We start from the raw sequence: 72,089 nt of genomic DNA, 5'->3' as shown, positions 1-72,089 counted from the left end.
GTCCTGTGTGTACCTTGCGGGTGTCCACAGACAATGCACCCAAACTACCCAGTGCTGGCAGGGACCGGAAGGATCTTTATTCCTTTCATATATCCTTTATTCTATAAGTTTTTTTTCTGATTACCATTTCCTTACTGTAAGATTTTATTGAAAGCAAATAGATATAAAGCAGGAAGTTTTTAATTTTATTTAAGATAAATTTTAGAATAGTTTTTTTATTGTTTTTTGCCAGATTTCAAATGAGACATTCATATGTATGAATTATTATTTGTAAGACGAGGGTAGAGTTCTCTTCATGTATTCCAAAGAAATTCACCCAGTAGTCATAAAAAATTGTTACAATATGGGCCAAAGATTGTCCAAGATAATTATCCAATATTAAACCTGCAATAAACAGTAAACAGGCAAAAAGCCAAGCTTCCTTCTTCCATGTCCTTTCATCAAACTGCACAAAAAGCCAGAAGACATATCTTAGGTTTAAGGTGGGTCTTTCTGCATCAAGTAATCTGAAAGAATTCTCTCACAGGAATGCCCACTCACTTGGGTTTTAGTTGATTCCAGTTGCAGTCGTGCTGACACCCAAGACTGGTTGCAGAGTTCATCTGTTAAATATCTGCTCTTTCTTTGTGCTTCAGTAGCTTAAAGGAAACTCAGGGATGATCTATGATTGACCATCCATGTAGTTTACTGAAGTTGATGAGTTATCAAATTCTCTTCCTTTCAAAACTTCCAAACCCTTGTCCCACTTCAGTACTTAATGTGATGATTTTTTATTGAACAATTACTTCATTCTAGCCAGTTGAACTGTTTTCTTCCTTTTCCTTTGAATTCCATAATCGAGGCTTGAACCCAGTGCAAAAACGCTACCATCGAGCAGCATCCCAACCTCAGCTCTTCTTCCTTCACTTTTTTTTTAAAGAAAGGTGTTTGACTATGTTGTATAGACTGACCTTGAACACTCTGTAGCCCAGAAACTTGTGATTCTGTTCCCTGAGTCTCCCAAAATGGCCTAACTATAGGCACATGCTGTCATTCCCAACATCAAATAATTTTTGAGATCTATGATTTGCTGACAGCAAAATAATTCAAAATGTATAGTACCTATAATTTTAACACCACCAAATTTTACACACACACACACACACACACACACACACACACATATATATATATATATATATAATTTAAAAAAGATGAACTTTAGAAACAGCATCAGGAGATGTGTGTGTGTGTGTGTGTGTGTGTGTGTGTTTGTGTGTATAATTGTGTACAAAACGTAATTTGCTAGGCAAAAGTAGCAAATGTCTCCCAATATTCTCCCACAAACTTCTCCATCTCTACCCCAAGAAACCCATCTTCTATTAGTCTTCAGTATGGGAAACAAAACAAAACAAACATTTCTTGATGCATACCTGTTATGGAATCTCATGAATAGAAAAATTTGTTTCTTTATGCATATGCCCTCAAACTACTTTATCAGTTATAGCTCAGGGCACTATAGAAACATATGTGACATTTGTGTTACATCAGTAGGTAACTCTCAACAGACAGAAAAATATTCTTCTTTGAAATATCCATAATATGAAGGTGAATGTATATCCTGTGCCTATCAGAATTAATTTATTGACTTTTTGTTTCATACATACATCCAGCAGGAGGTAATTAATTGTGGATTCTCTCAGATATAGCATGTTTTTCTTGAAGGATGTAGTTCATGATACAGTGGCACAGTGGCCATAAGCACCTTCTTCACACAGTCATAAAATAACCATATAATCAGTGTGTGTATATACTGAGCAGATAAATCCTTCAGGTACTGTTGATTATTGATTAGGGAGACTGAAGTGACTCTATTCCCTCATAACTGGTATGTTACAGAGACTTTAAGAATCAAGTAAGATTGTATGAGTGAATTTCCAGCTAGGATTGGGTTTGGAAAGGAAGTACAGTGTTGCCATAAATCTCCAACCCAAATATGCCCGAGCAATGAAAACACAACTCAGTTAATATGGATATGTACTATGTGCCTAGATTGGGCAGATCTACCACTACACTACCATCTTTTCCATTTTATGAGACTCCTTAGAACTTGCAGTTTATCCAGGCCGTGTGCTTCTGCTCAGCTTTTTTTCTTCTTCCTCTTTCTTCTCTGAGTCCTCTTCCATTTTCCCCTTCTTCTCTCTACTTCCTTCTACTCCACCTTCCCTTTTATCTGCCCGATCATCAGCTCTCCTTTATTTTACAAAGTAAGGTGGGAACAGGTTTACAGGAAATCACCTGAGTGCTGACTCATTCCTTGTTCTCAGGTACTCAAAGGAGACTGGAATTCACATCAAATATAATTAGCCCCAGAGCTATGCACAATAGCACTGGCCAGTGAAATAGTCAGATTTTCTCAAACTGCATAGGGCAATGTAGCTTTCAGGTGGTCCTGTTGCCTTCACAGCATTATAGGGCAAGATACAGTTAAGAAACTCAGCAAGAAACCTTGTGGATGGGCATATGCCAATAGAGCTATATGTGGTTTCTGCCTTGGGCCTAAACAGGCTATATGTATGGGAATTTTAACATTAGTGCCCTGGATCAGACTAGGAAAGAGATTCTATGGATATGAATTCCATTTGGGTTTGGTGCCAGAAGGGTGGAATAAGGGTTATCCTGTGACTTAGATTAATTCTTAATATCTCCCTGCTTGTAAAGATTTTAGTTCTGACAGGTTTACGTCAAATAATTATAAATGAATTAACCTCTTATTATTTCAGAAAATATAGAAAGAGAAGAGTGGGAGAAAACAGAGAAGAAGGAATAAGATGCAAACAAAGGGAGTAAGAGAGTTGGAAGGAAGATTAGAAAGGAAATATAGATGCATGTTAGATTTATGAGGAGTGCCTAGTAGTGAGTTATTTCTTAACAAATTAAGAAAATAGCTCTGTGAGTAGGGGTGGTGGGTGATGGCTTTAAGTACAAATATACACATACTCTATTACCCTCACTCACCTGATATGGTAGTTTGTCAAGTTATAATCACATTCAACTGTTAAAACAAAGACCTGACAATATGCCTTTCAATGGCTTATTTACTCACAAGCTGGTTGAACAGGTAGAGCTTTGACTGTAGCAGCCAGGAGCCATTGAACTGGAGTTTCTGACAGCACTTTTTTCTTTTTCATAGACTTTTTTCATGGGTCTGCAGCTTTTCCCTTCCATTACAGGAAAGTGGGGAGATAAGAGTAATAGAAAAGAAGTCCTTCCACATGAAGCAGTTCTTCAAAGAACTGTCTAGGAAGAGCCAGTCCAACATTTGGAACTGTGCTTCATTAGCCTTCTAGTAACAGGAAGACTTGGAAATATATATTTTTCACAAATTTCTTTTCTCCTTTTTATATTTATTTTACTTTATGTGCATGGCTGTTTTATCTGCAATGTATGAGTACCACACTAACACAAGCAGCTTTTGGGGTCTCTGTTTCAATATTAAACTATTATAAAAAGTAAATTCTAACCAATTCAGTATCTTGGTTATACCCCTCCATTGATTTTAATTATAGACAATGTAAGTGATTAAAGAATCACCCAGGCAAAGATTAAGCACAGCCACAACCAGACTTGTCTGCTTCTCTTTCACACTCAGCCTGTGTCAGCCATCAGAACTCACTGGTGAGTCCCTGTGCTTGAGGTGCTGGTTCCTGTCTACTCTGATAATTTCTCCTCATCTATTAACACTCTAGTGACACACTGGCCTCTCCTGGACATGGATCTGCTCTTCTTTACTCAACACTTACAATCAAAGTGAGATAGATGCCTTTAAAAATGTGTAAGTGCTAAGTAGCTGGGGATGGTGATGGTGAACCACAGTTGTCAACTTAACAGTATCTGTATCCAATTCAGAGATAAACTGTTAGGGAAGACTGTGAGTTGTTTTCTTGATCAGGTTTTTAAAAGTGGGAATACTCACCCTGAGTATGGGTATTGCAGCCATAATGAAAGTCACAAAGTAAAGCTATGCTTATATTTTTACTTTTGGCTTCTTGACTTTGTGTCTTACTGAAAAGTAGCCACTGTGGCTGATCCAGTCAGTGATATCAGAACCAAATGAGGCTTCAATTCACATAGAAAACAATGTCTTTCCACGAGGAATCTTCCAATCATTGAGTGTCAAATTGTGACCACTATATTGCCCAGTCTTACAGATAGTAGCTACCAGGTTTTTAGTCTCTCCAGTGTGAAAACAGTTCTTTGGGATCTCCCCTTGTAAGCCAGTTAATCAATTGACTTTTAGCATGTATTCATTCTGTCTTTTCTGTTCCTCTAAAGAACCCTACCGGATGTCAGAATAATGCAAATAGTGCTGTGTTGTATAAGATACTTCTGGTTCTTTCCCTTTCTCACAATTATATTTCTCACAATATATGACAGGTACAGGTTAAACCAGATTCTGTATATTAGTGATCAAGAAACCCTCTAGCTGTTCCTTGCAAGGAAGTCGTTTTATACCATAGCAACCAAATCTATGGGAACATAACCAAGATAAGCAAAGACTGTGTTTAAGACACTTACCCTGCCTCTTCCAATGTACAACATGAAATATTCACTCATGATTTTCTGACTATGGATCAGCTTGGTTGAAGTAACAAAGAGCCCAAGGCTCAATGATTTCCTACAAATATATTTTACCATCTATGTTAAATGTAACTGTAGTTCTACATCAAGCAGAGGGCAAGATGAATTATTTTCTCATCAGAGGACCAAGAATCCAGTAACTGTCAGCATCTTCAACTTGAGATACCAGTCTAAGATACCAGCTTTCTGTGTGGGTTTGAATGAGATGCCTTCTATTGTCTAAGGCATTGGAATATTTGGTACCCAGCTGGTGGGACTGTTTGGGTAGATTTAAAAGGTATAGACTTGCTGGAGGAAGACTATACTTTGAGATTTCAAAAATGAGTACCTTTTCCAGTGAGCCCTCTTAGTTTACTATTTTTGGTTGGAGATATAAGCAATCAGCTGTGGTCCTGCCACCATGCCAGTCTGCTGCTACAATTCTTATGATGGTGCATTCTTGACCATCTGACTCTGTAAGATCCAAGTAAACCCTTCGTTTCTAGGTTTCCTGCTTTATGTTATCTTATCACAGCAAGTTGAACCAATCATAGAGTCCAGCTACAATGTGAAAGCAATTTTCAGCAATGATATCAGGTATGGCTCTGTGACTTTCCCTCATCTGTTTGTCCCATTTGTACTTAAGTTTGCCTACAAATAAAGTGGGAATAATTAAGAAAAAAATGTAGCTATGACAGCCATGTCTCAGTGTTCCTTCACATACTCTTAACACACCAGCTCCATATAGACCCCAGACAACACACATATCACTTTCCCAGACACCACGATACACCATACCACACCATCACATTGTATATTACACAAACTGTACACAAACCACACACACTGTACTGTACAGACACAAACACGCACCATTTACCTCAGCAATTCACAAGGTCAAGGCTGTCTACAATGAGAACACTGAAAAAGTTCAAGGAGACAATGGAACTTACAGGCAAGGACAAGGGAGGGAACATTATTTCATTCTTCACCCAGTCAGTCATCTGTTTGTGCAATTTTTCTCTGTAGACAGAATGGCACGATGGAGAGAGAAGTCAGTGGTGTGAATGTCTACCCCTCACTAAGGTTAACTGACTAGGGCCTAGCAAACACATAAGTGGATGCTCACAGTCAGCTATTGGATGGATCACAGAACCCCCAATGGAGGAGCTAGATAAAATACCCAAGGGGCTAAAGGGATTTGCAACCTTATAGGTGGAACAACATTATGAACTAACCAGTACCCCGGAGCTCTTGACTCTAGCTGCATATGTATCAAAAGTTGGCCAAGTCGGCCATTACTGGAAAGAAAGGCCCATTGGACTTGCAAACTTTATATGCCCCAGTACAGGGGAATGCCAGGGCCAAAAAGTGGAAGTGGGTGGGTACGGGGGTTGGGGGGAGGGCATGGGGGACTTTTGGGATAGCATTGGAAATGTAAATGAGGAAAATACCTAATTAAAAAAAAAGAAAAATGTAGACTAGATTATCTGAAAAGTACCTTCCAAGGAAGCAGGTATATTTCTGTAATGCTTTCACATTCCTAGAATTCTCTCATGTCTATGTAGCCCTTACTTCTTCCCAGGAAGCCCAAGTCTCTGTAATTCTTCCTTATTTCTCATTTCACCTGGAATGAAGGAGTAGTTCAGGTTGATTCTGCTACCACATGGAAATCCTTCAGGTTTCATTCTGGGTTGGAATCCTTGCTGTTCTTTTTCTGTCACATATGGGAAAAAGCTGTATCTTTCTTGTTTACTTGACAAACATGTCAGACATAAGTAATCATGACTGTCTAGGCATGAAATCACAGACACAAACACACACACACACACACACACACACACACATCACACCACTCCACACATACATCAGAACTTAAACACACCATACATACCCTACATCACATATATACCATACCCACACATATTTCCCACACTACCCATACCCCACACACACAAACACCCCAGTATTACACATACACCACTCTTAACACACCAGCTCCATATAGACCCCAGACAACACACATATCACTTCTCCAGACACCACAATACACCATACCACACTATTACATTATATATTACACACAATGTACACAAACCACATACACTGTACAGACACACACACACACCATAATACTACACACAAATACTACACCATATATACACACATACATATATACACACACAGACACACAGACCACACAGACACACCATACTGCACACACACACACATACACACACACACACACACACACACAAGAATATATAAAAACCACCCATTAACACACCATACCACATGCATAGACACACAGACACACACAGAAAGTCTAGTATGAAGTTTTTCATGAAATGAAGATCATTCATTAGTTAAAGTAGATAAAACTTAGATGAGAGTAGACTTCAAGTATGGTCTGATCTGCTGACTAAATCACATCAACAAGACTGTACCATCTTCATCTCAGGAGCATCCCTTCTCTTTGACACAAGCAAACTGCCAGCTACAGCTAGGATAATTTGTACTTTTGCATGTCATACCAATAGCCAGCCTTAAGTTCTAACTGTAAAAAAATGTGTCAAATTCCTGTGTCTAAAACTATCATTGTCACAAAAAGAATATAACCTGGCTAATTGGCTCTGCCCACACATCCCCATGGCTCTTTTTAATGTGGTGGGCGAGGGGAGTCAGCACTAGAGAAATAACCAACTAAGTCCACAATGAGAGTCAGATCTAAGATGTCAGTTTTGCCTTTTCTTAAACTTCATTACTGTTAAGGAAACACTGTCCAAAAGAGGCAGAAGAGTATAGCAATGAAATCTCTCTCTCTCTCTCTCTCTCTCTCTCTCTCTGTGTGTGTGTGTGTGTGTGTGTGTGTGTGTGTGTGTTTGTGTGTGTGTGTGTGTCTGTTTGTATTTGTGTGAAACAATTGCTGTACTTAGATGTGTTGGATGATTTCCAAAAGGAGGTGAGTTATAGGTTTTATAGCAATGCATAAAGGGGAAAATTGCCACACACTGGATCTGTACAGAGCACATTGAACTCAAGAAAATCATAGAATGGAATTACATTAAATGTCAGAAAATGAAGAGAATGTGAATTTTAATCATTAGAGGAAGATGGACATTATATCCAAAAAATGAAGAGCTAATAATGTTTCACTGCTATAAGTCTTTAGCTGTAGTGAAAACTTTCCAGTGGGTAAAGGTCAAATAATTCCTGTTGTCTTTAATTTTTACTAATTTACACACTAACGAGAATAATTACTTTTAGGTAATATCTCACTGAAGTTTCAAAAATGTTCTTTTCAATTATTCATAGAAGAAGGTGTGTGAAAAAAAGTTAGTACATTTTGTTCTCCTACTGAAGTTTGTGAGATTTCCCCTTAATCTTTGCGTATTTAAATTATAAAATCTCTATTCCATATCTATAAAATTATACAACTTAGGAAAAAATTCAAAGGATAATGGATTATGTGTTTGTTATAAACATTTAGCAATGGACACCCTGATGTAAGCATACTGAAGTTATGAACTCTGGTTTAGAGGAAAAACTTTTGGTTCACTTATGCAGGACACAGTAAGCAAGATTTGACCTTATCACTTACTTGCTACCATCGTCCTGCAAGTATTTTTTTAGAAATAAAGAATATAGAATGAAAAACATAACCCACTGACTGCTTCAACCCTCCTTCCTCACACAAGATATTTAACCAGGTAAGATTAATTTTTTCTGTTTTTGATTTGTTTTTCACTTTTTGTTTCTCAGAGACAGTGCTGTTCTCACATGGGTATTTGTTCCAATAACAATATGTCTGTGGCACAAGTATGAACTGGGTTTTATTGACAAGTTACCTTCCTTGAGTGTAACTTTTGCAATGCCCCTCATGTCCCTAGGAACCTACTTTTTATCTATGACTTGTTCTGTAAGCTCCACGGTTTGTTCTAGATTTGTCTATACCACCTAGTTTAGCCACAATCCTTGAAAGTCTTTATAGGAAGAACCGTCCATGTTCAATGTGGGATTTAACTCCTTATTCTCTGTCCATGGAATCTGCATATTAGGTAGTGTGCCCTTAGTCCCTTGTATCTCACCCTTCTATCCACTGACCTAGTCCTAGGCTTATAAAGCCAGGTTGTATATTGTTTATGCTTTGTTCATTCTACTAAATTCTCCTTCTCCATCTTGCTATACTTCTTGAATAATGTATTTTCTTACTGTATAATCAGTTTTAATAGTATCAGTTGCTTGTTTTAACAGTATCAGTTGAATATCTGGTATCTCCAATAACCCACTTGTATGGCTCTGTTTCACATCACTATCCTTCAGCTCTATGAATACCAAAGCTAAATTAAATCCAAGGACTTTAATAACTCACTTAAAGAAATACAGGAGAACACTGCTAATGAGTTACAAGTCCTTAAGGAAAAACAGGAAAACACAACCAAACAGGTAGAAGTCCTTATAGAAAAACAGGAAAACACATCCAAACAGGTGATGGAAATGAACAAAACCATACTAGACCTAAAAAGAGAAGTAGACACAATAAAGAAAACCCAAAGTGAGGCAATGCTGGAGATAGAAACCCTAGGAAAGAAATCTGGAACCATAGACATGAGCATCAACAACAGGATACAAGAGATGGAAGAGAGAATCTCAGGTGCAGAAGATTCCATAGAGAACATGGGCATAACAATAAAAAAAATGGAAAATGCAAAAAGATCCTAACTCAAAACATCCAGGAAATCCAGGACACAATGAGAAGACCAAACCTAGGAATAATAGGAGTGGATGAGAATGAAGATTTTCAACTCAAAGGACCAGCAAATATCTTCAACAAAATTATAGAAGAAAACTTCCCAAATCTAAAGAAAGAAATGCCCAGCAACATACAAGAAGCCTACAGAACCCCAAATAGACTGGACCAGAAAAGAAATTCCTCCCGACACATAATAATCAGAACAACAAATGCACTAAAGATAGAATACTAAAAGCAGTAAGGGAAAAAGGTCAAGTAACATATAAAGGCAAGCCTATCAGAATTACACCAGATTTTTCACCAGAGACTATGAAAGCCAGAGGAGACTGGACAGATGTTATACAGACACTACGAGAACACAAATTCCAGCCCAAGCAACTATACCCAGCCAAACTCTCAATTACCATAGATGGAGAAAACAAAGTATTCCAGGACAAAACCAAATTCACCCATTATCTTTCCACGAATCCAGCCCTTCAAAGGATAACAACAGAAAAAAAACAGTAAAGGATGGAAACCACGCACTAGAAAAAGCAAGAAGATAATCCTTCAACAAACCTAAAAGAAGACAGCCACAAGAACAGAATGCCAACTTTAACAACAAAAATAACGGGAAGCAACAATTACTTTTCCTTAATATTTATGAATATCAATGGACTCAACTCCCCAATAAGAAGATATTGACTAACAAACTGGCTACACAAACAAGACCCAACATTTTGCTGCCTACAGGAAACTCATCTCAGGGAAAAAGACAGACACTACCTCAGAATAAAAGGCTGGAAAACAATTTTCCAAGAAAATGGTGTGAAGAAACAAGCTGGAGTAGCCATTCTAATATCTAACAAAAATCGACGTCCAACCAAAAGTAATCAAAAAAGACAAGGAAGGGCACTTCATACTCATCAAAGGTAAAATCTCCCAAGAGGAACTCTCAACTCTGAATATCTATGCTCCAAATATAAGGGCAGCCACATTCATTAAAGAAACTTTATTAAAGCTCAAAGCACACATTGCACCTCACACAATAATAGTGGGAGACTTCAACACACCACTTTCACCAATGGACAGATCATGGAAAAGGAAACTAAACAGGGACACAGTTAAACTAACAGAAGTGATGAAACAAATAGACTTAACAGACATCTGCAGAACTTATCCTAAAACAAAAGGATATACCTTCTTCTCAGCACCTCATGGTACCTTCTCCAAAATTGACCACATAATTGGTCACAAAACAAGCCTCAACATATACAAAAATATTGAAATAGTCCCATGCATCCTATCAGATCACCATGGACTAAGGCTGATCTTCAATAACAAAATAAATAATAGAAAGCCAACATTCACGTGGAAACTGAACAACACTCTTCTCAGTGATACCTCGGTCAAGGAAGGAATAAAGAAAGAAATTAAGGACTTTGTAGAGTTTAATGAAAATGAAGCCACAACATACCCAATCTTATGGGACACGATGAAAGCATTTCTAAGAGGAAAACACATAAATCTGAGTGCCCCCAAAAAGAAACTAGAGAGAGCACACATTAGCAGCCTGACAACACACCTAAAAGCTCTAGAACAAAAGGAAGCAAATTCACCCAAGAGGAGTAGAAGGCAGGAAATACTCAAACTCAGGGGTGAAATCAACCAAGTGGAAACAAGAAGAACTATTCGAAGAATCAACCAAACGAGGAGCTGGTTCTTTGAGAAAATCAACAAGATAGATAAACCCTTAGCCAGACTCACTAGAGGACAAAGGGAAAGCATCCTAATTAACAAAATCAGAAATGAAAAGGGAAACATAACAACAGATCCTGAAGAAATCCATAACACCATCAGATCCTTCTACAAAAGGCTATACTCAACAAAACTGGAAAACCTGGATGAAATGGACAAGTTTCTAGACAGATACCAGGTACCAAAGTTAAATCAAGATCAGGTTAATAATCTAAACAGTCCTATATCCCCTTAAGAGATAGAAGCAGTCATTAATATTCTCCCAGCCAAAAAAAGCCCAGGACCAGATGGGTTTAGTGCAGAGTTCTATCAGACCTTCTAAGAAGATCCAATCCCAGTTCTTCACAAACTATTCCACAAAATAGAAACAGAAGGTACTCTACCCAACTCATTCTATGAAGCCACAATTACTCTGATACCTGAACCAAAAAAGACCCAACAAAGGTAGAGAACGTCAGACCAATTTCCCTCATGAATATCGATGCAAAAATCCTCAATAAAGTTCTTGTTAACCGAATCCAAGAACACATCAAAACAATCATCCATCCTGACCAAGTAGGTTTCATCCCAGGGATGCAGGGATGGTTCAATATATGGAAATCCATCAACGTAATCCAGTATATAAACAAACTTAAAGACAAAAACCACATGATCATCTCGTTAGATGTAGAAAAAGCATTTGACAAAATCCAACACCAATTCATGATAAAAAGTCTTGGAAAGATCAGGAATTCAAAGCCCATACCTTAACATCATAAAAGCAATCTACAGCAAACCAGTAGCCAACATCAATGTAAATGGTGAGAAGCTGGAAGCAATCCCACTAAAATCAGGGACTAGACAAGCCTGCCCACTTTCTCCCTACCTATTCAACATTGTACTTGAAGTCCTAGCCAGAGCAATTCGACAACAAAAGGAGATCAAGGGGATACAAATTGGAAAGGAAGAAGTCAAAATATCACTTTTTGCAGATGATATGATAGTATATATAAGAGACCCTAAAATTTCCACCAGAGAACTCCTAACCCTGATAAACAGTTTCAATCAAGTAGCTGGATATAAAATAAACTCAAACAAGTCAGTGGCCTTTCTGTACACAAAGGATAAACAGGCTGAGAAAGAAATTAGGGAAACAACACCCTTCTCAATAGTCACAAATAATATAAAATACCTTGGCGTGACTCTAACCAAGTGAAAGATCTGTATGATAAGAACTTCAAGTCTCTGAATAAAGAAATTAAAGAAGATCTCAGAAGATGGAAAGATCTCCCATGCTCATGGATCGGCAGGATCAATATAGTAAAAATGGCTAGCTTATCAAAAGCAATCTACAGATTCAATGCAATACCCATCAAAATTCCAACTCAATTCTTCACTGAATTAGAAAGGGCAATCGGCAGATTCATCTGGAATAACAAAAAACCTAGGATAGCAAAAACTCTTCTCAAGGATAAAAGAACCTCTGGTGGAATCACCATTCCTGACCTAAAGCTGTACTACAGAGCAATTGTGATAAAAAAAAAAAAAAACTGCATGGTACTGGTATAGTGACAGACAAGTAGACCAATGGAACAGAATTGAAGACCCAGAGATGAACCCACACACCTATGGTCACTTGATCTTTGACAAGGGATCTAAAACCATCCAGTGGAAAAAAGACAGCATTTTCAACAAATGGTCCTGGCACAACTGGCGGTTATCATGTAAAAGATTGTGAATTGATCTATTCCTATCTCCTTGTATTAAGGTCAAATCTAAGTGGATTAAGGAACTCCACATAAAATCAGAGACACTGAAACTTATAGAGGAGAAAGTAGGGGAAAGCCTCGAAGATATGGTTACAGGGGAAAAATTCCAGAATAGAACAGCAATGGCTTGTGTTGTAAGATCGAGAATCAATAAATGGGACCTCATAAAATTGCAAAGCTTCTGCAAGGCAAAAGACACCGTCAATAAGACAAAAAGACCACCAACATATTGGGAAAGGATCTTTACCTATCCCAAATAGGATAGGGGACTAATATCCAATATATATAAAGAACTCAAGAAGGTGGGCTCCAGAAAATCTAATAACCCCATTAAAAATGGGGCTCAGAGCTGAAGAAAGAATTTTTACCTGAGGAATACCGAAGGGCAGAGAAGCACCTGAAAAAAATGTTCAACATCCTTACTCATCAGGGAAATGCAAATCAAAACAACCCTGAGATTCTACCTCACACCAGTCAAAATGGCTAAGATCAAAAATTCAGGTGACAGCAGATACTGGCGAGGATGTGGAGAAAGAGAAACACTCCTCCATTGTTGGTGGGATTGCAAGCTTGTACAACCACTCTGGAAATCAGTCTGGCAGTTCCTCAGAAAATTGGACATAGTACTACCGAAGGATCCAGCAATACTTCTCCTGGGCATATATCCAGAAGTTGTCCCAACCGGTAAGAAGGACACATGCGCCACTATGTTCATAGCAGCCTTATTTATAATAGCCAGAAGCTGGAAAGAACCCAGATGCCCCTCAACAGAGGAATGGATACAGAAAATGTGGTACATTTACACAATGGAGTACTACTCAGCTATTTAAAAACTAAATTTATGAAATTCCTAGGCAAATGGATGGACCTGGAGGGCATCATCCTGAGTGAGGTAACCCAATCACAAAGGAACTCACACAATATGTACTCACTAATAAGTGGATATTAGCCCAGAAACTTAGGATACCCAAGATATAAGATACAATTTGCTAAACGCATGAAATTCAAGAAGAACGAAGACCAAAGTATGGACACTTTGCCCCTTCCTAGAAATGGGAACAAAACACCCATGGAAGGAGTTACAGAGACAAAATTTGGAGCTGTGACGAAAGGATGCACCATCTAGTGATTGCCATATCCAGGGATCCATCCCATAATCAGCTTCCAAACACTGACACCATTGCATACACTAGCAAGATTTTGCTGTAAGGACCCAGATATAGCTATCTCTTGTGAGACTATGCTGGGGCCTAGCAAACACAGAAGTGGATGCTCACAGTCAGGTATTGGATGGGTCACACGGCCCCCAATGGAGGAGCTAGAGAAAGTACCCAAGGAGCTAAAGGGAACTGCAACCCTATAGGTGGAACAACAATATGAACTAACCAGTACCCCGGAGCTCTTGTCTCTAGCTGCATATGTATCAAAAGATGGCCTAGTCAGCCATCACTGGAAAGAGAGGCCCATTGGACTTGCAAACTTTATATGCCCCAGTTCAGGGGAACGCCAGGGCCAAAAAGAGGGAGTGGGTGGGTAGGGGATTGTGGGGGTGGGTATGGGGGACTTTTGGGATAGCATTGGAATTGTAATTGAGGAAAATACCTAATTTTTTTTAAAAAAAGGAGAAATCTAAAAAAAAAAAAGTTAACTAGGCAAAAAAAAAAATAAAAACTTAAAAAAAATTAATTAGAGTTGGTGCCGAGGTATGCTCTGGTAATTCTAGAACTCAGGAATGCCAAGGCAGGATTGTAATTTGAGACCCTTGCTCAAAAATAACAACAAATTAGGGAAATAGCATAAATATTATGCAAAATACCACAGAGAGTCAGTAGTGGGTGGGATAGCTTTTTACCACTCCGCTTGAAAAATAAAAAAAATGAAGGAAGGAAGGAAAGGAAAGGAGAAAACGGTGTATACACACAATTTTGAGAAAGCCATACATGGCATGAAGCAGAAGAACAGCTGTGGGCTAACAGCTGGGTAATGAGCTAATTAGGAAGTTCCCAAAGCTTCCTCTGGACAATTTCCAGGTAGAGTGAGTGGCCCTGCGTCTGGCAAAGGTACGGCACTCACAGCAACTGGGAAGCCTTGGGCCCAGAAAAGCCGTTCAGGCCCAGACTGGACTCTTCATGCTCAAATGAGGCTCCTGAAAATCCCCTGGGGGTTGAAGGCGTTGCTTCCACCTGACTCTCCTGGGACTGGTTTTACAGTCACCTGTGCGCACAACAATCCGTAATTCCAGTTGCAGAGGGTCCAACATCCTCTTCGCACTTCCCAGGGAACTGCATGCACGAAGTGCTTATACATACATGCAGGGAGGACACTCATATGTATAAAATAAATCTTACAATATACTTCTAAGGGGCTGGAGAGAGGGCTCAGCGGTTAAGAGCACCGACTGCTCTTCCAGAGGTCCTGAGTTCAATTCCCAGCAACCACATGGTAGCTCACAACCCTCTGTAATAAGATCTGATACCTTCTCCTGGTGTGTCTGAAGACAGCTACAGTGTACTCATCTATATAAAATAAATAAAATATTTAGTATATATATATTATACTTTGAAAAAAGATATGAAAATAATTTAGTAGGACTCAGTATGCATTCTAAATTCAAACTGTTATTAAATATCTATGTTAATATTTGTAGCAGGAAATGACCGTCATCCCATAAGCTTTATCCAGAAAAGAATAATATCTTAAACTTCCTTATAACCAAAAAAAAAACAAACATTGTGTCCCACTGCTGTGACAAATCTTCTATTAGTACAGCAAATGGCAAAGGTCAGAGCAGGCTGACTCAGAATAAAGAGCATTGTCCTCAGAGAGAGGACTGGAAAAGTACACAGGAAAACCTGTTCTTTGCTTCTCATCTGCTTAAAACACAGATCAATTTAAATGCTCCTACTGTTCTTTACTGCACTAGAATGTGTGCCTTCTATTAACACATGGTAAAACATATGCCTTACATATATTTCATATTTCAAATATATTTATGAACTTTGAACAGCAAATACAATATTGTATAAACACAGTTATGATGTGGGACAGTGAAATCATTGTAGAGTGGAGAAGGCTCTGAGTGGCAAAGTCCCAGAGTAAATGTTTATTGTGGACTTGGACACACAATCAAGGACTTTTAGGCCTTGATCCTACTAGGATGTCAAAAAGCTATCTCCCCAAGAGCTTCAAGATTAAGAGATTAGTAAGGATTTCATTTTCCTCTAGGGACTCAACATGAGTGTTTATGAAAAAAGGACCAATATGTACAAAGAAAGGCAACAATGCTTTCTCCTCCCAAATGTTTGTAGCCTGGGGCTGGCCTCCTACTGAGATTAGATAAAGTTTATCTAAATTATACCAGTGTTCTGTACCTAATAATGAGGCTGAGGTTCCAGTTTAGTATTAGAAAACTCCCATCTGCTTTATTTTATGTGTGTTTGACTTTCTTTGGTTGCTGACCTTAGTCTGGGTGCCAGGACCCAAGCCTCAAGAGTGGAGGCAAAGCCGTACTGCTTAAGCACACCTGTGATTGGCAAGGCAAGTGCCGTGCTACTTAAGCAAATATGAGAATCTTTATTTCTGCTCCAAATGTTCCAGTGGAAATCGTTTATCTCCAGTGTCACAATAGTCATAAGACTATTACCATTTGTCATCAATACCCCCCCCCCCACACACACACACATGCCCTTGTTATTAAACCATCTGAGGCAGAAATAAAATCAGTGAGACACTTGGCAGCTCATTTTATAAAACACAACTTTTCACTAGTGAGGCACCAATAGGAGATAGTCACAGTCAGATAAAATTACACAGTTTATGTGAAAATTTTGAAACTTCTCGTACAGGTGTCCTTAGAATCAGATGATTCTAGGAAATATATATGATCTCAAGAATATCACAATAGAAATACCTACCCATCTACAACCACAATGTGAAAGCACATACTTTTGAATTAAATTCAGTAGGTGTCACATATATCAGTGGGGTTGTTGGGCATTATTTTAGTTTTTTAGTGAGTTGCATTCAAAATAACTTTATACCCTAAATATTTAAAATTAATAATATTAAATATTTGTGCAACTGAAACAGAAGTTTTGAATGATATGCAATCATAGTGGACCACAAAGAATGCCTGTGGCCCTGATAACAATCATTCCAAGACCATCTTGTAAGGGGGAGACTCAGAGAGGTTCTGAGTTGCTAAGTGAGCCTCAATTTGTGCATAAAGCTTAAATGAATTAGGATAAATATCAATACTGAGTAAAGCACAGAGTTGTGGTTACTCAGGGGTAGGAAGAATAGACATAATAAAAAACATCTTTTATGGTCTTTTCCCTATATAATCACAAGATTAGATTTCAATTACTCCTTTTAGTTAAATAAAAAGAATGGCAGCTGACATAAAATTTCCAAAATAACCCTATTAAAAAAGGGGTACAGAGCTAAAGAAAGAATTCACAACTGAGAAATACTGTATGACTGAAAAAAATTTCAACATTCTTAATCATCAGGTAAATATAAATCAAAACAACCCTGAGATTCCACCTCACACCAGTCAGAATGTCTAGAATCAAAAATTCAGGTGACAGCAGATGCTGGCTGGGATGTGGAGAAAGATGGATATTCCTCCATTGTTGGTGGGATTGCAAGCTGGGCATACAATGGAAGCTCATATGTTATCACTATGAGATGTCAGAGACATGCTCTTCCTTATCTGGAGAATTTCTGGAGATGACCAAAACCATACCCATTAATTCAACTGACCAAGGTTTTCTCAAACTAACATTAGTCTTAATCTCCCTCACTTTGTTATATATCAAAACCCCACACAAGTCATCAGGAGAAGTGCTCTATCTGGAAATATAAATTTCTTTTACAGAAAGTTTTTTGGAGACTTAAGTTAATGTCATCTTCCCCACAAAATCTTCCTTTGGTGCCTGTTTGCTTGTAAAATACACGTCATTAGTCATTTTGGTAGACATTCTATGAAAAGCTGCATGCAAAGAACAGATCAGTAAAAGTTGTTTCAATGACAATTAAAATGGGAGAAAAAGCTTTTATTTTTACTTTATAATTCAGAGGCATTAGTATTAATTAGGTGTTTAATTTGCTTTTTATTTCTGTGATAAACTCAAAGATTTAAAAACAAAGCATTGGAGAGGAAATAGGTTGTTTCCATTTTTTTGTTTGTTTACTTGGTTGGTTGGTTAGTTGGTTGGTTTTTTTTTTTTTTTTTTTTTTTTTGGCTTATAGCTTAAGCACATCATTGAGGGAAGCAAAGACAGGAGCAGAAGCAGAAGCCATTGAGCCATGTTCTTATTGACTCTTTCATGCTTTGCTACACCTATTTTCTTATACAACCCAGAACCACCTACTCATTGGTGGTACCAGCACAGTGGCTGAGCCCTGCTACTAGACCAGTAATCAAGAAAATTCTTCCAGAGACATACTATAGGCCAATCTAGAGGACACATTTTCTCAATTGAGGTTCCTTCTTCAGAGACTACTCTAGCGTCTGTCAAATTGACCAAAAAAAAAAAAAAAAAAAAAAAAAAAAACTAAACTAAAATAATGTCAGAGACCTTACCATGAAAAGTAAGCCTTTCGCAGCTTCCCACCCTAACAAGCCAAATGGCCTTGTGCTAAGGGGCCAGTCATCACCTCCTCCTCCCTATTCCCTTCCTGGCACCTGAGGCTGCAAAAAGCTGAATTATAGTCCCCTCTTCCTTATCTCTTCCTGACTCCCAAATCTTCTCAGGACCTGAGTTATGTGCTGAGCCCAGCATGACACCCAAAGCTGTTAAAGAAGAATCTACATTCTGGAGATAAGACTCAGAGTGCCTCTGCCTGCAGTCTGAATTCGGCCTTCATGTCCCCAGATGCCCACTTCTTTGTTCTTTGTTAATTCCCCATCAACCCCTCACTATTTCCCTCACTGTGTGCTTAAAACCTGGCGTTTCAGCTTAATAAACTGAGACCTTGACAGGAATCCTCCTTGGTCTCTGCTTCTTTCCCTTCCGCTCATTTCTCTTCAGGTTTGCAGTCCCCCTCGCACCCACGAATAATTGGGTCCGGCTGGACGGGACAAAATATAACAAAAGACAAACAAAAACAAACAAACAAAAACAAAAACAAATAATTCTAACCAGTACATCACTGTTCCTTAAAGAAATGGAACAACATATCGTGATTTATCATACTGTAGCAAATCACTCAAAAAACAAAGGGTTAGAAATCATATGGTGTAGAGTGCCATAAAAGTTAGTTCTATTGTTTTGGGAGTGATAAAGTTTAGAAAACTAATTATAGCTTCTGGTCTGGGTCTGACAGCAAAAAAAATAGTTGAGCATAAGATAGCAATTCCAACCTCAAGCCTTCATAGAATGAATTCAAATTTTTTAACTGTTTTGTTTTATTTAAATGCTGTGCTATACAGGAAGGATTATCAGATCTCCCAGTCCATCAGTTCAGATCTCAATCTTCAGAAATATTTTAACATATGCACCTGGAAATGATGTTTGTCCAGTGTGGACTGAAATTCTCTGAAAAAGCAACTCCATGTTGAAGATTCTGAATATACAGTGATTCAAATGCCATGATTGTGAAGGACTCTGGAGATGCAAGTACAGAGTTAAAATTACCTTAGGCTCTCTTTAAGTTCCCTTACCTAACCCAATCTATAGCCTTTAATGACGAACAAATTAAGCATCTGGAATGTGTTCTTAGCAGCACACTAATTTCCACTGAGGCAAAGCTAAGAATGATCTGAAGCCTGTTGCCTGTTTGTCCCACTATCCTCCTGTTGACCTAACTAGTGTATTAGGAAGCCCAGTGATTTGTGACTTCCTTTAGTTTTGGGACTATTTATGTGTAATTTCCAGAATAGAACTTTTCTTTCATCATGGACACTTGAATCTATGTTCCTATGATTTAATAACACATATTTGGAACTTTATACACTATTTTTTATTCCCTTTAGAATAACCCATTTTGAACATATTTTCTTCTTGTTTTTTAATGTGTATAGATGTGCTGTTAAGTTAGTAATAAGAGATCTCTTCAAGTTCTCTGATGTCTTCACTTAATGTTATGAACTTGCCTTTTTTAACTGCCTTCATTATGTCTCATAGAAAGGACATGTGATTCTATTTTAATTTAATTCTAAACATTTTTTTGTTTTTTTCTTAAATTTTTTTTATTTTATTTTTTGTGAATTATGCATTATGTACCACAATTCAGCAAACATCCCAGCCCTCCATATCTGCTTTCTGCCATTACAACTCCCCATCCCCCCAAAATTTTAAAAATCTTGACATGGAATCTGGCAAATAATTTCAGTGAGTCATTGCTCTGGTTTAAGGGCCTCAAATATTCCTACATTATCTACAATGGATCCTCACTGAGAGGTACTCCTCTCAGATATACTCTTTTTCCCTGTGCCAGGGAGATGCTGGTTGACCAGGACTGGCCTCTTCACATACTGCAGCAGTTCAATGATGGGGTTAGATGTTGGGATGAGCCAACTCAAAGCCCTGGATTTGGGCCTGGATAGTAACCAAGTTGGTTAGCCCACCATGTCTCCTGCATTCAGCTCACCAGGGACAGCTCTCCAGCACAGCTCTGCCCCAGCAAGGGGCAGAGCCAGCCTATACAAGTGTTGAAGTTTACAAGACACTTGGCCCCAACTCTCTGGGTCATCTTCTTGATTCCTGTTTTGACTCACTTTTCATTCTGTAGTGAGTTGGTCAGTTTCCATGAAATTGTATGCTTCCTGCCATTTCTAATATCCAAGTTTAATCAAAGAAGACCAGATTGGAGGCAGAGTGTTATTTTAATATGTCTATATCTAGTGTGTGATTGTGAGTGTGTGTGTGTGTGTGTGTGTGTGTGCTCGTGTGTGCACATGTGTTTGGGTGGGATAGTCTGTAAGTGTCTGCTAGGTCCATTTAATTTATGGTTTTATTTAACTTTATAATTTGTGTTTATTTTGGTTTTTCTGTCTGGTCTTTTGATGAGAATGGGGCATTAGAATTACTAACACTCTGTGATGCTCAGTATGTGATTTTAGTTGTAGTAATGTTCTTTTTATGAACTTGGACGCATAGATATTTAGAATTACAATGCCCTCTTGGTTGAATATTTTTTGATGAATATGTAATATCTGAACATTTCTCCTCTGGTTAGTTTTATTCTGAAGTCTATTTTATAAGATAAGCTACACCTGCTTGCCACTTGGATCAATTTGGGTGAAATAGATTTTTCTGCAGTTTTAATCCTGAAATAACACCTATTCTTGATGTTGGGGTGGTTTTGTTGTATGTAGCCCAAAGATGGATCCTGGATTCTGATCCAATATATTGTTCTGTGTCTTTTGGTTGAATAATGGAGACCAATAATGTTGAGATTTAAAAAGACAAGTATTTATTAATTACTGTCATATGGTTTAGTGGTACGGATTTTTTCCTTGCTTTTAATTTTCTGTTCTGAGGTTATTTATTCTTTATGTGTTCTTTGGTGTTGTTAATCTCTTTAAACTGAAGTTTTCCTTCTAGTGCATTCTGTAAAGCTGGATTGGTAGATAGAAATTGCTTAAAATGATTTTATTATGGAATGTGAATTGGCTTTCTTCCCCCCACCCTGCCCCATTCACTGGTATTGATAGTTTAGCTAGGTATAATAATATGGGCTGGCATCTGTGATCTGCTGTTTTTCTAATGATATTGCCTTTATATGTTTCTTAGTCTTTTTCCATTATAGATTTTACTATCCTTCCAATTTTTTCTGTACATTTTCTGTTTTGATTATTGCAAGTCTTGGGACAATTCTTTTCTGGTCCTATCTGTTTGTTTTTCCTGCATGCTCTTTGTCACTTTGTATATTCTTCAGACTGGAAAATTTGAGTTCTAATTTACTAGAAATGGTTTGTTTGTTTGTTTGTTTTTTCTGCCTTTGACCTAGTTATATTCTTTTTCCTCCATCCAGTCTTTTCATTTTGTCCCAGACTTCCTCAATTTTGTGTGCTTAAAAGTTTTGATATAGCATTTTCGTTGACTGTGCTATCACTCTTATGGAGGTTTGAATAAGAATGGCTCCAATATGCATATAATATATTTGAATGTTTAGCTACAAGGGAATGGCATTTCAAGGGAAAAGTTGTTGGAAAAGTGAGTCACTGGTGTTGAGCTTTGAGGTTTCAAAATCCCATGATAAACCAAGAGTTTCCCTATCAATCTTAAGAGTCAGAATAAAGATCCTAACCCTCTCTCTAGCACCATGTTTACCTACCAGCTGGCTTACTCATGGCATGCCTCCTGGCATTATTATAGTGGGATAAACTTCTGAAACTGTAAGTAAGGCCCTGATTAAATGTTTTCTGTTAAAAGAGTTAGCCAGGAGTCTCCTCACAATAAAACAGTGACTAAGATAACTTTCATCTACATTTTCTTCAAGAGCTTAAATTCTGTATTCCATGTTTGTAATTTATTAGCAAAGATACTTCTGTGGTTTCTTCTAAGTTTTTTAATATTCAGTTGCTTTTTTTTTTGTTTTTGTGTATGTGTGTGTGTGTGTGTGTGTGTGTGTGTGTGTGTGAGAGAGAGAGAGAGAGAGAGAGAGAGAGAGATTCTATTTCTTTCATGTCTTCCACTATTTTATTATGTTATTAAACTATTTGCTTGTCTTTTCATGTTCCTCCTTAAGGCATTTATTCATATGCTTTAAGGTTCTTGAATATATTTATAATTCTATTTTGAAGTCCCATTTTGTACTTCAGCTAAATTCCATTTCTCAAAGCTGATTTCATTAGGATGACTGGCTTCTAGGAAGGCATTTTCTTTTAGATGTTCATGTTTTTGTGCTTGCACTGGAATCTAGGCATCTAGAATTAGGATATTTGTGGTGTTCCTTGAAATAAATTTTGGATATCATCACCGTTGGGTAAGTGTTACATTCTTTGGTTGTTGTTTCCCACTCTGGATCCTAGACAAAACATTGTTACTGTGGGGTCAAGAGTGCTTTTCTGTGTAGGTAGGTATTCAAAGGAATAGCAAATGAGCTGAAAGTAAAGCCTGTGAGAAGCAGTGGGAAAGAGCTGGGGGTGGGGTGTGATGTCTGGGTCTGCACCCAGGGAAGGCATCTCCAGATAATAGAGGTAGGGTGGGAGGAGAGGCTCCTATTGGCAGGTTGCTGAAGAACTAAAATAAGCCTGGAGAGATTTAGATGGGGGTGAGGAAGCATAGTGAAAATCACCTACCCGAATCCCAGCCCAATATGGCCCCTGGGAGTTCCTGGTAGAAAGTGTTTCTGTATATCAGTTACTGACATAAAGGAATAACGATTGGCTAGAAGGGAAGGTTGAGTAGTTAAGAAGGAAAGAACTAATTAGGAACAAGAGGCAGAATTTCAGGGGAATAAAAGGAGAGTAGTAAATAGTACTGCAGAGTAATAAAGAGTAAGTCTGGGAGGTAGGAATGAATGGGCTGTAGGATCCTAAATCTATCCCAGGAATAAGAGCTGTGCACTGCATTTTTACTATCTATCTGCACATCTTGTTATCTAGGGAAGCCAACATCTAAAATTAACCATCATAACTCAGCAGAGATGTTCAGTTCTCCACTAAAGGTGAATATGGCTTCAATATAATCATCTATGGAAAAAAGAAAGAAAAAGATATTTGAACTGTAGTCAACAGTACAGGAAATTCTTAAGCAGTATAAGTAGGAAATAGACTATAGCTGGGCAGTGGTGGAACACACCTTTAATCCAGGCACTTGGAAGGCAGGGGTAGGCAGATTTCTGAGTTCAAGGCCAGCCTGGTCTACAGAGTGAATTGCAGGGCAGCCAGAGCTACACAGAGAAATCCTGTCTCAAAAAACAAAACAAAAATAAAAAAATCAACACGGGAAATAGATTGTCAACTAGAAAGCGAATAGAGCCATGAAAAATGAGAAAAAGAAAATTTGTTCATATTTAAACAGTTAACAAAGCAAAATAAGTTCCTTATTTTTTTTTAAATAGGGGAAAGGTGTAATTTACTCTGTCCAGTTGTTTGAAGGAATACAGGGTTAGATAATAGGTAAAAATTATAATGGAAAGGCCATCTAGAAACTGCCCCACCTGGTGTTCCATCCCATATATAGCCTTTCCTTTGCTCTCTGCTCCACACTTTGTGTCCATATTTCCTCCTGTGAGTGTTTTGTTCATCCTTCTAAAAAGAACTGAAGCATCTACACTTTAGCCTTCCTTCTTCTTAGACTTCATAATGTCTGTGAATTAAATCTTGGGTGTCCTGAAATTTTGGGCTGATATCTATAGTGAGTATATACAGTGTTTGTTCCTTTGTGACTGAGTCACCTAACTCAGGATGATATTCCCAAGTTCCATCCATTTGCCTCCGAATTTCATGAAGTCATTGTTTTTAATAACTGAGTAGTATTCAATTGTGTAAATGTACTACATTTTCTGAATCCATTCCTCTGTTGAGGAACATCTGGGTTGTTTCCAGCTTTTGTCTATTATAAATATGACTGCTAACAACATAGCGGAACATGTGACCTTATTACATATTAGAGCATCTTTTGAGTATATGATCAGGAGTGGTGTAGCTGGATCCTCAGGTAGTTCTATGTCAAATTTTTTGAGGAACTGCTAAAACCCCATGAGAGAACTCCTACAGCTGATAAACAAATTCAGCAAATTGGCCAGATATAAAATTAACTCAAACAAATCAGTAGCCTTAGTATACTCAAAGGATAAACAGGCTGAGAAAGAAATTAGGGAAATGCCACCCTTCACAATATTCACAAACAATATAAAGTATCTTGGTGTGACTCTAACCAATGAAGTGAAATATCTATATGACAAGAACTTCAAATCTCTGAAGAAAGAAATGGAAGAAGGCCTCAGAAGGTGGAAAGATTTTCCATTCTCATGAATTGGCAAGTTTAATATAGATAAAATGGCCATCTTGCCAAAAACAATATAGAGATTCAATGTAATCCCTATCAAAATTCCAACTTAATTCTTCATATATTTAGAAGGAGCAATTCTCAAATTCATTTGGAATAATAAAAAACCCAGGAGAGTGAAAACTATTCTTTTTTTTTTTTTCCATTTTTTATTAGGTATTTAACTCATTTACATTTCCAATGCTATACCAAAAGTCCCCCATATCCACCCACCCCCACTCCCCTGCCCACCCACTCCCCCTTTTTGGCCCTGGTATTCCCCTGTACTGGGGCATATAAAGTTTGCAAGTCCAATGGGCCTCTCTTTCCAGTGATGGCCGACTAGGCCATCTTTTGATATATATGCAGCTAGAGTCAAGAGCTCCGGGGTACTGGTTAGCTCATAATGTTGTTCCACCTATAGGGTTGCAGATCCCTTTAGCTCCTTGGCTACTTTGTCTAGCTCCTCCATTGGGAGCCCTATGATCCATCCATTAGCTGACTGTGAGCATCCACTTCTGTGTTTGCTGGGCCCCGGCATAGTCTCACAAGAGACAGCTACATCTGGGTCCTTTCAGTAAAATCTTGCTAGTGTATGCAATGGTGTCAGCATTTGGAAGCTGATTATGGGGTGGATCCCTGGATATGGCAGTCTCTACATGGTCCATCCTTTCATCTCAGCTCCAAACTCCGTCTCTGTAACTCCTTCCATGGGTGTTTTGTTCCCAAATCTAAGGAGGGGCATAGTGTCCACACTTCAGTCTTCATTCTCCTTGAGTTTCATGTGTTTAGCAAATTATATCTTATATCATGGGTATCCTAGGTTTGGGGCTAATATCCACTTATCAGTGAATACATATTGTGTGAGTTTCTATGTGAATGTGTTACCTCACTCAGGATGATGCCCTCCAGGTCCATCCATTTGGCTAGGAATTTCATAAATTCATTCTTTTTAATAGCTGAGTAGTACTCCATTGTGTAGATGTACCACATTTTCTGTATCCATTCCTCTGTTGAGGGGCATCTAGGTTCTTTCCAGCTTCTGGCTATTATAAATAAGGCTGCTATGAACATAGTGGAGCATGTGTCCTTCTTACCTGTTGGGGCATCTTCTGGATATATGCCCAGGAGAGGTATTGCTGGATCCTCCGGTAGTACTATGTCCAGTTTTCTGAGGAACCGCCAGACTGATTTCCAGAGTGGTTGTACAAGCCTGCACTCCCACCAACAATGGAGGAGTGTTCCTCTTTCTCCACATCCTCGCCAGCATCTGCTGTCACCTGAATTTTTGATCTTAGCCATTCTGACTGGTGTGAGGTGGAATCTCAGGGTTGTTTTGATTTGCATTTCCCTGATGATTAAGGATGTTGAACATTTTTTCAAGTGCTTCTCTGCCATTCGGTATTCCTCAGGTGAGAATTCTTTGTTCAGTTCTGAGCCCCATTTTTTAATGGGGTTATTTGATTTTCTGAAGTCCACCTTCTTGAGTTCTTTATATATGTTGGATATTAGTCCCCTATCTGATTTAGGATAGGTAAAGATCCTTTCCCAATCTGTTGGTGGTCTTTTTGTCTTATTGACGGTGTCTTTTGCCTTGCAGAAACTTTGGAGTTTCATTAGGTCCCATTTGTCGATTCTCGATCTTACAGCACAAGCCATTGCTGTTCTGTTCAGGAATTTTTCCCCTGTGCCCATATCTTCAAGGCTTTTCCCCACTTTCTCCTCTATAAGTTTCAGTGTCTCTGGTTTTATGTGAAGTTCCTTGATCCACTTAGATTTGACCTTAGTACAAGGAGATAAGTATGGATCGATTCGCATTCTTCTACACGATAACAACCAGTTGTGCCAGCACCAATTGTTGAAAATGCTGTCTTTCCTCCACTGGATGGTTTTAGCTCCCTTGTCGAAGATCAAGTGACCATAGGTGTGTGGGTTCATTTCTGGATCTTCAATTCTATTCCATTGGTCTACTTGTCTGTCTCTATACCAGTACCATGCAGTTTTTATCACAATTGCTCTGTAGTAAAGCTTTAGGTCTGGCATGGTGATTCCGCCAGAAGTTCTTTTATCCTTGAGAAGACTTTTTGCTATCCTAGGTTTTTTGTTATTCCAGACAAATTTGCAAATTGCTCCTTCCAATTCGTTGAAGAATTGAGTTGGAATTTTGATGAGGATTGCATTGAATCTGTAGATTGCTTTTGGCAAGATAGCCATTTTTACAATGTTGATCCTGCCAATCCATGAGCATGGGAGATCTTTCCATCTTCTGAGATCTTCTTTAATTTCTTTCTTCAGAGATTTGAAGTTTTATCATACAGATCTTTCACCTCCTTAGTTAGAGTCACGCCAAGATATTTTATATTATTTGTGACTATTGAGAAGGGTGTTGTTTCCCTAATTTCTTTCTCAGCCTGTTTATTCTTTGTATAGAGAAAGGCCATTGACTTGTTTGAGTTTATTTTATATCCAGCTACTTCACCGAAGCTGTTTATCAGGTTTAGGAGTTCTCTGGTAGAATTTTTAGGGTCACTTATATATACTATCATATCATCTGCAAAAAGTGATATTTTGACTTCCTCTTTTCCAATTTGTATCCCCTTGATCTCCTTTTGTTGTCGAATTGCTCTGGCTAATACTTCAAGTACTATGTTGAAAAGGTAGGGAGAAAGTGGGCAGCCTTGTCTAGTCCCTGATTTTAGTGGGATTGCTTCCAGCTTCTCTCCATTTACTTTGATGTTGGCTACTGGTTTGCTGTAGATTGCTTTTATCATGTTTAGGTATGGGCCTTGAATTCCTGATCTTTCCAAAACTTTTATCATGAATGGGTGTTGGATCTTGTCAAATGCTTTTTCTGCATCTAACGAGATGATCATGTGGTTTTTGTCTTTGAGTTTGTTTATATAATGGATTACATTGATGGATTTTCGTATATTAAACCATTTCTGCATCCCTGGAATAAAACCTACTTGGTCAGGATGGATGATTGCTTTAATGTGTTCTTGGATTCGGTTAGCGAGAATTTTATTGAGGATTTTTGCATCGATATTCATAAGAGAAATTGGTCTGAAGTTCTCTATCTTTGTTGGATCTTTCTGTGGTTTAGGTATCAGAGTAATAGTGGCTTCATAAAATGAGTTGGGTAGAGTACCTTCTACTTCTATTTTGTGAAATAGTTTGTGCAGAATTGGAATTAGATCTTCTTTGAAGGTCTGATAGAACTCTGCACTAAACCCATCTGGTCCTGGGCTTTTTTTGGTTGGGAGACAATTAATAACTGCTTCTATTTCTTTAGGTGATATGGGACTGTTTAGATGGTCAACTTGATCCTGATTCAACTTTGGTACCTGGTATCTGTCCAGAAATTTGTCCATTTCGTCCAGGTTTTCCAGTTTTGTTGAGTATAGCCTTTTGTAGAAGGATCTGATGGTGTTTTGGATTTCTTCAGGATCTGTTGTTATGTCTCCCTTTTCATTTCTGATTTTGTTAATTAGGATTTTGTCCCTGTGCCCTTTAGTGAGTCTAGCTAAGGGTTTATCTATCTTGTTGATTTTCTCAAAGAACCAACTCCTCGTTTGGTTAATTCTTCGAATAGTTCTTCTTGTTTCCACTTGGTTGATTTCACCCCTGAGTTTGATTATTTCCTGCCGTCTACTCCTCTTGGGTGAATTTGCTTCCTTTTTTTCTAGGGCTTTTAGATGTGTTGTCAAGCTGCTAGTATGTGCTGTCTCCCGTTTCTTCTTGGAGGCACTCAGCGCTATGAGTTTCCCTCTTAGAAATGCTTTCATTGTGTCCCATAGGTTTGGGTACGTTGTGGCTTCATTTTCATTAAACTCTAAAAAGTCTTTAATTTCTTTCTTTATTCCTTCCTTGACCAAGGTATCATTGAGAAGAGTGTTATTCAGTTTCCACGTGAATGTTGGCTTTCCATTATTTATGTTGTTATTGAAGATCAGTCTTAGGCCATGGTGGTCTGATAGGATACATGGGACAATTTCAATATTTTTGTATCTATTGAGGCCTGTTTTGTGACCAATTATATGGTCAATTTTGGAGAAGGTCCCGTGAGGTGCTGAGAAGAAGGTATATCCTTTTGTTTTAGGATAAAATGTTCGGTAGATATCTGTCAGGTCCATTTGTTTCATAACTTCTGTTAGTTTCACTGTGTCCCTGTTTAGTTTCTGTTTCCACGATCTGTCCTTTGAAGAAAGTGGTGTGTTGAAGTCTCCCACTATTATTGTGTGAGGTGCAATGTATGCTTTGAGCTTTACTAAAGTGTCTCTAATGAATGTGGCTGCCCTTGCATTTGGTGCGTAGATATTCAGAATTGAGAGTTCCTCTTGGAGGATTTTACCTTTGATGAGTATGAAGTGTCCCTCCTTGTCTTTTTTGATAACTTTGGGTTGGAAGTCGATTTTATCCGATATTAAATTGGCTACTCCAGCTTGTTTCTTCAGTCCATTTGCTTGGAAAATTGTTTTCCAGCCTTTCACTCTGAGGTAGTGTCTGTCTTTTTCCCTGAGATGGGTTTCCTGTAAGCAGCAGAATGTTGGGTCCTGTTTGTGTAGCCAGTCTGTTAGTCTATGTCTTTTTATTGGGGAATTGAGTCCATTGATATTAAGAGATATTAAGGAAAAGTAATTGTTGCTCCCTTTTATTTTTGTTGTTAGAGTTGGCATTCTGTTCTTGTGGCTGTCTTCTTTTAGGTTTGTTGAATGATTACTTTCTTGGTTGTTCTAGGGCGTGATTTCCGTCCTTGTATTGCTTCTTTTCTGTTATTATCCTTTGAAGGGCTGGATTCGTGGAAAGATATTGTGTGAACTTGGTTTTGTCGTGGAATACTTTGGTTTCTCCATCTATGGTAATTGAGAGTTTGGCCGGGTATAGTAGCCTGGGCTGGCAGTTGTGTTCTCTTAGTGTCTGTATAACATCTGTCCAGGCTCTTCTGGCTTTCATAGTCTCTGGTGAAAAGTCTGGTGTAATTCTGATAGGCCTTCCTTTATATGTTACTTGACCTTTCTCCCTTACTGCTTTTAATATTCTATCTTTATTTAGTGCATTTGTTGTTCTGATTATTATGTGTCGGGAGGAATTTCTTTTCTGACCCAGTCTATTTGGAGTTCTGTATGCTTCTTGTATGATCATGGGCATCTCTTTTTTTATGTTTGGGAAGTTTTCTTCTATTATTTTGTTGAAGATATTAGCTGGCCCTTTAAGTTGAAAATCTTCATTCTCATCAATTCCTATTATCCGTAGGTTTGGTCTTCTCATTGTGTCCTGGATTACCTGGATGTTTTGAGTTAGGATCCTTTTGCATTTTGTATTTTCTTTGACTGTTGTGTCGATGTTCTCTATGGAATCTTCTGCACCTGAGATTCTCTCTTCCATTTCTTGTATTCTGTTGCTGATGCTCGCATCTATGGTTCCAGATCTCTTTCCTAGGGTTTCTATCTCCAGCGTTGCCTCGCTTTGGGTTTTCTTTATTGTGTCTACTTCCCCTTTTAGTTCTAGTATGGTTTTGTTCATTTCCATCACCTGTTTGGCTGTGTTTTCCTGCTTTTCTTTAAGAGCCTGTAACTCTTTAGCAGTGCTCTCCTGTAAATCTTTAAGTGACTTATGAAAGTCCTTCTTGATGTCCTCTATCATCATCATGAGAAATGTTTTTAAATCTGGGTCTAGATTTTCGGTTGTGTTGGGGTGCCCATGACTAGGTGGGGTGGGAGTGCTGCGTTCTGATGATGGTGAGTGGTCTTGATTTCTGTTAGTAGGATTCTTACGTTTGCCTTTCGCCATCTGGTAATCTCTGAAGCTAGCTGTTTTAGTTGTCACTGTTAAGAGCTTGTTCTTCAGGTGACTCTGTTAGCCTCTATGAGCAGACCTGGAGGGTAGCACTCTCCTTAGTTTCAGTGGGCAGAGTATTCTCTGCAGGCAAGCTCTCTTCTTGCAAGGCAGGTACCCAGATATCTGGTGTTCGAACCAGACTCCTGGCAGAAGTTGTGTTCCACTCACTAGAGGTCTTAGGATCACGTGTGGAATCCTGTGTGGGCCCTTGCGGGTGTCAGGCGACTCAGCTGGCAAGGTAGCCGGGGCTCGAGTGGAGTGGAAGGGGTTTGTGCCCCAGATCAAGCCCGGGTAGCCTGCTTCCCTATGTACCGCAGTCTCAAGTTCCACGCGATTGGATTGGGGTAGGCGCTGTGTTCCACTCACCAGAGGTCTTAGGGTCCCGTGGGGAGTCCCGTGTGGGCCCTTGCGGGTGTTGGGCAAGACTCTGCTGGCAAGGTAGCCCGGGGCTCGAGTCTCGAGTGGAGCGGAAGGGGAAAACTATTCTTAACAATAAAAGAACTTCTGGGAGAATAACCATACCTGACCTCAAGCTGTACTAAAGAGAAATAGTGATAAAAACTGCATGGTATTGGTACAGTGACAGGTAGGTAGACCAATGGAATAGATTTGAAGACCCAGAAATGAACCTACACAACTATGGTCACTTGATCTTTGACAAGGGAGCTAAAACCATCTAGTGGAAAAAAGACAGCATTTTCAACAAATGGTGCTGGTTCAACTGTTGGTCAACATGTAGAAGAATGGAAAGTGACCCATTATTATGTCCCTGTACAATCCTCAAGTACAAGTGGATCAAGGACCTGCACATAAAACTAGATACAACAAATCTAATTGAAAAGAAAGTGGGGAAAAGTCTCGAATACATGTGCACAGGGGAAAAATTCCTGAATATAACACCAATAACTTATGCTCTAAAAATTAACACATGGTACCTCATGAAATTGCAAACCTTCTGTAAGGCAAAGGACACTGTCAACAGGACAAAACATCAATCAACAGATTTGGAAAAGATCTTTATCAATCCTACATCTAATAGCAGGCTTATATTCAATATATACAAAGAACTCATGAAGTTAGGCTCCAGAGAACCAAATAACCCTATTAAAAATAGGGAACAAAGATAAATAGAGGATTCTCAACTGAAGAAACTGGAATGTCTGAGAAACACCTAAAGAAATGTTCAACATCCTTAGTCATCAGGGAAATGCAAATCAAAACAACCCTGAGATTTCACTTCACACCAGTCAGAATGGCTAAGATGAAAAATTCAGGTGACAGCGAATGCTTGCAAGAAAGTGGAGAAAGAGGAACACTCCTGCATTGCTGGTGGGATTGAAAGTTAATACAATGACTCTGTGCACTTCATCCCTATCCAAAAGAGGAGGCTTTTATTCAGCTGTGGGTCATCTGTGTTCTTGATCACTGTGATAGGAAACGTCATAGTCTCTATCCAGCTGTGGATCACTTGAGCTGTTGCTCCCTGTGACATGAGAAATGAGAGTCCCTATGCTGGGACTCTGTGTTTCCAATGCCTTTACCCCACTCATGATTTCACTTATAAAAGCAAAGAAGTAAATCTTTCAGCATCTTTTTAAAGAATATAACTTTTACTATGGTATCCTATGTAACCCATATTAAACTGATCTCAGAATGCTACCATTTCTCCATGTGTCTGTCCACCATGCTTTCCTGTTTATAGGCTCTACCCAACTCCCACATCTAGAATATATGATAGAAGACTTTTTTCTATTTTTCTCTCTGTCTCAAAGAAGTCTCTTGAATCTGTGTGCCTTGACAGAAGATCCTCAGTTTACATTGTGACATTGAGATTGGCTCATCTATACATATAAAATTGAACATCTTAATTCTTTTCAATTGTTTTGTTAATTAAATTAATTAAGCCAAATATCAATCATATGGATTTTTTTTAAATCAGCTTTTAAAATTAAAGGACACGACACTCATTTACTCTCCATGAATGAATGATGACCATAAATCCAGCTAATATAGTCGTAAGGTTTACAAAAAGGGAAATACAGCACTTCTAATCGGTATGGACATAATCCTCACTGACTCCTCACAGAGATGCTCTGTTTCTATCACAGCTTACATGTATTTTGCTTTGTTCTCTGTGGATACCAGTTTGCAAGTAAATTTAAGACATGGCTACCACACACAGGCTGTGTTCTCTTACCTCTTGTTTTAGATATTAGAAGATGTTCTAAAGAAGCCCAAGAATAAACTGAAGTAGGTCAGAATGAGTGAAGACACAAATTCTAGTTCACTCCTGTAAGGGAACAGCCAAACTGGAGATGTTGATGCAAGTGGGGGATTTGGAAGAGATACAGCCATATCTACAAAATGCACTCCCTAAGGTGATTTCTGAATGACATACTGGCAACATCATACTTAAGAGTTTAATGATCATTCTTCTTCTCAAATTCTTACACAAAGTAAGAAATGGCATTATTCTTTTCAACATAAAATGAAGATTAAAACTAGCTGTCTATACAAATTCACAGAACTATTGTCTTCAATCCGTTGGTGACAAAAACAAAATTATGTGAAAATAAATATTAACACTTCAAGCACAACTTGTTGCTCATGTTAAAGGACAGAAGATGTGGCTTAATGTTAGAGCCTTTGAATCCCATATGCAAAGCTCTGGATTTGAATCTATGTTGTGAAACACAAACATGAACACCATTAAGGTTGGAGAGATGACTCAGCAGTAGAGTAAGAGCACGAACTGCTCTTCCAAACTACAGGGATTCAAATCCCAGCACCCACATGCAGTTCACAACTGTATATAATTCCAGTCCCAAGGGATTTGAAACCCTCCCACAAACATACATGGAGGCAGAATACCAATGTAAATAAAAGAGAGAAAGAATAAAAATACTCAGTTAAATTTTTAAAAAAGCATCAAAAGTTGTCTCTTTGATTAAGACCAAGGGCTATCTCCACGAAGTCATATTTCATGTTGTTACCTTGGGAAGGGTGAACTTTAGACACTGTTCTTCATATTTATAGTTAAATACTGTCAAGTTGCAGAAGGAAAAACTATAAAATTCACAGAGCTGTACAGCACTTCAAAATTATATTTTATTTCCAGTTATTTTAATTCCTCCCAATTAAATCAGTAAAGACACTAAATAATTTTATAATTGCAGGAACTGTTTCAAAGTTAATAAAATATATTAAAGATCCTTTCATCATATGCTTTTCCAACAAAGCCAATGATTAATAGCTAAATAGGCAAGTTACCTACTGTTTGGAAGTCAGGAAGAATTGTAGAAACTAATTTACAGAGACCTTACAGGAACTTGGGATCACTTATAATCTTGATAAAAAGGAGAAAATCCATATAACAAAAGAAAAGACAAACAAAATTTTTTAAGCAGAAGTTTATTCTTTCTTAATACTATGTAAACCTAATCAAAGAAAGCAAGCTAATGAAATGGAGGAAAAAATTATACTAAAAAAAATGTAAGCATTCATAAGAAAAATCAGTAAAAAAAAAACTTGAAAACTATAGAACTGGTAATTAATTGGTTATTTATTTAGTAATCAAAATTTAAAAGAATGTTTAAAGTATACAAATAAAAAATATGCTGGTAATGTGACAATAGCTAATAACTTTTGTAAAAAATTTTACCATGTGCTCCAAAATTCATGTCAAATGGTCTTACACCTAACAAAGTACTGACACTTAAGAACATTTTTCTAAGGATTATTTAAAGAAATGATTGTTTCTAAGCATTGTAGAATTATTTATTATAGGAAAATACCATAGCTACCTAGCAAGGAGAACCGATTAAATATAGTCTATAAAGAGATAGTGTATTAGCAGAAAGTAATTAAAGTTATTTATGAGTATTCTATAGCATCATGTGAGAAATATTAAATGAAAACAACTTTCTGTAAACAATAGCATTGCAGCGAATATGAAAAAAGAAAAAAACTTGAATAGGAACACTTTTTCACATGCTATTTTTTTTTAATTCTAGTAGAAATCTGACCAATCTACTCTTTTACTTCCTTCTCTACAACTTTTACCCTCCCAAAAAAATCTGTAGCAAGGAGGATTCAAAATTAAATTTTTATAATGCTGTCTAGATTTTAATTGTTTACATTTCTACTGATATGTACTAATCTCTAGATAGGATACATTCTTGAGCCAAATTTGCACTATAATATGTTTAAAACAATACCCTTTAATTATTAAAAATACCTGGGCAACACTCCAGACACATGAAATCTGACAGGTTTTACTCAAGTAACAGCATTTCATACTCAGGCAGGCAGGCAGGCAGGCAGGCTGGCAGGCAGGCAGGCAGGCAGGCAAGCAGGAAGGAAGGAAGGAAGGAAGGAAGGAAGGAAGGAAGGAAGGAAGGAAGGAAGGAAGGAAGGAAGGAAGGAAGGAAGGAAGGATAGTGTATGAAGAGTCATTTGCCCCTGTTAAATAGAAAAGCATGATTATTTGTATCAAAGTGCAATATCTTTTTATAACAGATTTTGTCTGAGAATATCAGGTTCACAAAAATTAGCTGATTAACCTATAAAGAATGATGTGGGGTTTTTTTTCCAGTACCTGCCTACTGTATTTTGTTTGCTTCTTTTGGGGGTTGATACATTCTTTGTTTTGTTTTCTGTTTTTTGTTTTGTTTTGTCTTGTTTTACATAATGGAATTGCAAGGTGTGAAAGAAAACAATAGGATACTTAAAATGAATAAAAATCTATTGTCTTTTCAAGGACTTCAAGATATATAATTAAAAGATAAGTGAACCCATGAGACACAACCCACACAAAAAGCATACTTTCCAGTTAGAAATATTTTCTCAGCTAGGTTGAAATGATATACAGAGTATAAACACTTTTTTGGACTAAGAGTTACTGTTATCCAGCAACTGCAATTTTTTGGCGACATCTACTGTACAAAGGAAAAAAATGCATGACATTTTCCTCAGGCATGGTAGTTAAGCTTCTAAATGTCAGATTTTACTTCATCTCATTTTACATTTTTAAATTTACAATTATGTAACTTTGATACACTCCATCAATATGAGAAATTACCGTCTTACAAAGGTATGATTAATAATTATAATTTCCATACATGGTGAATATAGGTCTGCAGAAGAGAGAAAGAGAGCAGTAAAATGCAGTCAGTACTGAGTATACACAAAGTATTCATGTTATCACAGAGATAGAATGTAAACATAGAAGTGATAGCCTAAGGTGGGGATGCCAACAGAGTATTCTAGGGAAATCTCAGAGTTTTAGTTTCACACACACAAGTCCCAATTCTTATTTCAGGTGACAGAACCTCTATGCTCAAAGCCATGCTCTCTAAGTCAACCTGTATCCCACAAGAGCTGGAAATACAGTGGTTTTTGCTGCTTTTTCCAAATCATTTTAACTTCCATTAATAAGCAGAACCATTTAAACAGATATACTCAACATGTAACTTGCATAAATTGAATGTTTATGTCACATGTTTCAACTAATATCTACTCCTTGAGAGAGATGGATATAATCACTTTCATATTTTCTTTGAAAACACACACACACACAGCTTCCACCTGCACTTTTTCAGAGACACTGACCTTTTCCTTAATTTCTTCTTTCACATTTCATATCCTATATACTCTACCTTCTTCCTCTCTCTGCCAAACTAGAATCTTATACGTCCACAGTGTCTCTAGAGATTTCTATACTTATTGCATTGTCAAATGAATTGAATTCTATTAAAAGCATGTGTATTTGTCTTTTCTCACACTCCATGAACCTCTTTGAGGTTGATGTAATACTAGTGCTTATCTTTGTTCCTACCATATTACTGATCTTATTATTGTCTTATTTTAGGTAACATACTTTCACTTCACAATTCTTTCATTGTTAGTATTCAGGTCCTGGATCAAGATCAGATTCTAGGGATCATATATGTTGATTACATTATTTTAATCTCCTTTATAATTATCTAGTTTCTATTAGACTACAACCATACAAAACAACATGATGAATCTCCTATTTATGTCATTTATAATAATATTTGATATTTCATTTGGTATATATCTAAGAATAACTTTCAGTTTTGTTAATAAACTGAAAAGTTTTTCATTAGCTTTTCGTGGCAAAAAAATTCTGTTTCCTTTGGGAAAAAAGTGAATTTAGATTTTGTGATTCTGTTTGCATTAGCACTTGGAAAGCTCAGATCTGAAAACTGTGAAGTCATTAATAATTGGACATCACAAGTGAATGTCACCATTGTTGTTTGATCCTGACTTTAACGATGTTGGTTGTGATATGTAATAAAAATGGAAATAAAAATTAAGAGCTTCAGTTTTAAAAGATACAAAAATATATTCAGAAAGCTGTCCTGTGCCTTCATTTTTCAGCCACTCATTCCTGATCTCCCATGTGGGAACTACATCAGTGCTGTTTTCTTCTTTCATCTATAATAGCACTCTTAAGTCTTTGTGGTAAACATTTTCTTTGCTTTCTTTTCCTTCTTTAGAATAAGAGGAAAGTCACATCACACCATTTCCATTAGCTATTCTCATTTTGCAATATGTAGAGACATAATTCTCATGAGTCTGCCAATATCAACATGTGGGGAGCCGCCCTCACATTCGCCGTTACAAGATGGTGCTGACATCCTCTGTTCTAAGTAGTAAACAAATAATCTGCGCATGTGCCAGGGGTAGTTCTTCACTCCATGTGCTCTGCCTTCCCTGTGACGACAACTCGGCCAATGGGCTGCAGCCAATCAGGGAGCGACACGTCCTAAGTGGAGGATAATTCTCCTTAAAAGGGACGGGGTTTTGCCATTCTCTCTCTTGCTCCTGAAGAAGTAAGCAATAAAGCTTTTGCCGCAGAAGATTCCAGTTTGTTGCTTCTTTCTTGCCGGTCGAGTGGGACGCAATATCAACAAATCCTTATCTCTAGCTGTTTGAGTACAGCTGTTCCTCTGGATCCACTGGAATTGGCTCCAAGATCCCTTCCCAAGTCTCCAGACACTAAAACCTGCAGGTGGTAGAATACTTTCATTTCGAAAACCTTCCATTGGATCCAAGCACATCCTCAGATTTACTTTAATTCTAATGCCTAGCATAATGGACACATGGTTCTTTCAGCCTTCCCTAATTCAACAACAGGGGTCAGCTGCTTCTGTCCATTGGTTGGGTGCAAATTCTGAATCTGACTCGTTCGGCTGCTTGTTGGGTCTTTCAGAGGGCAGTCATGATAGATCCCTTTTTATGAGCACTCCATAGCCTCAGTAATAGTGTCAGGCCTTGGGACAACAACCCCTTGAGCTGGATCCCACGTTGGGCCTGTCACTGGACCTCCTTTTCCTCAGGTTCCCCTCCATTTCCATCCATGTAATTCTTTCAGACAGAAACAATTATGGGTCAGAGTTGTGACTGTGGGATGACAACCCCATCTCTCACTTGATGTCCTGTCTTCCTTCTGGAGATGGGCTCTATATATTCCTTCTCCCTACTGTCTGGCATTTCATCAAAGGTCCCTTCCTGTGAATTCTGTGAGTCTCTCACCTCCAAGGACTTTGGTGCATTCTGGGAGGTACTCCCAACTTTCTATTTCCTGAGGTTGCCTGTTTACTTTCTTTCTTTCTGCTGGCCCTCAGGGCTTCAGTCCTTTTCCCTCACCTAATACCAAACTAGGTTCCTCTTTCCCCACCACTGATCCCCACCCTATTTCTCTTTCCCTCCCAAATCCCCCCCCACACACACACACACACTTGTAATTGTTTCTTCTCTCTCCCAAGTGGGACTTGGGAGTCCTCCCTTGGGCACTTCAGGTTGTTGAGCTGTTTGAATTCTGTGAATTGTATCTTGTGTATTCTGTGTGTTTCTTTTGGGTTTTTTTGTTTTGTTTATTTTTTCTAATAGCCACTTATTAGTTAGTACATACAATGCATGTCCTTTTGGGTCTGAGTTAAGTCACTCAGGATGACATTTTCTAGTTCCATCCATTTGCCTCCAAAAGTCAGTATGTCCTTGTTCTTAATAGGTGCAGATTATTCCATTGTGTAAATGAACCACATTATATGTATCCATTCTTCTGTCATGGGACATCTAGATTGTTTCCAGCTTCTGGCTATCACAAATAAGGCCACTATGAACATAATGGAACATGTGCCCCTGTGCAATGGTGGGGCATCTTTTGGGTATATTCCTAAGAGTGCTACAGCTGGGTCTTCAGGTAGATCTATTTCCAGTTTTCTAAGGAACCTCCAGATTGATCTCCAGAGTGGTTGTATCAGTTTGTAATCCAACCAGCAATGGAGAAATGTTACTCTTTCTCCACATCCTCTCCAACATATGTTGTCACCTGAGGTTTCCATCTTAGCCATTCTGACTAGTGTAAGGTGGAATCTCAGGGTTGTTTTGATTTGCGTTTCTCTGATGACTGAGGACTTTGACCATTTCTTTAAGTGCTTCTCAGTCATTCGTGATTCCTCAGTTGTAAAATCTCAGTTTAGTTCTATACCTCATTTTTGTATTGGGTTATTTGGTTGTTTGGTGATTAATTTCTTGAGTTCTTTATATATTTTACATTAAAATATATTATAATGGTTGTCCCTCTATCAGATGTGGGATTAGTGAAGATTCTTTTTCTCCAATCTGTAGGTTGCCGATTTGTCTTATCTACTATGACTTTTGCCATACAGAAGCTTTCCAGTTTTATGAGGTCTCATTTATCAATTATCATGCTTAGAGCATGAGCCATCGGAGTTCTGTTTAGGAAATTGCCCCATGTGCCAATAAATTTAAGACTCTTTCCCACTTTCTTTTCTATTAGATTAAGTGTCACTGGTTTTATATTGATGTCCTTGATCCACTTGAACTTGAGCTTTGTACAAGGTGGCAAATATGGGACTATTTTCATTCTTCTACATACTGACAGCCAGTTAGACCAGCACCATTTATTGAAGATGCTTTCTTTTTTTTCCATTGTATATTTTTAGCCTCTTTGTCAAAAATCAAGTGACAGTGTGTGTTTTTATTTCTGGTTCTTCAATTCAATTCCATTGATCAACATGCATGTCTCTGTACCAATATCATGCATTTTCTCTCACCATTGATCTGTAGTTAAGCTTGAGGTCAGGGATGGTGATTAACCCAGCTGTTCTCTTATTGTTAAGAATTGTTTTCGCTATTCTGGGTTTTTTGCCTTTCCAGATGAATTTGAGAATTGCCCTTTCTATGTCTCTGAAGAATTATGTTGGGATTTTGATGGGAATTGCATTGAATCTATAGATTGTCTTGGATATGGTGGCAATTTTTACTATGTGAATTCTGCCAATCCATGAGCATGGCCGATCTCTCCATTTTCTGAGATCTTCTATGATTTCATTATTGAGGGACTTGAAGCTATTTTCATACAGGTCTTTCACTTGTTTAGTTGGAGTTACTCCAGATATTTTATACTATTTGTGGCTCTTGTGAAGGGAATTCTTTCACTAATTTCTTTCTCAGCCTGCTGATCCTTTGTATAAAAGAAGGCTACTGATTTATTTTAGTTAATTTTATATCCAACCACTTTGCTAAAGTTGTTTATCAGCTGGAGAAGTTCTCTGATAGAATTTTTGTGGTTACTTATGTATACTATCATATCATCTGAAAGTAGTGATACATTTATTTCTTCTTTACCAATTTGTACCCCCTTGATCTCTTTTTATTGTCTTATTGTTCTAGCTAATACTTTGAGTAGTATAAATGAGGAAAGTGGGAATTCTTGTCTTGTCCATGATTTCAGTGGAATTACTTCAAGTATGTCTCCATTTAATGAAAGTCACTGAACCAATTTTAATTCCCACAGACAATAAATGAGGGTTATACTTTATCCACAACATAGTCAGCATTCACTGTCAATTTTTTGCTCATCTTAGCCATTCTAACAACAGTGAGATGTAATCTCAACCTTATTTTAATATACATTGCCTTAATTGTGAAGGACAGTAATGTGTTTTCTGGATATTTCTTAGCTATTTTTATTTCTTCTATTGGCAACTCTTTGCTTAGACTCCCAAGCCCATTTTTCAATTTGGTGTTTGCTTTCTTTATACTTTGGGGTTGTTTTATTTTGTTTAGTTTTGTTTTGTTTTGTTTTGTTTTGTTTCAGTTCTTTGTATATTACTAATATTATTCCTCTTAGATGAATAGCTGACAGAGATTCTCTTCCATTTCATTAATTTCTTCTTCAATCATTTGATCATTTCCTTAGACATTCACAAGCATTTTAGTCTTATGATATCCCAGTTGATGGAGTTCCACACAACAACAAGCACATTGAAAAAGAGATCATGGGGATCCATCCTGTAATCAGCCTTCAAACACTGACACCATTGCACACACTAGCAAGATTTTGCTGAAAGGACCCTGATATAGCTGTCTCTTGTGAGGCTATGCCGAGGCCTAGCAAACACAGAAGTGGATGCTCACAGTCAGCTATTGGATGGATCACAGGATCCCCAGTGGAGGAGCTAGAGAAAGTACCCAAGGAGCTAAAGGGGTCTGCAACCCTATAGGTAGAACAACAATATGAACTAACCAGTACCCCCCTGGAGTTCGTGTATCTAGCTGCATATGTATCAGAAGATGGCTTAGTTGACCATCAGTGGAAAGGGAGGCCCATTGGTCTTGCATACTTTATATGCCTCAGTTCAGGGGAACGCCATGGCCAAGAAGTGGGGGGTGGGGGGGCGAGTAGAGGAGTGGGGGGGGGGGTCTGGGGGACTTTTGTGGTAGCATTGGAAATGTAAATGAAGAAAATACCTAATTAAAAAAATTTAAAAAAGAGATCATGGACACGTATTCATTTACAATAACAGCAAAGACAATACAATATCATGAAATAAAAATAACTAGGGAGGGGAGGACCTCTACAATTAAAACTCCAAATCTCTGAAGAAAGACATTAAGAGAGTGGCTCAGTTTCCTTCCAGTCAGCACCAACACCTGGAGACCTTGGGCCCAAATTCGGTGGGCAGTCATAAAGTCTTTAGAGGACTCTCCACCCTAGAGGTGCCCAAGCATGCCCAGGATCTTATGATCACTGGTGAGTGGAACACATCTGTTCCAATAGAACAGACGGTTCCTGGGGACAGCTGGACCACAGACACAGGAACCCTGCCCCATCAGTGCCTCAGGTTCCTTCTGGTCAGTGCTGGTCTAGAACTCAGTGGACAGCCCCATGGTTCCCAGAGGAGGTGCCACTTCCAGGTGCTCAAACATGCCCAGGATCTTAGGATCCCAGGAACCTAGGGTCCCAGGAGCTTGGTCACACAAGGATCTCAGGGTCTCAGAGGAAGCTTGACTGCCAAGAAATCGTACATAGAAAGAATCTCAGCATCACAGAATCCCAGAAGCACGGGATCACAAAGAAAGCTGGACTCTGAGAAGTTCTGACTGCACTGGAAATACAGGAAGAACAGACTCCAATCAGATATATCAAGGGCAGGGAGCACTTGAAATAATCAGGTGGTGGGATGCAAGCATAAAAACAGAAGCAACAGAAACTAAGGTTACTTTGCATCATCAGAACCAAACTTTACCACCATAGCAAGGGCTAGATATACCATCATACCAGAAAAGCAAGATATGAATCTAAAGTCACTTTTCATGATGATGATGAAAGACTATAAGAAGGAAATAAATATATTAAGGAAATACAGGAGAACACATCCAAACAGGTTAAAAAAATTGAACAAAACCATCCAGGATCTAAAAATGAAAGGAGAAACAATAAAGAAATCACAAAGCAAGACAATTCTGGAAATAAGAAACCTCGGAAAGAAGTCAGGAGCCATAGATGCAAGCATAACAAACAGAGTACAAGAGATAGAAGAGAAAATCTCAGGTGCAGAACATACCATAGAAAACATTGACAAAACAATCAAAGAAAATTCAAACTGCAAAAAGATCTTAACTTAAAACATTCAGGAAATACAGGACACAATGAGACCAAACCTAAGGATAATATGTATAGACAAGAAGGAAAATTTCTACCTTAAAGGGTCAGTAAATATCTTCAACAAAATTATAGAAGAAAACTTCCCCAACCTAAAGAAAGAGATGCCCATGAACATACAAGAAGCCTACAGAACTACAAATAGTTTGGGTGAGAAAAGAAATTCCTACCATTACATAATAATCAAAACATCAAATGCACAAAACAAAGAAATATTAAAAGCAGTAAGGGAAAAGGGTCAAGTAAGATATAAAGGAAGACATATCAGAATTACACTTGACTTCTCCCCAGAGAATATGAAACCCAGGAGATCCTGGGCAGATATCATACAGACACTAAGAGAGCACAAATGCCACCACAGACTACTATACCCAGAAAAACTTTCAGTTACCATAGACAGAGAAACCAAGATATTCCATGACAAAACCAAATTTTCACAATATCTTTCCACAAACCCAGTCGTTCAAACGATAATAAAGGGAAAACTCTAATACAAGAAGGGAACCTACTCTTTAGAAAAAGCAAGAAAATAATCTTTCAACAAACCTAAAAGAAGATAGCCAAATGAAGAAAATTCCAACTCTAATAAAAGAAATAACAGGAAGCAACAACTATTTTTCCTTAATATCTCAATATAAATTGACTCAGTTCCACAATAAAGACATAGACTAACAGACTGGTTATGTAAAGAGGACCAAACATTTTGCTGCATATAGGAAACCCACATCAGTGTCAAAGACAAGCACTACCTCAGAGAAAAAGGATAGAAAATAATTTTCCTAGCAAATGGTCCCAAGAAACAAGCTGGAGTAGCCATTCTAATATCGGAGAAAATAGACTTCCAATCCAGATGCTCACAGTCATCTATAGGATGGAACACAGGGCCTCCAATGGAGGAGCTAGAAGGTACCCCAGGAGTGGAAGGGGTCTGCAACCCTATAGGTGGAACAACAATATGAAAGAAATAATAAGTACTAATAAGTACTCCCAGAGCTCATGTCTCTAGCTGCATATGTAGCAAAAGAATGCCTAGTCGGCCATCATTGGGAAGAGAGGCCCCTTGGTCTTGCAAACTTTATATGCCCCAGTAGAAGAGAACGCCAGTGCCAAGAAGTGGGAGTGAGTGGGTAGTAGAGCAGGGCAGGGAAGGGTAAAGGGGACTTTTGTGATAGCATTTGAAATGTAAATGAAGAAAATATCTAATAAAGAATGTTCAAGGAAAAAAAGAAATAAGTGGGGACACTTCATATTCATCAAAGTTAAAATCTACCAAGATGAACTCTCAATTCTGAATATCTATGCTCCAAATGCAAGGGCATCCACATTCATAAAAGAAACTTTAGTAAAGCTCAAAACATATGTTGCACCACACGAAGTAATAGTGGGAGATTTCAATACCCCACTCTCAGCAATGGACAAATCCTGGAAACAGAAACTAAACAGAGAGAGAGTGAAACTAACAGAAGTTATAAAACAAATGGATTTACTGATATCTATAGAACATTTTATCTATAAAAAAAAAAAAAGATATGCCTTTTTCTCAGTACCTCATGGTAGCTTTTCCAAAATTGACCATATCATTAGTCACAAAACAGGCCTCAAAACATGCAAAAATATTCAAATAATCCCATGCATCCTAACAGATCACCAGAGACTAAGACTGATCTTCAATAACAATAAAAATAATAGCCCACATACACGATGAAGCTGAAAAACACTCAATGATAACATGGTAAGGGAAGAAATAAAGAAAGAAATAGAAATAGACTTTTTAGAGTTTAAAGAAAATGAAGCCACCACATATTCAAACTTATGGGACACAATGAAAGCAGTCCTAAGAGGAAAACTCATAGCTCTGAATGTCTCTAAAAAGAAACTGGAGAGAGCATACACTAGCATCTTGACAACATACCTAAAAGCTCTCCAACAAAAGGAAGCAAATTGACCCAAGAGGAGTAGAAGGCAGGAAATAATCAAACTCAGGCGTTAAATCAACCAAATAGAAACATAAAGAACTATAAAAGAATCAACCAAACCAGGAGTTGGTTCTTTGAGAAAATCAACAAAATAGACAAACCTTTAGCTAGACTAACTAGAGGGCACAGGGACAGTATCCTAAATAACAAAATCAGAAATGAAAAGGGAGACATTACAACAGAATCTGACGAAATCCAAAAGATCATCAGATCCAACTAGAAAAGTATATTCTCAAAACAACTGAAAAACCTGGATGAAATGGACAATTTTCTAGACAGATACCAAGTACCAAAGTTAAATCAGGATCAGAATAACAATCCCCTAAAGAAATAAAAGAAATAAAAACAGGCCTTAATAGTCTCCCAACCAAAAACATCCCAGGACCAGATGGGTTTAGTGCAGAGTTCAATCGGACCTTCAAAGAGGAACTAATTCCAATACTCCTCAAACTATTCCACAAAATAGAAACAGGTTATCTATCCAATTCATTCTATGAAGCCTCAATTACTCTTATACCTAAACCACGCAAAAACCCAACAAAGAAAGAGAACTTCAGACCAATTTCCCTTATGATTATTGATTCAAAATACTCAAAAAAAAGTTCTTGCAAACATAATCCAAGAACACATCAAAACAATCATCCATCATAATCAAGTAGGTTTTATTCCAGAGATGCAGGGATGGATCATTATATAGAAATCTATGAATGTAATCCACTATATAAACAAATTCAAAGGGAAAAAAACCACATAGCCATCTCATTAGATGCTAAAAAGCATTTGACGAAACAGCTTGGATCTTGGAAAGATCAGGAATTCAAGGCCCATAACTAAACATAATAAAGGCAATATACAGCAAACCAGTAGCCAATATCAAAATAAATGGAGAGAAACTTGAAGCAATCTGACTAAACTCAGGGACTAGACAAGGATGCCCACTCTCTCACTACCTATTCAATATAGCACTTGAAATCTTAGCTAGAGTAATTAGACAAAAAAAAAAAAAAAAAAAAAAAAGGAGATCAATAGAATACAAATTGGAAAGGAAGAAGTCAAAATTTCACTATTTGCAGATGATATGATAGTATACTTAAGTGATCCCAAAAATTGCACCAGAGAACTCCTAAACCTGATAAACACCTTCAGTGAAGTAGCTGGATACAAAATTAACTCAAAGAAATCAGTGGCCTTTCTCTAAAAAAAAAGGATAACAGGCTGAGAAAGAAATTAGGGAAACAACACACTTCAAAATATTCACAAACAATATAAAATACTTTGGTGTGACTCTAACTAAGGAAGTGAGAGAGCTGTATGATGAGAACATCAAGTCTCTGAAGAAAGAAATCCAAGAAGATCTCAGATGATTGAAAGATCTCTCATGCTCATGGATTGGCAGAACTAATATAGGTAAAATGGCTATCTTGCCAAAAGCAAGCTACAAATTGAATGCAATCCCCATGAAAATTCCAACTTAATTCTTCACAGAGTTAGACAGGGCAATTTGCAAATTTAGCTGGAATAACAAGAAACCTACGATAGCAAAACTATTCTCAATAATAAAAGAACTTTTGGTGGAATCACCATCCTGACCTCAAGCAGAGTAATTGTGATAAAAATTGCATAGTACTGGTAAAATGACAGACAGGTAGATCAATGGAATATAATTGAAGACCTAAAAATGAACCCACACACCTTTGGTCGCTTAATCCTTGACAAAGGAGCTAAAGTCACCCAGTCAAAGAAGACATCATTTTTAACAAATATTCCTGGCTCAACTGACAGTTAGCATGTAGAATGTAAATTGATCCATTCTTATATCCTTGTATAAAGCTCAAGTCTAATTGGATCAAAGAACTCCACATAAAACCAAAGACACTGAAAATTATAGAGAAGAAAGTGGGGAAAAGGCTCGAAGATATGGGCACAGGGGGAAAAATTCCTAAATAGAACAGCAATGGTTTGTGCAGTAAAAATGGAGAAATGGGGTGTGTGTGTGTGTGTGTGTGTGTGTGTGTGTGTGTGTGTGTGTGCACGCGTGCGCGTGTGTGAGTGAGAGAGAGAGAGAGAGAGAGAGAGAGAGAGAGAGAGAGAGAGAATTCTTTACCCTGTTTTATTTCCTTCTGCCTTCTCTCCAGCCTTAAAAAATTCCAGTAGACTCTTGTAGGTCACAGGAAATGCTTGCCCCTCTGAATTATGGCTTTATCCCTCAGAGTTAGTCTGCTGAGTGATAAATTGCCAACTGCATTCCCTCATCTCAGTTTACCCTAACCTGACAAGTCTATCTAGCCTTCAACAAGTCACTTTAAGTTATTTTTTGTAAATTTCCTGAAAGAAACCATACAACAACAACAACAAAAAAACTAATTGAAATACCTGATCTCCTTATGCATTTTATATAATTGTAGCTCCTACATTTTTAAATGCACTTATGATAGGGTGATAATGTGACTTTGATAACTCCTACTGATAAATTCCACACCATGTTATGCAATGGGTACTTTATTGAAAACCCTTTTACAATCTTACTCATTTGTTCTAATTTCAAGTCATGTTTACAGGAATCAACTTACCTGTTTCATAGACATTTTCAATATTTTCAGTAGGAGTTCTGACTTACTTAGTCAGATTCACATATTTGTCCCATTTTTCTTGAGTGATATTTGTTCCAGTTGCTGCATTTCATGGTAAAAAATCAGGGACGTGAAAGATTTGTGTTAGCATTCTATAACATACTGAAAATGTAAAATCATTCTGAAAATAGGGAGAAATTTAGAGGGGAAGTTTACATAGACTTAGTTAGCTTTTACAGTTGATCAGTATCTTTCAGCCACTGAATCTAGCAGCTGTGGCCACCTTTCCCAGGAGTCCTCCATGTATGCTCAGTTTTTTGTTTTTGTTTTTTTTTTTTTGTTTGTTTTTTCTAAGTCCCAGGGTAATCATACAGCTGTTAGGAGCATAAGCTGACTGCATCAACATGATCTATATTTACAGCAAGTGAATGACTATTATACTTAGAGATAGCAGCAGGAATTTCTGACATCTGGTAGCACCAGATGATTAAGGAATGCATTTGGCAAATCAAAATAGGTGAAGCGTGGGCAGAAGAGCTGCTTGCAATCTGCATTAAAACAATTTGGTTGAAGGAGGAGATAACTACCTCACATTTCAGCAGCCTTGCCTGATGGTTTAAAAATCTTCTTAATTCTGCAAGATGTTTGTCTCCCCATGTGCCTACATGAAGCAACTTGTCCTGCTAAGTACAATGTCATGTGAATAAATGACTTGCAAAGTTGAATGTTCATTCAGAACCTTGTCTGCCTGAACACTAAAGAGGAACATTTCTTATCACTTCCAGGCAGCTCTGAAGGTCTTTACTAGTAAAGTTGCTGGAGGGAAGTTATTTTATCTTTGGTGGCTATTGCCATAGGCAAATGAGATGGAAGATCGCTTGTTCATGTGCATTTTCATGTTAGTACTAGAAAACATAGAAATGGGGCTGGAGAGATGGTTCAGACTTTAAATGTAATGATTAATAATTCCAAAGTCTTGGGCACCATTTCCAACATACACATAGTGGCTAACAAACATCTGTAACTCAAGTTCCAGGGGTTCCAATGCCCTCTTCTGGCCTCAGTGGGCACTTTACACACAAGTAAAACCTCATACACATAAAATAAAAGTAAGTAAATCTGTTTCAAATTGAAAGCATATTTTGGAACATAAAGCAAAACAGAAGCAACAAAACCTGCACTTATCAGGCTGCACAGACCCCACTGCTACAGAATGGAAATGGGTTAATAAGTAGCTTTTAACTGACATGCCCTTTGGTTTCTTGGTTAAAATTTGCCTACTTTTCATTCTATCAGGATTTATTTTGTGAACAAATATTTCTCTGTGGTGTATATTACACTTCCTACATGGCTTGGTTCCAGGCTTCCAAAGTAAGCAGAAAAATAAATCTTTTCACAGTCCCCACTTCCTGTACTGCTCAGCATTCAATCCTGTGATGGTCAGGTCAGCCTGAAATTCTTGCCTTGTTCAGGCCCCATATCTTCTTGTCTTTTTACCACAAACAAGAAAAATCATTTCAGTAAGTTCCATTAAAACATTAGCTTAATAAAAAACATTTTGAGACATTAAACAATTATAAAAATATTTAATCAAGTACTTTACTAGGTATGTTTACTACTCTGAAAGGGGGTTACTACTTGAATTTCCTCAGATGATTGGTAAGTTGTTTGAGATAAACACTGAGTCTTCTAACTTACTACAGTAGCAACCATAAAGAGTTGGTGTTTTACAAAACACATTCAGTTGTTACTGATAATTTAAAATTCAAATTATACAAAGGTGGTTATTTATATTAACATTACTTCGTTTGGCATAGCCCTTAATATTGAGTTCAAATTTTTTTGGTTTTATTTATTCTGAGTTTCTACTCCCTTTAACTACAAATGTTCTGTAAAATATTTTTCAACATTATCTACATAAAAATTATAGAGGAACCTGTATATGGTCTCTTCATACATTTATATTCCTAGCATTATAGACCATCGTTTCTAATAATTCTAATTATTGTATATTGACTGCATAGGTTGTACAGATACTATGTCCTTTGTGTAGAAGTACTGACTCTTCATTACATGCAATAATTCCAATATGTATAAATGATCTTTTAATTCTTTTATTCTTCCTTTAAAATGAACCAAGGCTTATAAAGTTTGGGACATCTGACTACATTTACTCAGCTGTTGAATCTAGTTAGGCTAGATCCAACCTAATGGAAACAGTAACTAATCCCATTGTCCACTGTCACTCTGTATCATGAGGACAGAAACAGTTCTCAAAAGCTATAAGGAAGAAACACTGTAGCTGCAGTAGCATCTGGAACTAGACTTTGATAATTGGGTTCTGATTGTTACATTCAAATGTAACTTGTTCAAATGTTTACTTACTCTTTGGCTCTTTCTGTTATCAAAGTCCCTTTATATATGAAGGTGCTTGAGCAGCCATGTGGTCCTACAGCACAGTACTGCTCCTGCTCAGGTCTGCTTTCCTGCCCTGTCATCTTTCTATTCTCCCTCCATCTGTTCCTTTCTTTCTTTTCTATGCAGAACTGAGGCCTGAAGCTGGAGGTGGGCACATAGTAGACAATCATTCTACACTAAGAAAAATCAGTCAACTTCATTTGACTTTTTTTTCTGAGATAGTATTTCACTAAATGTACATGTTATTTTTTAATTTGAGCACAGCCTTCCCAGCAATAATTATTGACCTACACTACCTTCCAGCTTCTAAACTTACTAGAACCTGCATGTTAAACTAGTAACTTATTGAACTCATGAAGACAGTGTAATTGTTCAAGCAAACAAGAAGAAAATTATGTATATCTAATGACAATCAAAGTTGAAATCTTTCTGCCTCTAATCAGGTGTTAACTGACAATTCCCTGTCATCATAAATAAGAGCAAAGAGATGTCTCCATTAAAAAAAACAACTAACATGATTGTTTTAAAGCATGATTCATATTTTTGGTATTATTTTGGTCTATGCTGTGAGACAGTACATTGGTTGATCTTTCAGATTGTTTGTCTATGGGCCCTTTCTCTCTTTTTCTGCAACTGAATCACTTATCAATCCAACAAACCACTTTCATCTTCCTGGTACTATTTTAGGGCTGTGGGATATAGCATCAAATAATATTAATACCTATCCATACCCATGCAAACCCTATTATTCATAATAATTTTATTATTATTGTGGGACAGATGATTAAAAGTCTTTGAAAGAAAGGAAAAATAAGTTAACTTATTTTTTAAAAAAATGCAGGAATATAGAATTGTATGGTTTCATGAATGAGGTAAAGTACAGCTGGTGAAAGTGGTAATGCAGTGAAGTTTAGGCACTGGGCAGTTCATGCCTGATGAATGCTCTCCCAGCTGAGAGAACAAACAAACTGACCATGACCACAGTGTGAAGTTGTTTGGTGCTGTGCTTATGGGGATAAATCAGAGCAAGTAACTAAAGGTATCATAGGACACAAAATCAAAATCAGTGAGGAATGCTTTGGGGTTGCCAAGGATTTAGGGTCACATTAGTGGCTTCAAGTCACTGATGAATAGGGATTTCAGGAGAGGAGTCACAGGACACAGCAAACATTATTATAGGCTCTCTCTGTCTACTTACTGAAAAAAGTCTCTGGGGGTGAGATTTTGAAGGAAGGAGAACTGAGATGAAGGTTACAGATGGTCAATTGAGAGGCAATTCCAGATGGAACCAGGGCAGTGTCATCTGTAAAATTGAGACATACACATACCCTGGGAGTCTATAAGTTTGATTCCTTCACAGACTAGAGCAAGGAAAGGGGTGTATCCTGTATTCTAGGTTTCCTGCCTGATCAGGAGAAATAATGAAAACATTGTTAGCACAGAGCTGCCAGTCTGGAGGTAGAAGAGTGTTTATAGAAGAATTCAGATTTGGTCATGCTGATCTTTAGAGTGCTTATAGAATATGCAAATTGAGAGTAAAGTTAAAGGTTTTAATCAAGTCTATTTATGGACTAGAATTGCAAGCCTTTTCTCATTGTTCATATTGCTTTATAAATGGTTCTGATAGGCCAAGCAAAGCACACAGACTAATAGGCAGTGGTGACCAAGGAAAGAGGTCTAGAGAACACAGCAAACTAATTACTGTCCTTACTGAGTTGCAGCAGCAGGGAATTCCTCAGCATCTTGCTCAGAAAAATGAGACCCAGCTTAAAGAGGGTTCTTCTGATTCATTAATGTGAGCTACTGGTCATTTTCTCTTGGTGCGTGCGTGCGTGCGTGCGTGCGTGCGTGCGTGCGTGCGTGCGTGCGTGCGTGCGTGCGTGTGTGTGTGTGTGTGTGTGTGTGTGTGTGTGTGTGTATACTGACTCATTTCAAATTTTAGTGTGAAGCACTGAGCAGGAATGATGGTGGAGTGGTCTGGTTTGTCAGAACACAACAAACCAGGCTTATTTTAAGCAAAGAACTGCTTCCAAGTTTTATTTAACAATGTTAGGAAATATAAAATCAAGTTCAGATCTGTCACTAAACCATCCTTAAGCCATTCAAGCTTAGAGCTGGAAAGCAAAACAAACCACAGGTATATAGGCTGCTCTCTTACTTTGCAATTTTAAAATAACATCTTTTCTGGTTGCTAAACAATTACTCAAAAAAGTCTCACATGGCAGCATAATAATTATAGGACTCCTCAAGTGTCTACAGAGGGTTTTTTTCTAGACTGTGGTCCTCAGGTCATTCTCTGGATCAACCAACCAAGGACCAGATAGAGTACAGGGCTCTGGGGGAACAGAGAAAGTGCACACTCTTCTACACTAGTAATGTTTGCAAAGGTGTGTGACCCATCCAGATTAAAGGAATGTTCACAGGAGTCAGGAGATCTACACAATTCTGCTGATCTTGAATGTGGCAAGTCAGCAGGCCTGAGTCCCTGTAAGAATGAGTAGCAGATTAGAAATGACAGGTTTTTGTAAGGTTCAAACATAAGGCAGGTCTCCATTTTAAGCAACAACAGCAGAACAGCAGCACCAAAAACAACAACAACAATATGAACTAACCAGTACCCCAGAGCTCGTGTCTCTAGCTGCATATGTAGCAGAAGATGACCTAGCCGGCCATCATTGGGAAGAGAGGCCCCTAGGCCTTGCAAACTTTATATGCCCCAGTACAGGGGAACACCAGGGCCAAGAAGTGGGAGTGAGTGGGTAGGGGAGCAGGGGGGTGAGGTAATAGGGAACTTTCAGGATTGCATTTGAAATGTAAATCGCATGATATGCACTCATTGATAAGTGGATATTAGCTCAGAAACTTAGAATACTCAAGATACAATTTGTAAAACACATGAAACTCAAGAAGAACGAAGACCAAAGTGTGGACACTTAGCCCCTTCTTAGAATTGGGAACAAAACACTCATGGAAGGAGTTACAGAGTCAAAGTTTTGAGCTGAGACAAACAGATGGACCATCCAGAGACTGCCCCAACCTGGGGTCCATCCCATAATCAGCCACCAAACACAGACACTATTGCCTACATGAGCAAGATTTTCCTGAAAGGACCCTGATATACCTGTCTCTTGTGAGGCTATGCCAGGGCCTAGCAAACACAGAAGTGGATGCTCACAATCAGCTATTAGATGGAGCACAGGGCCCCCAATGGAGGAGCTAGAGAAAGTACCCAAGGAGCTGAAGGGGTCTGCAACCATATAGGTGTAACAACAATATGAACTAACCAGTACCCCAAGAGCTCATGTCTCTAGCTGCATATGTAGCAGAAGAGAGCCCTTGGTCTTGCAAACTTTATGTCTTAGTACAGGGGAACACCAGGGTCAAGAAGTGGGAGTGGGTGGGTAGGGGAGCAGGGAAAGAAGAGGGTATAGGGTACTTTTGGGATAGCATTTGAAATGTAAATGAAGTAAATACTTAATAAAAATTTGGGGGGAAAAATCCCTGCAAGGACTTCAGAGCTGGTGAGAGATGAGAGCAGGTTTGGGAGGTAAATTGCTGATTTCCAGAAACAAATCCCCAGAGTGAAGCCCACCAATTTCACACTGAAGTCTTCCAGTTTGTTATGAGAAATAGGGAGAAAAATAGGACTGTGGGGGTTTTCCCGTGTAAGTCACTCAACTCTACAGTGAAGAGCAAGCTAACTGCTGCAGAATTTGTGGTGTCTAGTTTAATGACTATAATTTTCTTAATCTTAGGGGAACTTAAAAGATCATTTGCTTTATTTTGATACTGTTTTTTTTTTCATTTTTATTAGGTATTTAGCTCATTTACATTTCCAATGCTATACCAAAAGTCCCCCATACCCACCCACCCCCACTCCCCTACCCGCCCACTCCCCCTTTTTGGCCCTGGCGTTCCCCTGTTCTGGGGCATATAAAGTTTGTGTGTCCAATGGGCCTCTCTTTCCAGTGATGGCCGACTAGGCCATCTTTTGATACATATGCAGCTAGAGTCAAGAGCTCCGGGGTACTGGTTAGTTCATAATGTTGATCCACCTATAGGGTTACAGATCCCTTTAGCTCCTTGGGTACTTTCTCTAGCTCCTCCATTGGGAGCCCTGTGATCCATCCATTAGCTGACTGTGGGCATCCACTTCTGTGTTTGCTAGGCCCCGGCATAGTCTCACAAGAGACAACTAAACCTTCTATCCTTTATTTGGGAATACAGAGATCTGTGAAGAATAGGATGGAATTATTTCAGAATTCAAATGTACAAAGTAGAATTTAAAGGATGCTAAAGATAAGAGAGAAAGTGGAACAAATCCAGGGAAGATTTGTTTTCCCCAAACTGAGAATTCAAAGCAGATTTCTGAATGGCAGGAGCTGTATGCATGCACGGATAACCCCAAGAGCATACTAAGAAGTGAGATGATCCAAGAGGGTTGATGCCTTCATCTCTTTGGTCAGGGGCAACAGAACACTAGCTCACAAAAGAATTCATTTACCATTCTTCTGGACTCAGAAGTCCTAAGACAGAAACTATGGGTCTAGTTATTGCTGTGAGACCCTCTTCACAAAAGCAGAGTGGATCAAGCTGACAGGAGACGAGAAGGAAAAACGGAGAGGGCTCTCAAACATTCATCTCTGCAGATGTACTAGGAAGCACCTTCACAATCACTAGTGAAGTTAACTGAAAACATCAGTACCTGTTTAGCACAGTAATATGCAATACATTGAAGAAGGAAATAAATAGGAAGAAGAGAGTTTTCTGGGTCTTTGTCTCCAAGCTTCTTGGAGAGGTCTGCATTCCTTTTGGAGGAGAAACAGGGAATGAAATTTAGGCTGTTTATATGAATCTCAATACCAGGCTGTCAGGGTACAACCCTGAGCTTTCCTGAACTTACCCTGGAAGGCAATCTTAGTTTAAGAGGCTCGCTGTTCAAAGAAATTTCTTTCATGGACTAGCAAGGTGACCAATAAAGTGGTGATACTTTACAAGAACTCAAGATGATACTTAAAGAATTCAAAGATATAGTAGTGCCTGGCAAATTCCACAAGGATGGGTGTTATATATTTTTGTCTTATTTTATTATTTTTAATGGTCTTCTTTGGGGGTTGTGCTTACATTGAGTGGAGTATTGAATACACTTAAAAAGTACTGACTTATTGATCTATATTGTCAGCACAGAATTAATTTTATTTAAAATAAATGTATCATAAACTCAAATGTGGAATAATTCATACCGGTTAGATTTGTTCTGGTTTTGTTTTATAAAGGAAAAATAAATTGAGGTTTTGTCAAAAAGATCATTTCTGGGCACCACTTCTCTTTTACTTTGGTGCTTACAATGATAGTACTCTGGATGTTTAGAGCTGTTGCTATAAGATAGAGACTTTCCCACTCTGGATCCATTGCTACACAGAGAACATATTGTCTATTTATTCTGGAAAAATATTAACTTTATTTGATTTCTAGAAAGTGCTATGACTTGTGCCTCAGTTATTTTAGACTAAAGAGTTTACTTTGAACTATTGTCTAATAATACTTTACAAGAACTCAAGATGATACTTAAAGAATTTACTCACTAAAAAAACCTTCAAAATAATAAAAGTACTGGAATTCCATCATAAATTAAAAGACAGGGACTTTTATTTATCCATTTGATTATATTTGATTTTAAAAATTCTTCTTTTAAAAATAATGTTCAAAATTACTTTATATAAAAACTGAAAGGATGAGATTACAGGAACTAAATGAGTAGTCATTTTAATAGAAGATTCAGGTGAAGTACTAGGTATCTATAGACTTACAATTAAGTTCATTCTGGGTGAATCATTACAGCTCAATAAGCCCTATAACAATGTCAAATTGAGCACCTGCAATCCCCTCACAATATAATACAACTATTTACTGAGTCAAACCTGTTTTTGAAGAATTTGGAGGTCTTTTCTCTAGAAAACTCTAAAGAACATTAACTTTTTATGGAAAAAATAAGTATTAACTTATTTTTTTCATCAGTTCAGTAAGAAGAAACATTCAGAGACAGAAAAAGCAGCTAACCACAGAGATAACCAGGTGGCAAAAGGCAAAGGCAAGAACGTAAGCAGCATAAACCAAGGCTAGGTAGCATTATTAGAACCCCAGTTCTACCATCACAGCAAACACTGGATACCCCAACACACCAAAAAAGCAAGACTCTGGCTTAAAATCACATCTCATGATGATGATAGAGTACTTTAAGAAGGACATAAATAACTCCCTTAAAGAAATACAAAAGAACACAGGTAAACAGGTAGAATCTCCCTTTTTTTGTATATCGCAATTTTACTATTTATTAAAGATGAAAGCAAATTTACATGATAATGAGACTATTTTTAAATTTCATTTTATTAGATATTTTCTTCATTTACATTTCCAATGCAATCCCAAAGGCCCCTATACCCTCCCTCCTTCCCCCCCTGCCCCCCGCCTTGCTTCCCTACCCACCCACTCCCCCTTCTTGGCCCTGGCGTTCCCCTGTACTAAGACATATAAAGTTTGCAAGACCAAGGGGCCTCTCTTCCCAATGAAGGCTGACTAGGCCATCTTCTGTTACATATGCAGGTAGAGACACAAGGTCTGTGGGTACTGGTTAGTTCATATTGTTGTTCCACCTACAGGGTTGCAGACCCCTTCAGCTCCTTGGGTACTTTCTCATGTTCCTCCATTGCAGGCACTGTGTTCCATCCAATAGATGACTGTGAGCACCCACTTCTGTATTTGCCAGGCACTGGCAAAGCATCACAAGAGAAAGCAATATCAGGATACTATCAGCAAAATCTTGCTGACATATGCAGTAGTGTCTGCGTTTGGTGGCAGATTATGGGATGAATCCCCAGTTGGGGCAGTCTCTGGATGCTTCATCCTTTGGTCTCAGCTCAAACCTTTGTCTCTGTAATTCCTCCCATGGGTATTTTGTTTCCTATTCTAAGGAGGAATGAAGTATCCATGCGTTGGTCTTCCTTCTTCTTGTTTTTCTTGTGTTTTGCAAATTGTATCTTAGGTCATCTAAGTTTCTGGGCAAGTATCCAGTTATCATTGAGTGCATATCAAGGGAGTTATTTTATGATTGGATTACCTCACTCAAGATTATATCGTCCGGATACATTCATTTGCCTAGTAATTTTATAAATTCATTCTTTTTAATAGCTGAGTAGTACTCCACTGTGTAAATGTATCACATTTTCTATATCTATTCCTCTTTTGGGGGACGTCAAGGTTCTTTCCAGCTTCTGGCTATTAGAAATAAGGCTGCTATGAACATAGTGGAGCATGTGTCCTTATTAACAGTTGGAATGTTTTCTGGGTATATGGCCAAGAGAGGTATTGATGGATCTTCCAGTAGTACTATGTCCAATTTTCTGAGAAACCACCAGACTGATTTCCAGAGTGGTTGTACAAGCTTGCAATCCAACCAGCAATTTAGGAGTGTTCCTCTTTCTCCACATCCTTGCCAGCATCAGCTGTCAGCTGAATTTTTGATCTTAGCCATTCTGACTGGTGTGAGGTAGAAACTCAGGATGGTTTTCATTTGCATTTCCCTGATAATTAAGGATGTTGAACATTTTTTCAAATGTTTCTCAGCCCTTTGGTATTCCTCAGTTGATAATTCTTTGTTTAGCTCTGTACCCCATTTTTAATGGGTTTATTTGAATTTATGGAGTTTAGCTTCTTGAGCTCTTTGTATATATTGGATATTATTCCCCTATCAGACTTAGGATTGGTAAAAATTCTTTCCCAATCTGTTAGTGGTCTTTTTGTCTTATTGACAGTATCTTTTGCCTTACAGAAGCTTTGCAATTTTATGAGGTCCCATTTGTTGATTCTTGATCTTACAGCACAGGCTATTGCTGTTCTGTTTAGGAATTTTTCCCCTGTGCCCATATCTTCGAGGCTTTTCATCACTTTCTCCTCTATAAATTTCAGTGTCTCTGGTTTTATGTGGAGCTCTTTGATCCACTTTAACTTGAGCTTTGTACAAGAAGATAAGAATGGATCAATTTGCATTCTTCTACATGATAACCACCAGTTGTGCCAGCACCAATTGTTGAAAATGCTGTCTTTTTTCCACTGGATGGTTTTAGCTCCCTTGTCAAAGATCAAGTAACCATAGGTGTGTGGATTCATTTCTGGGTCTTCATTTCTATTCTATTGACCTACCTGTCTGTCAAGGTACTAATACCATGCAGTTTTTAATCACAATGGCTCTGTAGTACAGCTTGTGGTCAGGCATGGTGATTCCCCCAGAGCTTCTTTTATTGTTGAGAATAGTTTTTGTTATCTTAGGTTTTTTGTTATACCAGATGAATTTGCAAATTTCCCTTTCTAACTCAATGAAGAATTGATTTGGAATTTTGATGGGGACTGCATTGAATCTGTAGATTGCTTTTGGCAGGATAGCCATTTTTACTATATTAATTCTGCCAATCCATGAGCAAGGGAGATCTTTCCATCTTCTAAATTCGTCTTCAATTTCTTTCTTCGGAGACTTGAAGTCCTTGTCCACGAGACATCACTCCAACCCATCTTCCCAGTATTTAATAAACCAGCTGATTTAATAAACTCTTCAACTTTGGTTGAAGAGGACTGAAGCTCTGATGAACTGATAACTGATCTGACAGGTTAGAAGCAGTCTTGCTGAATTGAGGAAATTCCTACAGGTGTGGCTGTTTTTAAGAGTCTGAGTTGTAGGGAAGTGGGTCTACTGATGGCCCCACTTGTTTCTCAACTTGATTTGCAGCACTTCTGTGATCCTATTCTAGGATTATTAGGTATATGATACAGTTTTCTGAATAGTCATTATTTGTGTGACTAGTAGGACATTTGATTTATGAAATGGCTTCTTACCCATAGAAGAATTTATTAACATAATAGCTCCAGGTACAGTTTGAAGGAAAGTAACACTCTTTGGTAATTAGGAACACCATTTATTTGATATTTAATATCTTGTATTTTGTGTATTCTGGCTTACTACTATTTCTCAGCATGCATCAGAAGTAATTACTTCTAGGAATTATAAATTTATCATTTCCTATGGTTAAAAACCCTACTTATAATTCTGATTTTTTACCCAGAAGATTAAAATTGGGTCAACAGTGTTACACCCAGGATAGGATATAAGCTATATCCTCAGGCTAGGTAACATCTTTCAAAAACTTTGTACCTATTATCGGTTATTCATCTGATAATATTGTTAAATGGTATCAAACATTCAAATTTGCATATAATCTATTGTTAGCAAGAAATGCCTGCACATAATAAATCATTCTCTACTTGAGTTCACATTGCTACTTTAAAGGAAAGAAAGCTTCAAGCTTTGAAGAGTCAAGCTTCAATGCTCTCAACATATCAAACTGAAACAAATCACCATGTATTTATTAATACCTCACATTCTCATATTGACAGATACCACCGAACAAATTTACCAAATATCTTTGTTTCTAATTTTATCCTTCCTTATTAGCTTACTAGGACTGGTAGAAAATGAAGCATGACTTTCCTCTTCTATACTATCCACCCACAGGCCAATAGAAAGGGAATAAAGGGGAGCACCATAACAATGTTCATGTTCCTTTTGTTTTCTCTTTCTTGATGTGCATTTAGCAGTCACCCACTTTTACATTTAATAGGATTATCAGGTGAGCAAACTTCCCTTTAATTCTTCATTTATTAGAGAGATCAGAGATATGCATAGTGATCTTGTTCTTTTTCTGTGTTATACTTGATCTTTTTATTTGGGGGGAGTTGGTGTAACTTTGCTCAAGTTTACTATATAGCTGAGGCTTCGATTGATTATATGATTATCCTGCCTCTGGGTCCCATAAACTGGAATTACTAGAAGGTGTCCACAAATTCATAATAAGCCTATATTTCACATACAGTTTATATTCTAATTTAACACTATAGGAATTATTTGAATCTCTGAATTATAACATTCATTGACATAGTGTTTTACACTGACTTTCCTTTTAGTACTTAAGTCTTATGGGTGTAAGAATTTGCTGAATGACTGAAAATCTCTCATGTAAGCATATGCATTTAATAAATTCTTAGGTTTTTGTGTCCAAAATTATTTCAACACATGTGTCACACCAGGCATTCTATATATCTTTATTCTTGTCATTTGAAGTTTTATTGTAGATGAATCTATCACCTAGTGGAGATGGAAAAAGACATTTTCCCCTAACAAAATACATCTACATAATGGGATGACTATTCTTTACAGGTCTTTGAGATATGGTGCCATATTTTAACCCTGGTGATATTACAGGATAATGTAAATATTGCATTTCCATGTTGCAGATATCATTTGACCCCGAGTTTCTTTTTTTTTTTTCATTTTTTATTAGGTATTTAGCTCATTTACATTTCCAATGCTATACCAAAAGTCCCCCATACCCACCCACCCCCACTCCCCTACCCACCCACTCCCCCTTTTTGGCCCTGGCGTTCCCTTGTACTGGAGCATATAAAGTTTGCAAGTCCAATGGGACTCTCTTTGCAGTGATGGCCAACTAGGCCGTCTTTTGATACATATGCAGCTAGAGACAAGAGCTCCGGGGTACTGCTTAGTTCATATTGTTGTTCCACCTATAGGGTTGCAGTTCCCTTTAGTTCCTTGGGTGCTTTCTCTAGTTCCTCCATTGGGGGCCCTGTGGTCCATTCAATAGCTGACTGTGAGCATCCACTTCTGTGTTTGCTAGGCCCTGGCATAGTCTCACAAGAGACAGCTATATCTGGGTCCTTTCAGCAAAATCTTGCTAGTGTATGCAATAGTGTGAGCGTTTGGAAGCTGGTCATGGGATGGATCTCTGGATATGGCAATCACTAGATGGTCCATCCTTTTGTCACACTTCCAAATTTTGTCTCTGTAACTCCTTCCATGGGTGTTTTGTTTCCTATTCTAAGAAGGGGCAAAGTGTCCACACTTTGGTCTTCGTTCTCTTGAGTTTAATGTTTTTAGCAAATTATATCTTATATCTTGGGTATCCTAAGTTTCTGGGCTAATATCCACTTATCAGTGAGTACATATTGTGAGAGTTCCTTTGTGATTGGGTTACCTCACTCAGGATGATGCCTTCCAGGTCCATCCATTTGGCTAGGAATTTCATAAATTCATTCTTTTTAATAGCTGAGTAGTAGTCCATTGTGTAAATGTACCACATTTTCTGTATCCATTCCTCTGTTGAGGGGCATCTGGGTTCTTTCCAGCTTCTGGCTATTATAAATAAGGCTGCTATGAACATAGTGGAGCATGTGTCCTTCTTACCGGTTGGGGCATCTTCTGGATATATGTCCAGAAGAGGTATTGCTGGATCTTCCGGTAGTACTATGTCCAATTTTCTGAGGAACCGCCAGACTGATTTCCAGAGTGGTTGTACAAGCTTGCAATCCCACCAACAATGGAGGAGTGTTCCTCTTTCTCCACATCCACGCCAGCATCTGCTGTCACCTGAATTTTTGATCTTAGCCATTCTGACTGGTGTGAGGTGGAATCTCAGGGTTGTTTTGATTTGCATTTCCCTGATGATTAAGGATGTTGAACATTTTTTCAGGTGCTTCTCTGCCATTCGGTATTCCTCAGGTGAGAATTCTTTGTTCAGTTCTGAGCCCCATTTTTTAATGGGATTATTTGATTTTATGGAGTCTACCTTCTTGAGTTCTTTATATATATTGGATATTAGTCCCCTGTCCGATTTGGGATAGGTAAAGACCCCGAGTTTAAAATATGAGAATAAACCTCTCTGCTTCCATTTGTGGTTAAATTATTTTCATGCACACACACTCTAGAGTAGGCTCCGTTTATTAAATATCTATGATAAGCATATATTGTTCCATGGATATAATTCCAGAACTAAAGAGAAAGAGGTATTAGGAACAGATGGTCAAGAATATGTTCAAATACTGATTGCATTTGAGGATGGCTCAGACATAGGATCCTGAGATAAAATTACTTTAAAATATCAAATTAGAATTTTTGGTTTTACTTGATTTTGGTAAAATGTTAGATTCAAAGAGAAACATATGTTTTCTTACCATCTCCACATATTTATTAATCATTTTAATTAATATATAGCTTTCTATCTCTGAGCTGTGGGAAAAATCACTGTGATATTGCATTCTACTCTGCCTGACAATGAGTAGTAGTGTGAACTATAATATCATGACTGTGTTTATTAGCATGAACTACTTAATTTTGGGAAAACATCAGATCTATCAGTTTAAACTCAGATATGATTTACCAGTCAGATTTCATTATATTATTTCTTCTTCATAAATAAATTTTGCTTATCTTATATAGAAAATCATGGTCAAAACAAGGATGAAGATAGAATATGTTTTCAAATATAACTGGTTATTTCAAGGACAAATGTCTTCATAAATTCTATTGTCATAGTGCCTCATCAGTGGAGGAAGGCGAGTCAATTGTACCTGTTATATCTAATGGCCAAATGCCTAATAGAGAAACATTGCAAATCTGATGAGCAGGGGTGAAAGCTCAAGAATTCATGAAAAATCCAGACCTGGAATGATGAGTATGTGGTACTAGGGCTCCCAAAGTGAGATTTGAGTAGGAGGCAGGAGAATCATCAGAAGCTGTGGATTCTTTATTGAAAATACTTTAGTAATGCTATTGAATGTACATGCCCCATACCTTTACCTTGCTGGGACAATTGTAAAACACTAGGTAGATACATGCTCCAGAAACAGTAGACATACTATATTAAACCTTCAGACAAATATAGACACTACATCTTATTGATTCATACACTATTTTAATGAGCATGAAACATGAGATAGGCTTTACAGCTTCTATGAGTAAAACATTATTTAATAATATTACAATAAATTATAATTTTAATAATATTAAATTTAAAATTATTAACATTCATGAAATCTTATTGGGCCATGAAACACTTTATATACCCATGTATTGAGTGTGAACTATGTTAACAAGCTTAATTTATAAAAAATTAATTAAATTTAAAAACACTAGACACAAACATTAATTTTTAAATGACACTTCAAGGAAAATATAATTCTGATGATATATGTAGCTCAAATACTTCAATGTATAAAAAATATACATTAAGATGAAATATTGTACTCAGAGAATTACATTGACTCACAAGTCAAAAAGACACATACACACACCAACACACATACACACAGAGACACACAAATTCACATGGGAACCCACAAGCACACACACAGGCAGGTCTCTGTCTGTCTATCTATCTATCTATCTATCTATCTATCTATCTATCTATCTATTTCCTCCTTAACCTTGTCATTGTATTCTCATCTTCATTGTCATCATCTTCATCATCATCACCATCATCATCATCTTCTTCTTCTTCATCTGCCCACCAGCCTACCAGCACTACACTTGCTGGCCTATCTATGGTGCCTCTAATGCTTTCTAAGCATCAGAGACTAAACAGCTCAGAGCAGTGAGTTTAATAATCTTCACCTTTCTTTTGAGTATTTGTAGAACATCCTGAATGGTTGGCAGTCAGTACTGGCATCTCATTGACATTGATTTTTTCATCAATGTGACTGCTATTGTGTGAAGCACAACATCATGGATTTCTAACACTATGGATGTTATAGAGGATGACCCTTGCACAGAACTCTATGACAGGCCGTGTTGATCAAAACTTTAAGGCCTGAGTTATATGATGGAGGATACATTGTAAATTGTTCATCTTCAATGACTCAGTTTCTTTAGTAAGTACATATTATCTTTATAGTATTATATCCCAGTATCTTAATTCAATACCACCTACCCTACTTGTCAATACATCTCTCACAGCAGTTGATATCTACATTTTACCAGGTCAAGAAGAAATGTTTCATATTCTATTTATTCTAAATAGTAGTGTTATTTCAGACTATAGTCACAGGTTCATTTTCTTTTTCTCTGTTACTAGTGATTGATTAGTATATTAATGCTTATATTTGCAATGGGCAGAATTAAAATTAAGAGACAGATAAAGGTCAAACTCCTGAAAATACTATACTTGGTACTAAGTCATGAGTGGAACATGTACTCCCATTGGCAAGATGTGGGAAATATTCCATAATTTATTATAAGCAGGAATGGAATTCCAAAAATATATGCTTTTTTAAATAAAAATTTTCCTTATTTCCTTTATTATGTTGAAGCTTCTTCCCAATCCTGGCCATACTGTAAATTTCATCAGAAAGCAATGTTAAATTCTCTATGTCTATTGACAGGGTCACATGATTTCTGTTTCTGAGTCACTTTGTGTGGTAGATAGCATTTGTTGATAGAGGATAAAATACTGATATCTCACAGAAGATAGAATATGTTTGATTACTAGCAATAAGCAATAGGTGACTCTTTTTATGAAATAGGACCCTTCTCTATCTACAGGTTTGCTATAGATCTTGAAAATATTTGTAAATCATCAGTCATTCCTGTTTCTGCTGATATGCTGAAGTGTTTGTTTGTTTGTGTATTTGGTGTTTTTCGATGTCTTGTTTGTAGTCTATTGAGGTTCCCTGGTATAGTGGTCTGAATATGCTTGGCCCAGAGAGTGGCACTATTATGAGTTGTGTCTGTTATGGGGTAGGTATAGCCTTGTTAGAAGAAGTCTATCACTGTGAGTTGGGCTTTAAAACTCTGCCCAGTGCAGAAGAGTCAGTCTTCCGCTCACCTTCAGAGCAAGATATAGAACTTTTAGCTCCTCTAGTTCCATGCCTGCCTGGACATTGCTATGCTTTTCACCATGATGATAATGGTTTGAACCTCTGAAACTCTAATCCAGCCCTGACTAAATGCTGTTCCTTGAAGAGTGCCCTTGGTCATGGTGTCTCTTCATAGTAATGGAAACCTTAACTAAGACACCTGGTATACAATAATCAAAGTTGCTTTACTACTTCATACTAGGTCATTATAATATGCTGCTGTATTCTACTTACAAATAATTTATTGAGTAATTTTATCAATATTGATCAAAGATGCTAATCTACACATTTAAAATTTATTTAGCATTATTTCAGTCTATTTTCAATGTTACATAGCTAATTTTACACTCTTCATAATATTGCTTATTTGCTCAATTTCTCTTTTGCATCATTAAGTTTTGTTTTTGCTTCGTTTTGTTTGTCAGTTTTCTTGACATGTTCAGAGAACCAAGATTTGAAACATCAGTTACTTTAAAATGACATTTTTCTTTAGTTTTGACTAATTTTAAAACTAATTTCTTGTATTTTTACCTCTTTTTCTTACTAACACATTTGTGTTCATAAAAATAAGATTAGAGGGCTTTTTAAATGTAGAAATATATATCGATCATTTTTATTTTTCATGTTGATATTCCTTTATGCCAGATTTCCGCTGTGTTGTATTTCCATTTTCTTTTCGTTATACAAAGAAACCCTTACAGTAATTTACTTCATCATTTGACATTGTAGTAAGTTCCATCGGATGATTTTCAAATTTTCAAAGATATGTGCATTAACAGATATTGGAATAATTCCCAATGCAAAAGAAGGAGTAGATGAAAAAAACAGGACCAGGAATAAGAAAGGTAAATATTAAATTTATAAATTCATAAATGATGTCTAGCATACTCCACTGTAAAGTAGAACTCACTAATTTGGGGATAGATGTTCTCTACATCTAAAATTTGGAATCATCACAATTAGAGTCTTAACACCTATAATATCTTTTCATTTGCAATATAACAAATAGACATAAGGAATTTTATACACTTTATAATTCAGATTGATTCCAGATAAAATATTTTGAGTGACTTACATCCTACCAAAACCACCCAGCAGTAGTCTCTGCACAGCTGTTCAAAGGCGTAACATATTTACTCCTTTGTTCAATATTGGTAGCAGCCTACATGATATTTACTTGCATAATTCTGCATGCCTGCTAAACTAGAATCATGAGTCTGATGTGAGAATCCTGTTTTTTGATAGATGTGAGTGTATGTTACATGCATTATATATAAGTGTGTATGTACATTTGCATGTATCAGGTGGCCAGAGGTGAATGTCTGGTACTTTCTCAATTCTACTAAGCTTTATTTTTTTTTTACTTTTTAAATTTTATTTAAGATTATATTTCTTTACTATATTATATATGTATCATACTATACAGCATATAATTTAATAATTTATGTATAATAAATATATTTGGTTTGAGATTATAATATGATTCTATCATCTCTCCATTCCCTTTCTTCCTTCCAAACCCTCCCATATCCCCCCTACTTGTTCTCTTTCAAACTCATGATCCCGTTTTTTTTTCATTAATTCTTATTATATGCATATATGTATAGACTTATAAATACATGTTTCTAAAATAACCTGTTCAGCCTGTATGATACTACTTTTGGATTGAACATTTGGTACTCAATAGTCAATTTCATTATTCCTGGGGAAGACTGTGAGTTCCACACCCAAAATTTCTTAGTTGCTTGTAGTTATCCATGTAGGATCAAGACCTTGTGGGCTATACCTTAACTTTTAGACAAGGTCTGTGACTACATCAAAATCTGACAGATTCAGAGAGCACTGAGAATATGCCTGCCTCCGTGTAACCACAACTTATCTCCCTTTGCCATATAATTTTAGGGTTACCATCACATATGCATACCATCACATCAAGATTTGTAAACCTATTATTTATGACTATTGTGAAAGGTGTCATTTCACTATTTTCTTTCTCATCCTGTTTATCCTTAGAGAAGAGGAAGGCTAATGATTTGTTTGAGTTAATTTTATATCCAGGAACATTTAATTTTTATCCCTTTGACCTTTTCTTGTTTAAATGCTATAGCAGGAATTCAAGTACTATATTGAATAGTTAGGGCGAGAGTGGGCACTCTTGTCTAATTCCTGATTTGAGTGTGATTGCTTCAAGATTATCTCTATTTAGTTTTATGTTGGCTGCTGGTTTGCTGTATATTGCTTTTACTATGTTTAGGTATGGGACTTGAATTCCTGATATTTCCAAGAACTTTACCACAAAGGGGTATTGAATTTTGTCACAGGATTTTTGATTATCCAATGAAATGATCATTTTTTTCTTTGACTTTGTTTATATATTTGATTATGTTGCTAGATTTCCATATATCGAACCATCCTTGCATTCTTGGGATGAAACATACATATGATGATGATGGATGATCGTTTTGACTTGTTCTTGGATTTGGTCTGCGAGAATTTTATTGAGTATTTTTACATCAATATTCATAAGGAAAATTTGTATGAAGTTCTCTTTCTTTGTTGGGTCTTGGTGAGGTTTAAGTATAAGCATCATTGTGACTTCATACAATGAATAGGGTAGTGGTCCTTCTGTTTCTATTTTGTGTAATCATTTGAAGAGTATTGGTATTGGATCTTCTTTGATGGTCTGACAGAATTCTGTACTAAACACAACTGGTCCTGGGCTTTTTTTGGTTGGGAGAATTTTAATGACTGCTTCTATTTCTTAAGGGGTTGTGGGACTGTTTGTATAGTTTATCTGATCCTGATTTAACTTTGGTACCTGGTATATGTCTAGAGAATTGTCCATTTCATCCATATTTTCCAGTTGTGTTGAGTATAGGCTTTTGTAGTAGGATCCCATGATTTTTTTGAGTTTCCTCTGTTTCTTTTGTTATGTCTCCCTTTTCATTTCTGATTTTACTAATTTGGATACTGTCTCTGTGCCCTCTGGATAGGTTGACTAAGGATTTATCCCCATTGTTGATTTTCTCAAAGAACCAGCTCCTGGTTCTGTTGATTCTTTTTTTAGTTCTTTTTGTTTCTACTTGGTTGATTTTAGCACTGAGTTTTATTAGTTCCTGCTATCTACTCCTCTTGGGTGAATTTGCTTCTTTTCCTCCTAGAGCTTTCAGGTGTGCTGTCAAGCTGCTCTCTCCAGCTTCTTTTTGGATGTACTCAGAGCTATGAGTTTTCATCTTGGCACTGCTTTCATTGTGTCCCATAAGTTTATTTTGCCTTCATTTTCATTACATTATAAAAAGTCTTTAATGTCTTTCTTCATTTCTTCCTTTACCAAGTTATCATTGAGTAGGGCATTGTTCAACTTCCATGTATATGTGGACTTTCTATTGTTTTTGTTGCTACTGAACAGTAGCATTAGTCTTTAGTGATCAATCTTCTTATATGTGTTGAGGCTTGTTTTATGACCAATTATACGGTTGATACTTTGGTGTGACTCTAAGCAAGTGAAAGATCTATATGACAAGAACTTCAAGTCTCTGAAGAAAGAAATTGAAGATCTCAGAATATGGAAAGATCTCCCATGCTCATGGATTGGCAGAATTAATATAGTAAAAATAACCATCTTGCCAAAAGCAATCTACTGATTCATTGCAATACCCATCAAAATTCCAACACGGTTCTTCATAGGTTTAGAAAGAGACAATTTGCAAATTCATTTGCAGTAACCAAAAACCCAGGGTAGTGAAAATTATTCTCAACAATAAAAGAACTTCTGGGGCAACGACCATCCCTGATCTCAAACTCTATTACAGAGCAATAGTAATAAAAAATATATGGAATTGGTACAGAGACAGGCAGGTAGATCAAAGGAATATAATTGAATACCCAGAAATGTACCCACACACCTATATTCAGTTGATCTTTGACAAAGGAGCTAAAAATCATCCAGTAGAAAAAGACAGCATGTTCAACCAATGGTGCTGTTTCAACTGGTGGTAAGCATTTAGAAGAATGAGAATGGATCCATTCTTATCTCCTTGAACAAAGCTCAAGTACAAGGGGCTAAAGGATATCCACATAAAACCAGATACACTGAAACTAGTAGAAGAAAAATTGGAGAAGATCCTTGAACACATGGGCACAGGGGACATTTTACTGAGCATAACAAAAAAGGCGCATGCTCTAAGATCAACAATAGACAAATAGGGCCTCATAAAATTGCAAAGCTTCTGTAAGGCAAAGGGCACTGTCAATAGCATGAAATGGCATCCAACAGATTTATCAATCTGACATCCAATAGAGGGCTAATATCCAAGATATACAAAGAATTCAAGAAGTTTGGCCCCAGGCAAACAAATAACCCTATTAAAAAATAGGGTACAGAGCAAAAAAAAAAAAAATGAATTCTCAACTGAGGAATACTGAATGTCCAAGAAACACCTAAAGAAATGTTCAACATCCATAGTCATCAGGGAAATGCAAATTAAAATGACCCTGAGATTCTACCTCACACCATTAAGTATGGCAAAGATCAAATGGTGAGGATGTGGAAAAAGAGGAGCACTCCTCCATTCTTGGTGGGATGGCAAGCTGGTGCAACCAATCTGGAAATCAGTCTAGAGGTTGCTCAGAAAATTGGACATAGCATTACCTGAGGACCCAGCTATATAACTCCTGAGCATAGACCCAAAGGATGCTCCAACATATAACAAGGTCACATGCTCCACTATGTTCATAGCAGCCTTATTTATAATAGCCAGGAGCTGGAAAGAACCCAGATGTCCCTCAAAGGAGAAATGGATAGAGAAAATATGGAACATTTACACAATGGTGTACTACTGATCTATTAAGATCAAGGAATTCACAAAACTCTTAGGTAAATGGATGAACGTAGGAAGTAACATCCTGAGTGATGTAATCCAGTAATAGAAGACAAGGTAGGCAGTCACAGATAGATAGATAGATAGATAGATAGATAGATAGATAGATAGATATTAACCCAAAAGCTCGGAAAACCCAAGATACAATTCACAGACCACATAAAGCTCAAGAAGAAAATCAAAGTGTGGATGCATCAGTCCTTCATAGAAGGAGGAACAAAATACTCATGGGAGGAAATATGGAGACAAAATGTGGAGCAGAGACTGAAGTGAAGAACATCCAGAAACTGCCTGAGGATCCATCCCATATACAGACACCAAACCCAAATATTATGAATGCCAAGAAGTGCTTGCTAACAGGAATCTGATATAGCTGTCTCCTGAGAGGCTCTGCTAGAGCCTCACAAATACAGAGGCATATTCATATGATCAAAGCCAACTGTAGGACTGAGCACTGGGTCCCCAATGGAGGAGTTAGAGAAAGTACTGAAGGAGCTAAAGGGGTTTACAACCCATAGGAAGAACAACAATATGAACCAACGAGTTCTCCCAGAACTCCTAGGGACTAAGCCACCAACCAAAGAATACACAAGTAGCAAACCATGGCTCCAGCTGCATATGTAACAGAGGATGACCTTTTGGACCTCGGGCATCAATGTCAGGAGAGGCCCTTGGTCCTGTGAAGGCTTGATGTCCCAGTGTAGAAGAATGCCAGGACTGGAATGCAGAAATGATGGGTGGGTGGGGGAGCATCCTCATAGAAGCAGGGTGAGAGGGAATAGAATAGGATTTTCCTAGAGGGAAAACTGGGAAATGGGATAACATTTGAAATGTAAATAAAATATCCAATAATTTTTTAAATATTTTTTATTATTATGTATTTTCCTCAATTACATTTCCAATGCTATCCCAAAAGTCCCCCATACCCACCCACTTCCCTACCCACCCATTCGCATTTTTTGACCCTGGCATTCTCCTGTACTGGGGCATATAAGGTTTACGTGTCCAGTGGGCCTCTCTTTGCAGTGATGGCCAACTAGGCCATCTTTTGATACATATGCAGCTAGAGTCAAGAGCTCCGGGGTACTGGGTAGTTCATAATGTTGTTGCACCTACAGGGTTGCAGATCTCTTTAGCTCCTTGGATACTTTCTCTAGCTCCTCCATTGGGAGCCCTGTGCTCCATCCAGTAGCTGACTGTGAGCATCCACTTCTGTGTTTGCTAGGCCCCGGGCTAGTCTCACAAGAGACAGCTATATCAGGGTCCTTCCAGCCAATGCTTGCTAGTGTATGCAATGGTGTCATCGTTTGGAGGCTAATTATGGGATGGATCCCTGGATATGGCAGTCTCTAGATGGTCCATCCTTTTGTCTCAGCTCCAAACTTTAAAAAAAAAAAAAAGATTTATAAAGCTATTGAAGATATTTCTTTAGTCTTTATTCTTTCTCAGAAAGAATATTTCTCAGAAAGAATATAAGTCTTTATTCTTTCTCAGAAAACAATTTTACCCACTAGACATTTCCTGAATAAACCCCCCACTTAAATATGTTTTTTAAAATGAAAGAGTTCCCAGGGACTAAACTACCAACAAAAGAGTACACATGGGAGTACCCATGGCTCCAGCTGCATATGTAGCATATTATTGCCTTATCTGACATCAATGGGAGGAGAAACCCTTGGTCTTGTAAAGGCTCAATGCACCTGCAATGAGGAATGCTTGGGCAGAGAGGCAGGAGTGGGTGGCACCCTCATAGAAGCAAAGGGGAGGAGGAGGTGTTTTGCAGAAGGGAAACTGAAAAGGTTGATAATATTTGAAATGTAAATAAATAAAATAAGTAATAAAATATAAAAAAATAAAATAATTAAGAAAGGAAATTCATACATTGTGTTTTGACTACATTCATCCTTCTCTTCTATGTCCTATTATTCACTGCATCCCAACTTTATGACCCAAGTTTTTAAAATCTATACCTATTTATTGTTACTTATGTAGTCTTATTTGGATGGCCATATACTGAAGCACAGTAAATGTACTATGGACCACACCTTTGATGAAGACTAACTCTCCATCTCTGGGCTTCCGTAAAGCAAAAAACACTTTTTTTTTTCCTTGAGTGAAGAAAACATGGCAAAATGAATGGGAAAAAAATCTCTTTAGTGCCTATGTATCTTAAATAGTTTGTAAATTATATGAAGAACTCTGAAAATGAAAATAAATATCAAGAAAACAAAGAAATTTAGGCTTAGATTTTTACATAGTTTTTTAATGCTTCAACCTCCCTTCTACCTCACAACATACCAAAGTTAGGGAAAAAGAAAGATTAATAGAAAACAGGTTGTGGACCTGTTTAAAAATAGTTCTTTGGCATAATTTCAGTCTTCATTGTCATCAATGCAGTCCACCAGCAAAACACCAAACACAAATCAGCAGTAGCAGTACAGGTAACTCAGCAAACACCAAACATGAATCAGTAGTAGCTGCTTGATCCAGATGAAACCACAAGGTTCTTGCAATGTGCAGGAGTCCACAGAAGCAGCAGAGGGAGCTGTTATACCACCACAAGATCTTTGGAGCATTTTTTTTCTCTACAGAGTCACCACAACAAGCTATGATCAGTGAAGAAAGCAAAGAAAATCAATGCTAGAGTGTCATCAGCGAAGATTAGCCTCAGAGAAGCACAACAAAGGCCAGCAGAGGGTAGAGAGGCTAACCAATGCAAAAGCATGGTCCACTGTTTGTTGTGTAACACTTATACTCTTTACAAATATTACACATTCTCTCAAGTGATATGCACTCTCTGATAAGTGAATATTAGCCCAGAAGCTCAGAATACCCAAGATACAATTTGCAAGACACATGTAACTCAAGAA

The sequence above is a fragment of the Mus musculus genome, chromosome 6 (assembly GCF_000001635.26).
Source record: "Mus musculus strain C57BL/6J chromosome 6, GRCm38.p6 C57BL/6J".
Taxonomy (NCBI): Eukaryota; Metazoa; Chordata; class Mammalia; order Rodentia; family Muridae; genus Mus; species Mus musculus.
The sequence above is the reverse complement of the archived record's forward strand: the minus strand, read 5'-3'. Positions refer to the sequence as shown.